This window comes from Dunckerocampus dactyliophorus, chromosome 5 (genome assembly GCF_027744805.1).
Source record: "Dunckerocampus dactyliophorus isolate RoL2022-P2 chromosome 5, RoL_Ddac_1.1, whole genome shotgun sequence".
In the NCBI taxonomy this organism is placed as follows: Eukaryota; Metazoa; Chordata; class Actinopteri; order Syngnathiformes; family Syngnathidae; genus Dunckerocampus; species Dunckerocampus dactyliophorus.
The window spans coordinates 19545628-19617716 of record NC_072823.1 but is presented as its reverse complement, the minus strand read 5'-3'; the positions used below and the strand labels follow the sequence as shown (position 1 = coordinate 19617716).

The window sequence follows — 72089 nt, the reverse complement described above, 5'->3', positions numbered from 1 at the left end:
GACACAGAAATAGCTCTTTCTCCCCACCTCCACTACCAGCGCCACCTTGTGCTGCAGAGGAGGTGTATTCCGGTCAGCATGTCTCATGGTGTCAAAGACGTCATCGTCGCAAGGGTGTGAACCGTGAGCACAGCAAAGTTCTCTCACTCGCTGTCAAAACGTCCACTCATCAGGGCCGCCATGTACCCACATACTCTGACAGCAGGCCCAAACTTCTCACGGAGACAACACAGCAGATGAGGCACCTCATTGTGAAACACTGCTCAAATGTAGCCGATGGCAACATTTTGCCTATGAATTACATTGGGAGTGAGGATATTACCCTCAACACATACTGGTTATGTTTCTTTGATAGTTGGCAGGGTTACACAACTACATGAATAAAAACAAGAATTTAACATTGATTGATTGATTTATTGATTTTATTGATTCTTTTTTTCCTCACATTCTTTCGCTTCAGTATACCTCTCATATCACAATTCCAAATGTCCAAAAGGAGCAGGAAGAAGCAGAGCTTATTCAATCCTACCCCCTTTTTGTTTCACATCCGATAGCTAATACAACTCACAATTACTAATGTGCTGATACATTTGTTCATTTCCCATTCAACATGGTCCCTTTACTAGTTCTGAGAAACATGAGAACATGGTAAAGCAATATAACAATGCTTTACCATAACCACGCCAAATTAGCATCTGCAAACTGGGATACAGTAATCTCCCATATTACAAACACCAAATGTTGGCAGCTATGCAAAACCCATTAAGTAATTCTTTACACACTATTACGCTTTCTATGCAATGACAGGATTTTAGACTTAATGTAAAGTTAATATTGTGAGATAGGATGTCATATATTACATATATTACATTTTCCTTAATTTCTCTTTAATTTATCATTTACAAAGAGTCGTTCCACGCTGAAAAAACACAAAAAAAATGTGTACGTTGTGAATAAAGTTGGAAATTTTTCAAGTATAGAGTTGTAATAATGCAAAAAAATCTAAAAGAAAATATGACGAGAATATGCAAAAATACTGTAATGAAAATAATAACAACTGAAATAAAAAGTCATAATATTGCAAGATCAAATTTTCATTCATTTGCTTAAATGACGTGGTGTCTTTGAACACAACCCATCATGTCTCATAACACGGCTGAAGTGTAATTAAAATGTTCTGCAACTATTAAAGAGACTCGTGTTCAACATATAGAGCCGCACGGTGGCGTAGTGGTTAGCATGTTGCCCACACAGTCAGGAGATCGGGAAGACCTGGGTTCGAATCTCCGTTCAGCATCTCTATGTGGAGTTTGAATAGTAGTTTACATGTTCCCCCCGTGGCGACTCTAAATTGTCCATAGGTATGAATGTGAGTGTGAATGGTTGTTTGTCTATATGGCAACCAGTCCAGGTTGTACCCTGCCTCTCGCACAAAGTCAGCTGGGATAGGCTCCAGCATACCCGCAACCCAAGTGACGCATAAAAGATGGATGGGTGTTAGGCAAATAGATTTTCAAAAATGTGTGATTTCAATTTCAGTTCATCTGTTAATAAATATAAATGTACACAATCCTGTCCTGTCATTTTTCTTTCTGTTAATAAGTATAATACGGTAAAAAGGAGCATATTTCAGACATAGTTACAAATGTGGATTAATCATGATTAATTAATTTAAAAACTGTGATTAATCTGATTACAAATTGTAATCATTTTACAGCCCTAGAAAAAAAAGCTGAATTTTTGAATATTTTTTTCATACTATTACAAAAATGAATTAACTGTATCACAATGGCAAATGTCAAAATTCCCTAATGAAACAGAAGTCCAAAATTAGGCTTCCAATCCTGATTAAGTTGTAGATAATTGAGACTCCTAGATTTTTAGAGATGAATCAGAACATAATAACCTGTCCCGCTTCATTAGGAGAAACTCAAAACAAAATCAACACATGGGTCATCAAAGTACCCACGCTTCAAAACGCGTAAAAAACTCCTTAATAGATATGCACAAATCTCCTTGGATACAGCCAACACACAAACAATGATCGCCAGGGGAAAATGCTTCCCTCTATAACGTTGGCCTTGACTACTGCCTGAGCAGGGCAGGTGTTTTTTTGCTGTGAGAAATGTGACCAAAAAAAGCAAAGAGACAGACAATGAGAAAGTATAAAAAGATAAGGGTCCCTGTCATTGTGCTTTTAATGAGAAGATAAAGAGTCTAAACAGGCTTATGTGAGCTGTACTGATGTATACAAGGAGGGAGGCATGTGGCGCAGTCCGGTGCAATGCTGCAGCAAGAGTTCGTGCCAGTTCAACGCTGTCGTAGCCCACACGTTCTCTTGCTACAGTCGCAGAGACACCAAAATGCCAGGAGAATGTCAAAGCCGGTCTTTTAAAGAGACAGAGGAAGGAGCATACACACGAACCACTCCAAAAGGAAAATCCGCCTCCTCTGAGTGCAAATGCAAATCATTTTTTCCCCCAGATATAACATTTAAGCTAGTGTTCTGTTTATAAACAACAATTCATATTACACCAGTCGAGGGTGTAATATGAGGGTGTAAGCGCAAGTGCAGCACGGAGGTTGTGTTTTTAATGTTGTTTATTTGTTTGTGTTCAAAATAACTTGAAAAGTTATGAAAGGATTTGGATGCAATTTTCAGGCATTGTCTGAAATTTTTGGTCCTCTTTTGCATCATCATTTTCATCTTTTCTGTATCGGTAATGTTTGATAGAAAATGCTAACTGGACATAACACATGTACTGAATGAACGCTATGTGGCTACAGTATTTTGACAGACATAATATTACTGGTACTCAGGTTATGTACACAACTACTGACGAATTATGTGTAATTATCTTTATTGCCATATTGAATTGAACTGTGAATTACTGTATTTGTTGATATCATCTACTTTGATTACCTGTAAACTTTGAAACTTTAAATGTGAAATACTAATAATTAGTATTTAGTACAGTGGTTTAAAAGTATAGCGGTTAGATTTTATATATGTATTATTATTTTATATGTTATTTTTATATTTAATATTTTATATATTATTATATATTAGGTTTTTTATATACAGTATGTTTTATCGTAACAGATAGACAGATCATGTTGGCTTGCATGCTGAAAAAGTGCATGCACCCTGATATACATGTACAATGTATAGTCATATTTATCAACACAATAAATATATATTTTCTATACACTAAGTCCCCAACCAACGAACACAATTGGTTCCAGACGACCGTTCTTAAGACAATTTGTTCTTAAGTCGAAAAAAAATGTAATATTACCAATGATATAGGTAGGTATACATATATACAGGGTCAGGCAAAATGATCTGACACATTTGTAGGTTAAATAAAAGGCAAATAAAGTAAAGAAACAAGAAAGTGTTTTTATTTTCAAAAAGAACATATAATGCCATTCTGTTTCATTATGTTTTAAAAATTAAATCAGTCAAATGGGATCCATTATTGTCCACACACTCAATGCAGATCTAGTAGCTCTGAAGTTGGTAACCCAGAACAAGATCGTGTTTGGAGCTGGTACGGGATCATGTCTACCAAGATTGAAGTGCGAACGGATCGCTCGTTGTGTTGCAGTTACAGATTTGTTTGTTTTGATAAACGTTTCCACAATGAAAGCACGATGCTCACCAGTGGCATGGCATGGCAGCAACTGAAAAAGAAACGAAAAACAATGGCATTATAAAGAAACAAAGCAAAATGGCATTATATGAAAAAAATCAGATTATATGTACTTTTCGAAAATAAAAACACTTTTTTGTTTCTTTACTTTATTTGCCTTTTATTTAACCTACAAATGTGTCAGATCATTTTGCCTGGCCCTGTAATACAGTATATGTGTATGTATGTACTGTAAATATGAGTTTGGATGCAGTAGTAATATTAAACGAGGATAATTAATGAAAAAAACAATAATAATAAAAGTGATATAATAATACGTAATGATAAATGTTATTTACCTTTGAAGAGGAGTGGTGGAGCATACGTCGTTGTGGTGGAGGAGGAGGAGTTATTGAAACAGGACAAATGGTCGTGGTCGTTAGACTCTTCTAAAAGAGGTAGTGTTCTGTGGGTGGTGTAGAATTAAGCAGTCCTATTAACTCTTCATAAACTTTAATCACAGGCTCTGTCCGGGTTGTATCATACAACTACAATTTCGCTTTCCATTTAGCTTTCTCTCCCCAGCGTCTTACTCGACCTGTTGGTCCCATGAGCAGTGTCACAGTGCCCTCTACTGGTCAAGCATGTACAGTATAAATACTGATGTCGTTACTACAAGGCAAAATACATGAAAATATAAACCAGTCAGCTTGCGTTCGTATCTCTGAATGTTCGCTAATCGGATGTTCGTAAGTTGGGGACCTAGTGTATTTATAGTAGGAGGTTGGTGTTTGGGACTTGGTCATTTTAAAAGTACCTCGCAGGCTGGAAAAGTGTGACCACCCCTGGATCATAGCAATACCTATAAAAGACAACTAGATGTCAGCCACATTCTCCAAACATCTAGTAGTCTAATAGTTTTACTTTATTTTAGTTGTATTATACAGTTTTGGCAGAAGTTGTACTATGGCAGTTAAGCATGTCACATGTTCGTATTTCTTCTCCATTACACGTCTGTCAGGCGTCTTCAAAGTAGTGAGTAGTTTTATTCTTATATTTGGCGTACCGTTGTGATGGCACTCCAAATCCAAACTGCGTTGTGTTGGTTTTTTTGTTTCCAACCATAAATAGGCTCAGCAGGGAACTGTAGCCTGTTGAGCAAAGAATAAATAAATAAAAAATCTCTCAATTCAGACTGAAGATGGAAGTTATATTTAGAAATGATGGGGAGAGAGGAGCAGCAGCTGCGATGCAAGATATCTGAAAATGGAAACTGCTCCCGGGGGTGACGCCACTTCTTCTCGCTGCTTTCATTGTTTATTTTGCCTTTAATATACAGCAGACAACAAGCATATCTCGGCCCAAAATCACATATGACATCACTCCCGCATCCGCGTCCAAGAACGGCTGCCTAATCCGTAATTTACCACAGCTGTGATCATTTCCTATGGAGGTTGTGCGGGAGCTGGAGCCTATCCCAGCTGACTTTTGCGTGAGGGGAGGAGGAGTACACCCTGGACTGGTCACCAACCACTCACATGCACGTGCAGAGTGAGAATCGATTCCAAAAAAATAGCAACCGTAGTTGTTCCAGCAGTTTCTGCAATCAGCAGTGTGTGCTCCGACAATAACAAGGCAGGGTGCCATTTTTACTTAATGTTTTGTCTCTCTGTATGTTTGTTAGCGGACTATTTTCTGGTTCATGAGCAATGACATAAACTGCCATTTGCATTCTGGGACTAGGGGCAAAATCCCATAGTGACTCAAAAGTACAGTTTTTTTTTTTTATCCAAAGCATCAAATTTAATGGGTGTCCCCCTCTGATGTGCGGTGAGGTTCATGGCTGGTGAGGCACTGACTCCTGTGGAGTTTTCTTATGTAATACAGGTTGCTCATTAAGAGGATAACGAGAAACAGAAAACAATAATTCACTTTGGTTCAAAAAATCTCTTCTGTTTTCAAATACTTAATCCCATTTATTTACTTTTTTTTATTAAGAGAAAAACATTAATGTTCTTACCTTTTTTCTGTATATGAACTACATGCACCCTATTCTTCCCCACGAAACGTTCTGATACTTAGTTGCTCACCTCCTGGTGAGCTTGGGTATAGAATCCTCCATCATCAGTCAGACTTTATGGAAGGACGGCAGTGACAAGCACCTTCGAGCTCACGCACACCCCCACCCCTCAGGATGAAGCAAGTGCAAGTGCATTGGTATGTATTTTATTGTCCAATTAGCCAGAGTAATGATGTCACATTTACATACACAGGTTGTAGAAAGTCATGGTGTACAATAAATGTTTCTGCAACATTATATTATTGGTGACATGCTGACAAACATAAACTCGCAGGCTCCATGATCCAACTCAGTGCACCCACTGAGTGCAGGCAGGGCTTGTGCAAGCCGAGAAGAGACGCTCGCGGCAGCCTCATCTTAGGTTTCCTCTCCGTATATGATCAGGAAATGTGCAAATTCAGTGATTTTTACTTAGGAAAATGTTTGGAATCATACAGAAAATACATTTATAATACAGTTCAATGGACAAATATTAATACTTCTTTTACGTTATCATTAATTGTTTTTGTTTTTTTTCATTTTTCATGCTGACTGCACATCACTGGTGTCACCCCTTTACAAATTATTGTGAAAATCTGTTGAGTAGTTTTAGCATAATCACACTAACAAACAAAAGTAAAGCAACCAATGGACCCTCTAATGTTGAACAAATTTTTGAATGATGATCAGTCTATTGTTTGTTGAGATTCTGAATATAAAATATGAAATAATCTGTTGCTGGTTCAAACTGTAGCCATCATGCACCCTTTATTAACTGCACAGGCAATTTTATACACAAATGTTATATTGTTACACACACACACACACACACACACACATTTATATACACGTAATACACATGTATATATACCTGAATGTATATAGTGAGGATAATCGGCATAGAAAATATATATGAGTTTTTAACAAAAATAAAATAAATTAAAGTCAAATGCCATGAAAGCCTTTTGCAGTCCTGGTGGAATGTGTCTGATTTACCTGTTCCTTGCAGGGGCTGAGAACATCACTGTTCTCATTAGAAACTGCGTTCTGTGCTGTCTCATAGCAACCTAAAAATAGAAATGTCCCTATTAGGTTGTGATGGCAGCTACAAGTTTTGGCCTCTTTAATAATTGTGCGGTAAATACACATAAGGTGTGGGATGTTTTGGCTCTGATTTCAGCGAGCAGTTGAAACCTGTCGATTTGGAGTTGTGACAGTCTCATTTGGTTTACAGTAGGCATTATGGACACGGTGGAGATATGAAACTGTATTTAAGCATCACAAGAATTGTGATGAAAAAAGTGAAATTTTGTTACACCTTATTTTTATTTTCATTTTAGTGTTCAACCAAAGTTTTCTGGAAAAAATACTCAAAAAATCTAACAAAACTTGAAGATTTAAACAATCATCAGGAAAATCCAGTGTGACTTCAGCTCTGTGAACATCTAATTGACTTTTTGTGCCGCCCCGGAATGTGGATCATTGATGGCAAAGATGGAAAATGTGACAATAACCACAGAACCAGAAATGGACCTTACTACAACATATGAAAGGCTCAGCTCTTCAATACACGAGCTGTCATGACCAATACAAATAATTACAGTATATATCAGCTGCGTACAAAAATTATATCTACTATAAATACGCTACACCAGTAGTCCCCAACCTTTTTTGACCCACGGACCAGCTTGTGTTCCCACAAATCTCCCGCGGACCGGGGGGTCGTACATTATAGCGATCTAATTTATCTTATTTATTATGTATTGTGTAAAACTAACACATGAATAACATCAAATTAAAAGCACAAAATGAATGCCGACCCACCATCCACCAGTTCAAGTTCCAGCCAAGTTTTTCTAGAGAGATTATTACATCGCTGTTTGACGTGTATGTATGTACTTTATTTATCCCACAGCGGGGAAATTTACTTGTTACAGCAGCAAGCAAGCAAGACAAGTAAAGAGAACAGTGTAAAGAAAGCATAGTGTCTACAACATGGTTCAGGTGGTGCAGGTGTTGTAGAGCCTGTGTGTAGAGAGTGTGTGGTAAAGGCAGTGTGCTAGCATGAATTAACTTGAGACTAATGTACACATTAGCACTCAATAAGTCATCAAAACTTACCTTTATGCATTCCCACATAGTATCAGCATTTGACACCAAATATGAGGTGAAAGAAAAATGATAAAAATACAGTAGTAGTCTATCTGTGCGGCATGAGAGAAAGTTAGCACACGCACAATGGACATGCGTCAAGTGAGACAATGTAACAGAGAGAATCCGGCCACTTTTCAAAATAAAACATTAAAAAATGAAATAATGGAAATTATTTTTTCTTTCTGCGTGGTCCGGTACCAAATGACCCACGGCCCGGGGGTTGGGGACCACTGCGCTACACCCTACAACAACATGATTTCCTGCAACACCCAAAAAATGGCACTAGGAGGCTGTCTTGCTCTGCAAACATTACCCTGTTCCCTCTACATTCTGCCTGGCTTCAGAGGGTGTGTCCGTGGTTAACTTCTTTATACACTTGTATGGCAGTTAAGAATGTTAAAATGTTAAACTGGACCCACTTGGACCTCCCCCCAATGTTGCTGTACTGCCTCAACAGTCAAGGGTTTTAGGATGGAGGTAGTTGGACTCTGGAACAGATTATTTCTATTCCCATGACAGTGGAAGTCAAATTCCCCAAATGTTGAACAATTTGGAGTTCAACCAAATGTCATGTGTGACTTCAAGAAAACCCCTTGAGACTTCAGCACAGTGAGTAACTAATGGATTAACTCCACAAGTATGGTTTGATTTGGTTTGTGTGTGTGTGTGTTTTTTTTATGCCATTGCAGAAGGGTATCATTGATGGCAAAGACAAAGTGTGAAGACAACCATAGAACCAGAAATTGAATTTACGGCTTGCATGACAGTTAAGAATGTTGAAATGTCAAATGTTGTGCCCGTGGTAACATCCTGCACTCCACCCCCAATGCTACCACACTGCCTGTACAGTTAAGGGTTTTATGATGGTTACAGTTTGACTCTGGAGCCAATTCTTTCACTTTCCATTCCCGCAATATCAACAGTCAAACAATATGTAGTTCAACCTGATTTTCCTGGACAAATATAAATAAAAGTCCAACAAAACTTGGAGTTGAAAACATCATTACAGCTGGCATCATGTGAATGCTCAGGAAAACCTGTTAAAACTTGACTCGAGTGCCATTGATGACAAAGATGAAAAATGTGATGGTAACCATGAAACTAGACATTTAAAATGCTCATGTACACGTATTATACACTACAAAATACTTATACCAGCAGTATTGCTCCAATATGTAGGGTCAGTCATTTTACTTAATTTTCTATTTTTACAGTAATTCATTTCTTTTTACATTTTCATGACAATTGAGAATGCTCCTTAACAACGTTGTCCATTGTACAGTTAAATAACACTTTATGGTGGTGAGAGCTTAATCCCAGTACAGATTAATTCAATTTGCATTATTTCCTATGTGGAAAATAGCAGTGAACAATTTCAAAACGCAATGTTTTGCCCCATAAAAGGCAACATCACACTGTGTGTACTATTGCAGCATTTGCCATTGTACTGTCACTATAATATTATAGAAAACTGTGTATGTTCTAGTGAAAATGCTCTACAATTCCATTTAGTTCATCAGTGAGTTAACAACAGAATAATAGATCATTTGTCATCCTCATTTACATGATGTGTAGGCTTACATGCCCACTGCTTTCATTTACAAATCGCCTCCCCTTTTTTGTGAATTTAGTACAATAAAACACACACACACGCACACACGCGCACGCACGCACGTTCATTTCCATGTCAACACTGCTTCTGTCTGTATGTGTGTGTGCCCGGTGGATGTGAGGCGTGTGCACAGAGGTTCTCATCAGTCGCACATTTATTTTGGTCCTCTCTGACGTCAAGAGCGCACACGTTTTCATTCAACAGGCTAAGAAAGTAGTTATTTATAACCCGCAGCGTCTCCAGGTTGTGCTCCTTGAGTGCACGCAGAACAGGAATCCAATCCTCTGCGTCTGGAGGACAAAAGCCAGGTGCGCCCATGTGCGTCCCGGTACCAAAGAGGTTCGGCGTTACCTGCCACCACCAACACAAACAGGACGCGTCGATGGCGCACAAATAATCGGCGAAAATACGCCGTGAACTTTCTGTTTTGAGCCATCCCTTCTCTGCTGATTTCTCCATCGTGTGACAGGCTGTTTTGAGCATGGGAAGCCTGTCCTCTGACCAGGTAAGACCATTTACACACATTTATATTAATTTATATTAATTAATTTTAATATGAAGGGCAAAGCAGTTTTGCATATACTGGATTGCGCCAACTAACAAACACAATGGTATCGCTTTACCCATATACCACTCATGTGTTTTTGTTAAATGAAAATTTAGGCATCAAAAATCTGTGATGGGGTTCTTATTTGTGGCCAAGTTATCGATATTTATAACAGTCTTATGCTGGTATTTCACTAGCTGTATTTCTGCACTGTTTTTTAACTGCCATATTAATAGAATTACATAGATGGCACTGTCATTGTCGGTGTCTTTGTACACTTTTATGTTAGTGATTGTTCCCATGGGTGACTCAATTAAAAGACACCATTGTAGAGTACACTTGCAATTAATAAAGATTAATGCTATTAAGCCTTAAGATTGCAATGGTGTAACACACTGCCACCTGCTGGTGATGTCTCAGCATTTTTGGAAAAGTAAGCTGAAATACTTAATGTAATAATGTTCTTCCTCGAAGGGCTGCAAGCTGTAAAGTCCAAACACAGAAGAAAAGTTGGCGATGGCGGATATCCTGGAGCTGCGCACTGATGGGAATTCTCTCCTGAAAGCGGTATGGCTCCGCCGTCTAAGGCTCACCAGACTCCTCCTGGAGGGCGGCGCGTACATCAACGAGAGCAATGAACGTGGGGAGACGCCTCTCATGGTGGCCTGCATGTCCACGCACAGTGACCAGCAGAGTGTCAGCAAATCCAAGCTGGTCAAGTATCTGCTGGACAACCAGGCCGACCCTAATATACAAGACAAGGGAGGCAGGACCGCCTTGATGCACGCCTGTATTCATGAGGCTGGACACGAGGTGGTGGACCACCTGCTGAGCAATGGTGCTGATCCTAGTTTGGAGGACAGGAGCGGGGCCTCTGCACTTGTGTACGCCATCAACACGGATGAAAAGCAGACACTAAAGCTTCTCTTGGATGCTTGCAAAGCAAAAGGCAAGGAGGTGATAATCATCACCACAGACAAGTCGGCGTCTGGCACCAAAACCACCAAACAATACCTGAATGTCCCTCCATCTCCTGAGCTGGTTGACAGGTCCTCTCCAGTGTACTGCACCTCTCCTTCTGATATCGACGTGGCGGCATCTCCCACGCTCAAGCAGGAGCAACAAAACACTGTTTTCAGCTTCCAGACCAAGCTGAAAACCTCCTGCTCAGCCAACAAACTGGCCAATGGACCCACATCTCCCACACGGCGGCCCACAAGCCACAAGCGAGCACGTTTACCTCAGCTGAAGCGCCTGCAGTCGGAACCGTGGGGGCTCATTGCGCCCTCCGTGCTGGCTGAACGGGCGAACAGCCACGAAGAGACTAAGAAGGCCAGCTCGGATGAAGATGTGGTGGCAGGTGTGAACGGCTTGACGCTAAGCAAGAGGGCAGCTTTGTCTCGACAGAACAGCGTGGACGGCAAAGATGGTGTTTTCCCGTTGGTGATAGGCGAGCAAGCCATCAAGATGACCGCCTCGCTGTCGGTTCCCCCGACCTGTGAGAGATCTCTGAGTCAGCACCAGCCTCTTGCGCGACGGAGCACCGTGCCCACCGAACAGGAGGGCAGCAACAGTGGGCACGCCAGTCTCAGAGACACCGTGCACAGGAGACGACTTGGGAACGACCATTACGACTCTGACTCCCAGCTCTACTCTGACTCTATCATGGTGGACTCCCCCAAGGTCCCATTGGAGCGAAGGAAACTGAACACCTCCCCTCTGGCCATGCTGACCAGCTCCAGAGAGTCACTAGATAGCAACACCAGCACATCCTCTCCGAGCACCGCACGTCGGCGTGTACCGGGTCTGCTGGAGAGGAGAGGCTCTGGCACCTTGCTCCTTGATCACATCTCCCACACCAGGCCAGGCCATCTTCCCCCTCTCAACGTCAACCCCAACCCTCCCATCCCCGACATTGGCGCCAGTAGCAAGCCTTCGTCGCCTCTGGCCAGCGGGATTCGATCCATAGCGCCGGCAGCGCCAAACACACCAAAGAGAGGCGGGCTGAAGTGCAAGAAGAAGCTTGTGAGAAGACATTCTATGCAAGTGGAGCAAATGAAGCAGCTTTCTGACTTCGAGGAGCTGGCTCATTAGTGACTGGTGGTGTTTATGCAGCATATTTTACGTTAACTGCCTAACATTGTCAACAATTACATAGATGTTGATTCAATTTCAAACTGAGCAATATAGATAGATGTCCTCTTTGTGTCGCTTCCCACCTTGAGGATTATTTTTGCCATGTCTGCTTTAAATGTATTACACTTTTGAATGTAAACGCCAAATTGTGGTAATAGAAGGATCTCTCCTACATGCTACCTCCCTCACATTCCGCAAACATTTTTCATGACATTATATCTTCTGAAAGAAATTAAACTTGGATAGACTATAGAGTAGTCAGGGTACAGTTTGTATAGCAGTAGTGGTTGACTATCCGCTGAAAATCATTCATCACGCAGCCGTTATTGTCTAAATAGCTGGTTACACGAGTGCGCGCCAAGATAACTGTGTCTTGCCTACAGTCAAGCATGGTGGTGGTAGCATCATTGTCTGGGGCTTCATGAGTGCTGCCAGCACTGTGGAGCTGCACTTCATTGAGGGAGACAGGAATTTCAACATGTAATGAAGCAGAGCATGATCCTCTCCCATGGAAAACTAGGCCGCATGGCAGTCTTCCAACATGATAACAAGCCCCAAAACACCTCCAAGATGAAAAGTGCCATGATGAGGAAGCTGAAGGAGTGGCCAATTACGTCTCCTCCACACCTGAACCCAACTGAGCACCTGTGAGACATTGTCAAGTGGAAGGAAGGAAAGTGGAGGAGCGAAAGGTGGCTAACATCCGCCAGCTCCACCAGCGATGTCATCGTAAACAAGTGGAAGACACAATTTGTGCAGCTGTGGTGAATTCCATGCCCAAAAGGACTAAGGCAGTACTAGATAACAGTGGTGCTCACACTAAATATCAACTCTTCAGACACAATTTGCACATGTTCACTGTAAGGTGTACTCACCTGGATTGTGAGCTATTTAGTCAATTATTATGGCTTTATTATGGTGCGGATTCATTTTCAGTGGATAGTAAATCTATACTGCAATGCAAGCTGCACATTGACTATTCTAAAGTACACTACCAGTAAAGCTTGAACACACTTTCCCATTCAATAGCATGAGGAAGTGTGTCCAAACTTGTAGTGTATATCCAAGTTTAATTTCTATAGTATTGTCCCTTGAGAAGAGATAATAAATGGTTGCTGTAATGTGATGGCTGTACTCCCTTTTTTGAGATATTGTAGGGACCATGCCGGGTCCATTTGTAGCCAAGAGGCCATTTGTGTGTACTTTGTGCATTATGTAATTAGCACTAACGGCGGGCTCGCTTTGGGTGAGCTGACATGTAGCGTTGACGTTGGAAGTTTGACTGTTTGTAGCAAAATTGTGCAAAGTGCCTTCAAGATTAATGACATTAAAAAAAAAGAGTGGACGCATACATTTGATTTATTAAAAAATACATTTATTAACAAACAAGGATGTAACCAAAATGTTTCATTTCAATATTGTTGGTGAGTGAGTGAATAGTATGCCTTAAAAACAGATGATGATAATGAGGATGTGAAGAAAGATCAAAAAGGGGGACATATGTTGTCATTGTAACGATTACACAAACTTTCACAGCACTTGTAATATAAATGTCATTTCGTGCTTATGGCAATCAAAAAGTAAGATCATACAGCTTCCATGTTACTTCCCTGTGAAGCTTCTGTTTAAAGTAAAGAAATACCTGACATAGATAATCCATAGTATTTTTGCAAGTAGTTTGTTGTACATTCAGAATAAATGTCTTATCTCTTGTGAATGCCTGATTTATTTATTGCAAAAAATGCATTTGTGAAGATAATTAATGGTCGGAAGAGGTATTAATTGAACAATATAGTTTTATTATTGTGGCTGCGACTGCCTGGCAACCACTCCAGGCATAGAAAATAAGTGAATGCGGGGGTGTAGTTTGCACTGGTACTGTAACTGTAGAACCTCAGACTGAGAGTTGTTACTAACATTGTGGTTACCATACTAACTATTATAATGCCAGTAAATTGTACAGGTGTACCTAATGTTGTGGCCATTGACTGCATCTTGACAGAGCCTTATCACTTTCTAATGAGGAGACATGATAGTATGATCAATATGTTCTCTACATGATATGGACATCAATCAATTCAGAGGCGGCAACAAGAGTGATCCATCTGTGGGTGAAAAGGTTGCGAGTGGGCCTCTTGATAACAGTGCAAGGCAAGGTGTAAAAACAATGGTTTAAAGGAAAAAAAGCAGAGAGTTCAAGGTTGAAATAATTTCTTCAAAATAACAAAGCTCCCAGTGTGGATACATGTTTTTGTTTTGATACCTTATGATTTGAAAAGGGGCGATACTAGGGCTGGACGAATAATTGAAAAATAAACCGAAACCGACATTTAGAGTTTCTAATCGATATTAAACTGCTGTTTCTGTTATTTATTTATTTATTTTTCCTGTAGTTACAGGACAGGCCGCCGGGGGACACAAAGCGTCAAGGCTGCCAGAACACCGCCAGAAGAAGTAAACACGCAACACTATCCCATCCAGTCTGACTGCCAGTGTTGCCAACTTGGCGACTTTGTCACTAAATCTGGCGACATTCCAAACCCTCTTGGCAACATACTTTCTCAAAAGAGAATGGCGACAAATCTAGCAACTTTTTCTGGCATCGTTGGAGCGTTTTCTGGTATTTGGGGGTTTTAAAGTGAAAGCACGTATTGATATTCAGTTTCTGTTCTCACTGAGCAGCGAGGTCCTCCCCCCCAGAGCAGTCACAAGCCGTCAGTACACTGTCAGCTCTACGAGCGCATGGTGGAGCTATACGCATCCATGAATAACACATGCACGAGGCACGATGCCACCGGGTTGGATCTCGCCCTATTTTAAAGAGCGGGATCTAAAGGGATGGAGGCGAGATGTAATTATTACACTGTTACGACTTTGAGAGGTGCTGGCCGAGATAAAATATTTAAATGATTTTTATTTTGATGAAGTGATGGCCAATTTCAAATTAACAAATCAAGAATCAAGTTTATTTGTAGTTCTAAACCTAATTAAGGTGTTTTTACTCACTTTGTTGTCTCTCCTATGAGATTATGCTTTTTTCCTACAGCATCTGTTACATTATAGGAAAATTATATGCAAATAAGCTGATGACATCATCCAGTGTCTTTGAGTGACTTCTCGAACAGCCAATAGCTACTTTGCAACAGTGCTGACTGCTACACTACACAGAAATGTGGAGGAAGACTCAAACGGCGGCACATTCGAAAAGTCTATGGAGTCGACAGTACAAAGCGAGCGGCTTGTTCCCAAAAGGAATTCCGTGTCAGTTATTTGGACACACTTTGTCTTTGAAGGGTATGACGTCGACCAAAAAGTAGTAAAGCGCAAACACTGCATTAAAATAGTTTCTGTGTCCAAAGGTAGCACATCCAATCTTTTTCAACACTTGGAGCACAATCATGTTTCGGAATATGATCAGTGCATGGCACAAAAGAAGAGAGACAACTGATGAACGCCTGACGATTATTTTATTGTGTAAGTGTATATAGTTCTTTTTCTTGCAAGAAATACGTTTTTTTTTATTCTCCTTTTTAGGAAAATCAAGTGTGAATTTTTTTCCACAACATATTTTCATTCTAGCTGTGTTTTTTCAGTTCCATTGTTCCAATAAATAACCATAAATTGTTTGTCCGTGCATATTCATTTCACTTGTAAATTATACAATTATTTACAGAATACGTAATTGAGAGTTGTATAATCGTACATTAACTGAACTCCAGGTTGGAGGTTCAATTAATCGTGATTTGGATTTTTGCCAAAATCGCCTAACCCTAGGAGATACATAGATTTGCCTAGAATATAGTGACATTTAGTGGTGATATTGCGTATTGCAGCGGTTCACAAAACTAAGCATGTGTTCCGCTGCTGCAGTGCTTCACCCTCTTAACAGGACAGACCTGCACGTTGTATATAGCGAGTATGCCGACGCTGATGCGGCAGTCTGCTTATGCTTCATGACAAGCAAGAAAGAAGAATGAAGCGCGTTCCTCCCAGTTTAAAAACCCGGGCCCTTTTGCATGTTTGACACGTGATAAACACTACACTATGGAAACTGCTCTGTTAATTTGTCTTTTCATTGGACTGGCAAACCAGCCTTGGAGCAAAAAGACAGAGCCCTGCTGATGCATCTGCCATATAGGGGTACTGCAATCACTCACAGCAAATAATTTAAGGGTAACTGACACAATTCATAATATAAATAAAATACAAGAAGAAAATTATCCCAAAGTCAATCCTACTGCACAATCTCAACCCGGACCACATTTGTGTGCATAATAAAGACATGTCATTTTAATAATGCACTCCTGTTGTGAAAATTAACTACAGTGGTCACCTTGTATAAAATAAAGAATTAGAACGACTCCAAATAAGGGTGAAAATAGACCACATATTAAAAGAAAATATAGTAATAATGAACATATTTGAGTATGAGTACGCCCTAAGACTTATGCCTCGAAACTGCTAGAGCATTCCTCGTTGGTATAGTGCAGTGGTTCCCAAACATTTCACAGTCGCGTACCCCTTCAGTCATTTGACCTGAAGCCATGTACCCCCTGCATCCTGCACACTTAAATACTGAACATGATTAATGGTTAAGTAATTTTTACAGAAAGTAAGTAATTCTGGTTCAAAAATGTGTATTTTGCATGGTCAAATTTTGACAATTTTCACATAAGCAGTGTGCGTCCTACATCTTTTTTATTTCCTATTGGGATCCTTGCGTTTGAATGTGTTGAACTTGAGCTTCACTTTTGCAAGTATATTGCATATTAATTTGATAGCAAATTGAAAGGTAAAGTTTAGCACGATAAATCCGAAGTACAAAAATACAAACAACCAGCGATAAAGCCTCATTTTGGGGGACTCTCCACACTCTCATCCTGACACACACATATATTGACAGTTTTTCACAGTGCAGGGATTGGAACACCAATATAAATTCAATCTTCAAGATTAAACACTCTTAATACACAACATAATCATCACATTTACGAGTTGGTTCATATAAACGCACAGAACAATCAAGAACTTCATGCACAGTCTCCTTCCTTCTGTCTCCTCTGACTGTGCGCTGTGAGGTGTTTGTGCGCACTCGTAATTGTGACTGTTAGGCGCCAATTGTTTTTCATTTTTATTCAAGTACCCCCTATGACAATTGGCTTCCCCCTTGGGGTACGTGTACCCCAAATTTGGGAACCAAGGGTATAGTGGATTCCCGGATGGAGAACTATTTATCAGTGTCACATTTCATGAATGTTACAGTTATTATTCACAATCCCCAGAGGTGCGTGCAGAAGAGCTCTCTGATTGTGTAAAGGTAAAAAAGCAAGGTAGTAAGACCTTGTTTCCACCCAAGTCCTTTCTGCATATAAGCAAACATGATAACTACTACACAATGGAAACTGATATTGCTTGTTGGCCTCTTAACAGGACTGGCAAACCACCGCTCTGGAACCAACATGGGTGTGTTATAGACAGAGAACAACTAGTTTGCTTATATTTAATGAAAATCAAAAAATTTGTATTAAGCTCTTTCCATCCGGTTTAGGACCAGGTTGCTTTCACATGTGAGGTGAATGTGATGACACGATGAAAACCAGTGCAGGTCAGTACCCTGTTGACAGGGCCAGCAAACAACCTTTAAGAGACATGGCCATTATATTGGAAGAGAACGATAGTTGGCTTATCATAAATGACGAGCAAGAAAGAAATAAGAACCTATTTCCACCCAGTTTCAGCCGGGGACCTTTCTCGTGTGAAGTGAACACTTCACTATGAAAGCCACTAAAACCAGTGCAGGCCAACAAACTACCTTTAAGAGACATTATATTGGAGGAGAATAAAGAAAGTTTGCTTATATTTAATGATAAGCAAGAAATAAGTAAGAAGCTGTTTTCACACAGTTTCAGACTGGGGACCTTTCGTAGGTAAGGTGAACGTGATAACTAACCCCTAACTAAGGACATATCGACTGCCACTTAACAGGACAGACAAACAACAGACAAACGACAAAGAGACTTGGGAAGGAAGGACGATAGTCTGCCAATCTTTAATGACAAGCAAGAAAGAAGGAAAAAATTGTTTCCACCCAGTTTTCACATGGGAGGCAAACATGATAACCATTACAATATGGAAACCAACACAGGTCACTGGTGCTTTACAGGAATGGCAAGCCATTTTTAAGAGACATGGGCAATTTTATTGGGAGGGAACAACTACAGTTTGCTTATCATTAATGCCAAACAAGAAATAAATACAAAAGCGTTTCCACGCAGTGACTTTATACATGGTAGGCAAAAGTGACAACCACTATATTAAGGAAACCGAAGGAGGTCAACACACTCTTAGCCGAACCGGCAAACCATCTTTAAGAGACATGGGCGTAAAATTGGAAGACAACCACGATAGTTTGCCTATCTTAATGACAAGCAAGAAGTAAATAAGAAGCTGTTTCTACCTGGTTTTGAACCAGGGACCTTTTACACAAATATTATAACCACTACACTATAGAAACCAGCAAAGGTCAGCACCCTCTTAACAGGGCTGGCAAAGTACCTTTAACAGATATGGGTGTTATGATGTAGAAATTCGTGTGGAAGATCAGAATTTTTCTGGAACATTCACCTTATTTTATAATGCGAGTGTTGACAGGTATGATCATACTAACAGCATGGAGGTAGGACAAATTTAGCATTGAATTACAGTCCCATCTCTGACTAAGAAAATTAAAAGATGTCTCCGCTGCCGTTTGAGCAGACAAAGGGTAGCTCAGAGATGACATTAATAATAGTGATACACCCACGAAACGACTACTAGTACATGAATGTGTACTCAGAGGGCTGAAGGGCTGAACAAATGGCTTTTACAACTGAATTTTAAGATTCAGGATGTTAGGGAGAACTATCTCTGGAACATGTAAGGATCACTAAAAGCATAGGTGCTTTTAACTTATAGCTTTGACCTATATGACGTGATGTTTGAGACAAACTTTCAGTTGAGTGTCTGAGGTCAGTGTGTCAAGACTGTTTACTACTCATAGGTTAGAGATCACATCAGAGGACTATGCAATTAATGTCTGACCGCACAGTCTTGCCCTTTGATGCATTTCTTGGAATATAAAGCTGCCTTTGCTATATGACTGACTCCATAAACAAGCTAATCATTTAGCAGAAAATATTGTTGTTTGCTACAATGACGCCGTTACAGGCCCCTATTCTTAAATGACAAGTCTGAGGTGACCTGGCTGTTGGCTCACCACCTAGCCTGTCATGTGACAGCACTACACTGCACAGTGCACACTCAGTCCAACTATGGTAAGCAAACTTCCCGTGCTAAAATTAGAGAGCCCTCTGACAAGACATTTCAGCATTGGAAGGTTTGCTACACATGGGTTTGTATTTTGACCTTGATTCAAATTAAAGCAGTATTTTAAAAAAAGATACAGTGTAACCTCGGTTAGCGTCAGCCCTGGTTTTTTGGTTCACATTGAAAATTTATTCCACAATTTTCCCTTGGTTTGCATGCATTCTCCAGTTAGCGTACATGGTGGTGCACGTCTTGTCGTGTTCTTAATACATTGCATGAGTCCAACTGCGTTCCTAATGTATGTTTTTTTCACAAAACTTCCTTCTTAGCATCTGATTAGCTAGCTAAACAAAATGGCAACCGGAACCTGAAATTGCATCACCGTCTATGATGTCATTGTAATATGTATCACAACAGTTTTTTTAAACGCTAATAATGAGTTTAAAAACATTTAAAAAGTGGAAAGGAAAAATTGGCTTTTTGTCCACATGGTCATTTATTAACAAATATATTGCCCTACACAGCGGAAACAGAACCAATGTTGTAACAGCAGTAAGGAGCCAACTGGATGCTGACCAGTCATGATACTTCAAATGCAGCAGCTGCCATCTTGTGGAGTTTGTAAAAACTGCATCAGGAGGGGCGCCTTATGGGGGGAAAAGTCCACAATTCCCCAATAGTAGTGATGTGTGATTTTTTTTTTTTCACCGGGCCCAGAATTTCTGGCGGCACACCTGTCTACAGCCACAGTGGTTACATTTTTATGCCGTTATGTCTTTGAGTCTAAACTCTTGTATTGTATTTATATATTGTTAAATTGTTCACCGATATGTTTGTTGATATATTTTTTGTTGAAACTACCTTGGGCCCGTTTCACAAAACTGGGATAAGGGATTAACTGGGATATCTTGTTTAACTTGGCTCAATTTATCCATGATCCGGTTGCACAAAAGTGAGATAGTGGAAAGTGGGATGTTTTCTGACGTAAATTAGCATGGGGATTTATTCTGTGGAGTTAGCCTGCTCCAGACCAGGCTAAGATTCAGCATCTATTTAATCTCACCCTTTATTTCAGTCAGCAGTCACCACAAATGGAAACCAATAATTAATCCACTGCCCACGACACATTGCTATCACATTCAACTACTATCATTATTTCAACATTTGTCATTCATTTCAATCATTGTAGATAAATTATGGAACGGATTGAGCAAGGAACTCAAACAATGCACCAAGACGAGCGTTTGTTTTTATTTTCATTATTTATTTATTATTACACTGATTATTATATGTAATAATATTACATTAAATACAGGAAGTGAATAAAATGTTCGGCACAAGATTTGAAACGGATGGGGGGTAGGGTTAAATAAGCTTTGCTTCTTCCTACTCCTTTTGGACACGCAGAACTGTGAAATGATTTATGAGATGTTTTCAATTGTAACCTGCATGCATGTTCAAATAAAATTAAACCAAACCAAACCAATGATTTAAGATGATGTTGCAATCATTAGATCGTTTATTAGATGATCGTTTATTAGATGTTAATCGTGTTGGTTAACGTGGGTGTGTACTACATTACCCAGATGGCTTAGCGCTCGAAGGGAAACCGGAAATTTACATGCGGTGGAAGCTGCGAGCAAGTAATCGTCATGTGCGAAAACAGCAGAGTTCATAGTACTTCTGTACACCGCTGTTCCTGATTTGTTAAACAAGCGACAAACATAACATTCATTATTTGGATTTTAATTATGATAGTTTCAGCGCAGCAGGGAGTGCGTATTTGTGCACTACTCTCTTTGCCACGCTTTCTGTCGTTATTTTATGCCTAGGGGCAGTGTTGCCTTTTTTATTTGCTCTTTTGCATCCTCGTAAGCCACTAGGAGGATGTCCGCTTCGGTCGGGTGAAAGTACACCTCTCTCGTTGCCATGGTGAATCGGTGAGTGTGAGTGACTGTGAGCGATAGCGGGGTCTATTTAAAGAAGCCGCATACGTGCACTGATCCGGGATTGGTTTCACCTGGTTTGATTAATCCATGTCAATTCATCCTGGCTTGGGTTTTGTGCAACCAATTATGCCGAGATGCTCTTGTTTTGGGTGGGTTGAGCTCAGCTCAGTTATTTAGCCTGGATATCTGAATCCTACTTTCGGATCCATACCAATATTTGCAGTATCGCCCACCCCTGATAAAGATTAGAATACACAGCTGTATCTCAGGTACCCCATCAACTCGTCCTCCTCTTCTCTGGTCATGTGCGACTGACGTGGTACTCGGCGCGTCCCACCGGAGAGGGCAAAGGGGGCGGTGCTACAGCTAACTATATTGCAGTGTGGCTCAGTGCGCCTTACCTCCTCTCGCTCTCTCTCCTCGCTTGAGTTTCGTCGAGTGTCGAGCTGCTAAAGTGATCCGGGCCCGGGGAGACATGGCTGGATATCTGAAAGTCCTCACCTCTCTGTCGAGGTCTGCCGCAGCTGCAGCCTTTCCTCGAAACTCAGGGGTGCTCGCCCCGGCTGCTGCTCAGTGCCAGCAACAAAGAAACTGTGAGTGGAGTGTGGAAGCCGGGTTAGGAATGCTAAGCTAACGTGGAGTCAATGAGTGACCTAATGTAGCAGCGGTAACGCCGGTGGCGTCTGCGAGTATGTTAACCGGATCAAGGTAGCTGCTAGCTTACTAGGGCGCTCTTTTCATGTGTGTCAATTATTTTACCTGTGCTATTTGTTATGAAATTGCTGCCAATGTGTTGGTATCTTCGACTAGCTGTTGGCGCCGATAGATGAGGGCCAAGGAAACGAGAGGAGAGCCGTCTTTTGTCTTAGCCATGAAAGTTCAGGCGACGTTAAAATGCGTTATCATTGGTTTCATAATGCCGGCTAATATTGTACCATTGATTGTCCCAATTTTCACTGAAAGTATGTAAAAAAAAAATAAAATAAAAACGTTTTTAACGCCGTCGAGAAAAGACATTGGAATTGAAAATAAAGCCCTACCAGAATAAAAAGTGAAGCGCACTTAATTGATAGTCATCATTTTATTGCGACTAATGGGAAAGTTTCTTCCCAAGGTCAGACTGCATACGGTTCGGGCTCTGCTGTGGACAGAAATGGCTGCCTGTGTCCTACATCGTGTTTGCCATTTGGAGGTTGCATTCACAGGAGCCCCAGCTCGGCAGATTTCAGCTTGAATATCACCAAATTGGTTGTTTTTTTGTAGCCTAGTGATATATAACGGTTGCATGTGTTTTATCCTCGTTGTCACGTAGAGTGCAAGGGAACCAAAAAATGCTGCAAGCTGCCATTTAACTGCTTGAGCAGCCCTCTTGTTGCAGATGCACTTCCCATTAGAAAGTTGGGGGGGGGGGGGTGTCAGCTGAAGGACACTTTGCTGACAGGTCATTTGTGCTTGTGCAGCAGTGAAGAGTAGTGTAAATACAGGGAGAGTGACACGTTTTTGTTGTCTGCATTTCTGTGCTGTAGCCGCCTACATTATATTTTATTTTTCCACCACTTAAAAAGATGATCTGTTTTTAGGAATAAACACCTCGTTGGATGCTGCAAGTGCAACCAATCTTTACGTCCCTTGGGTTGTATAGAAATTACTACAGGCAGGGTGGCCTATATGTGTTAAAGGTTAACCAGAAAGGACAAGCAAATGTGACTGAAGTCATTTGCTTGGACTCTTTGAAACTCGGGTCTCAATTTAAGCGAGTTTGCAGTGAAAGATATTTTAATGGTTGTATCGACAAACGATGAATACTGCTGTCTTTTTATAAGTTGGCCTTTCCTCCAATTTTAAACCTGCAGAAGATGGCGAGCCTGCCCGCATGACTTTGTTGCACTCGCCCTTCAGAGCCTGCTGTGTTGATACATCCGCAGTTACGTAACATACTCGGCTCCCACCCCCCCACCCCCCACTCTCTGCTGTGATGGTTCATGTGTCACGGATTTAGGTTAGCTGAGACCAGTTGTGTTGATCCATGAGGGGTATTATGTCTTACCCATGATGCACTGCATCACACATGGTAGTAATGAGATGCACAAAGTGGAATTTGGATGTGTAACTACCATATATTCTGGAATTATAGCTGGGTTGTTAATTGGAAGCTAATTGGAAATGGGCTGTTATTTCTGAAATGTGAAAACTCATGACTTTTTTTAAAGTAATGATTTGGAGTTTATGAGAAAGTGGAAAGAAAAACAGTTCTCTTTGACTATATGGTAATTTATTAACAAGTGTATGGCACAATACAGCAGCGGCAGAACCAATGTTGTCATAGCAGTAAGGAACAACTTGCGCAGTCAGCATTAATGCCCTTGTGTTCATTGTAAACAGTATGGCAAGTGCAACACACATGCGTTTCACATCACGGCTAAGTAGCACAACCAACATTTTTAAAGCCCATTAGGCATTAATTTTTTCCCCTACAGTCAAAAGCAATTTTAGTCAAATGTATACCCCTAGATTTAGCTTGGGTAAAGTTCCTGCAGTTGTGAGAGAAGTTAAGACATCTTTAAAAAAAAAAAGAAAAGAAAAAAAAGTCAGGTCATTCAAATTGTTTCCTTTGTCCCACGATCTGATGTTGTCGTTTGGCTCTACAACTACTCATAACATCAACACTTAATGTTCTCTGCTGTGAGGTTATTTTTGGTACTGCTGTCCTTAGAGGTTTGTGTATCACGTTAGCGGCATGGGAACACAGCAGCAGCTATTTGGACAGGTGTTACCATGGCTTCAAGAGGGTCAGATGTCTCTCTGAACCAGCAGTGCTGTCTTAGTTCACATGATCCAGTGTAGCGTCCTCTCCTTTTGTATTTTTTGTAATTGGCCAAGTTGAACTTTCACACACTAAGGAGGAATGTCAGCTTGTATGGTTTGCAATGCTCATGTTTTGTAGGTGCACAAATACAAGCATTAAAAATTCACCTGATGAATGGACAAAGACCATACTACCATTTAAATACTTAACATGTAAGAGAGAACGCAGATGCAGGAATGCAACAGCACAACACTTTCTTCTAACAAGATTACCTTAGGTAAGAAGGTTATCTTTTCACTTGCGTCCAGGAGATTTAGTAGTCTGTCTGCTGGCAGGATTATGGACGAACTACCTTGTTCAGTTAGAACTTGTAAGAGCCTGGTAACTAGGCTTGTCAAGTTGTCTTAAGTGTAGGGAAGAATACAATGAGGAAACATGACCTCTTGATGGTATGTTAGGCACCAAAGGTCAAATAATGTCATGCAAATACTGCCGCAAGCAAGAAATGATTTGCTGTCAACTGTCATGTTTGATCAGTTTGTTGGCTAAATGTCAAAGAAAGTCATAGGATCTTTTTTATTGTTCTGTGTAAACGGCACCAACACAGAATAGGGGTATGTAGTTGAGCAGGTAATTTTCACCTTTTTAGGTATTATCAGGCAGGACGCAGTCTGATTTTGGCAAAGCCTGGACTGAGCTGTGATGACATTTCTGTCGCCCTGTTGCGAAAATGTCACCTAGATGCTGGCATTGATGTCATCACGACTAAGTATCTAGATAATTACATGTGTGTAAAAGCACACACCTTTGCAGCTATGTCTGGTATAGCTTGGTTCTGTGTGAAAGGCAGAATCTATCTACTGTTACTGATGGGGCTATTTTGCGTAATCTCTGAGAAAGCGACGATAGTTTGCTGTGTGGATGATATGCGTTCCCTCCTGGTTGAACAGCTTGTTTAATGTGTGATTGACAGATGCCGACAAACGCATCAAAGTGGCCCAGCCTGTGGTGGAGATGGACGGAGATGAGATGACCAGGATCATCTGGGAGTTTATCAAGGAGAAGGTGAGACAACAGCACGCAGTTCTATGTTTAAGGCACAGAGGATGGCAGTGTGCGTCAAGCCTCCAGTGTCTAACTGTGCTATTTTTAAACCCGACTGACACGTGGATGTGTGCGGTAGGCAGAGATCCCGTATGTAAAATGTGTGAGGCGGGGTTTCGGTGATGATTCATTCAGTAGCTTGGCAAGTTGACTTGGAGACAGCAAATGGTGCATGAGTGCTACATGAGCATTTAGGGGTTTTCTTCCAGTACCACAAACATAAGTAACTACCATTAATTATATTTTAAATGTATAATTATATCCCACAGTGTCCAGTTCGAAGAGTTTTTAATGCTTTGCCTTTTTTCCCTGCTGTGCTTCTGAAGCTGATCCTGTCTAACGTTGATGTCGAGCTGAAGTATTTTGACCTCGGTCTGCCTTACCGCGACCAGACAGATGACCAGGTGACTATAGACTCTGCCCTGGCTACAAAGAAGTACAATGTGGCGGTTAAGTGTGCCACCATCACACCCGATGAAGCCAGAGTGGAAGGTTTGTATTAGTCAGTTCAAAGTACACGTCACTATATTGTGAAATGTTTTATTGACTGCTTATCCAAAGCACTGAATGAGGGACTAAGTTACGTAATAGACATCCACAAAGTGTAGCTAAGCATTAAATATTTCCTTTACATTCTAAATTGTCTTTTCGTTTGCACTTTGCTGGGGAAGTGCACGTGCAACTCTAACTCATTAAAATGAGTTTGTGCTTGATTCAACATGGAATTTTACTGCTCAGCCCTCACGCTTCAACATTAGTGTTGACACTTAAAACAGAATATTTGATTCATTGTAAAAGTATCTTGTCTGCACACACAACCTGACTAATGGTAACGTTTTTTAAAATTCTTTCCTCCACTCAAATCCACAGGCAACAGAGCTGATGTAGCATTTGTGAAGCTAATTAAAGTTTATGTTGGCGTTTAAAGAAAAAAAAAAGTGCTGCTAAATGAAGTTCATGCCAAAGCAAAAACTGCTAATTTCAACACTGACTCAGAAGACCCCGATTTTAAATGACCAAAAATACTGTACTCATCTTGTTTTCTAAATGAAAACCTTTTGTATATATTGTAATATTCTACAATGTACGAGTCACCAATTGTAGTTTTAATTCCCTCAACATTGTTAACGTGCAGAGTTTAGCTTAAAGAAGATGTGGAAGAGCCCCAACGGCACCATCAGGAACATCCTGGGTGGCACAGTCTTCCGTGAGCCAATCATCTGCCAGAACATTCCCAGGCTTGTTCCCGGCTGGACACAGCCCATCACGATTGGCAGACACGCTTTTGGTGACCAGGTAACTCGTCACATTTCTGAGTGTCCTGATGTACAGGCATTGTTTACATGAGACTGTCTGCCTATTTCCCCGACAGTACAGAGCAACAGACTTTGTTGTGGACCAGCCTGGCAAATTCAAGATAATCTTTTCGCCTGCTAATGGCAGTGCAGCCAAGGAATGGGAGGTGTACGACTTCCCTGCAGGTGGCTGTGGAATGGGCATGTACAATACAGATGAGGTGAGATGATGGAATTATCATTAAATGTGTGTTCATGCAGAAAAGCATCAAATATATTTTTTACAACCTCCTGAGCCGCACCTATTTAATAAATGGCTTTAGAGCAGGGCTTCTCAAATAGCATCGTGGGCCACCCCAGGGGTGTGCAGTGACCTGTCGGGGGCCCTAAGTGGGAGTTGGGACTTTTCAATATTAGTGCAGATCTGCCAGCATGTACAGATTCTTCGTACTCTGCATGTGTCATTGCTCTCCAGGTACACATTTTGTCATTGGTTTCAGTTTCCAGTTCAGTCTGTCTAGTACACAGAGATCAATAATAAATAAACATCAGGTTCTCAATTTTATTAAAATGGCAAAATGACCAGAAAGTAATTGAGAAACACTGCTTTAGGATGTACAGCGGGGGTCTCAAACTCAACTTACCTGGGGGCCACTGGAGGTGGAGTGTGAGGTGGAGGTGGATCTTGCAAATCGAAGTAGAAGGGGCAACAAATATTTGAAAAATGGCTCCATCTATCACAAAGTCCGTAAACCTGTGATCATTTTCCTCCTGTATCTTTACAACGACATAAGCATACCACCACTGAATGGTGTGCCTTGCATGCTGGGAAATGGCAGAGCTTGGTCAGAGACCTGAGCTGTCCATAACACAACTTTTATGGCGAATGCTCTGACATTGTCATAGGCAGTACTGACAGGCTGCCCCTGGCCTTGTAACTTCTTGTTCAGTACGTTCACCTTCTGTGTGATTTCAACAAGAAAAGAGTCATTGGGGATCATTTAGCACAGAAACAGCCATCCCTTCCTTCTGCATGAAGGCATTCCCTTCTGAGCAAGTGCCGCCAGTCCATTTTCTCCTCCCTGTCCTTGATGGTGCTCCGTCAGTTGTTATTCCAGCAAACCTCTTCCATGGTAAACTGGCATCCACAATGGCATCACACAGCTGGCGGAATATCTCCTAAGCGGGGGTCAGGGCATCCATTGAAATCACTCAGCAATTCCTCCATCACTTCAAAATTGTCAACACGGCAGACATACATTGCGAGCTGCGTAGTGGCAGTGATGTCTGTGCTCACATTAAGAATGACTGAGTATGTGCGGAAATGTTTGGCTTTCTCACGCAGTTGACAGGTCAGAAATGAGGCTGATCTTTCCAGGCAGACGATACTTGTAGCCTCTGACATACACGTTTTGATGAACTTGTCTTTGAACTGTATTCTGCCTTATCAATCATCTCACTCACTACGTAGCTCACGTCGACCACATCATGCTTGTTTTCTTGAAGAAGGAAAAAAAATTGTCTGCTTAGTAGGCATGTTTTAAGATTGGAGCCCCAATCCTCTTTCATCTCTCTGGTATTTTGCATATTCCTCAGCATGTCTAGTTGAGTAATGACATCTGATGTTTTCCTTGCGCACCTCAACTTTATCTGCGCATATAAGTCAAGACACGGGTGCCTCTGTGCTCAACAAAAAGAATATTCCATAAAGTATTTCAATTTACTGTCTGTAATGTCAACATTAGGGTTGCTTTCACAGGCTTGAACGACGAATGCATTAATTAACTTTAAATACCTTTTTGTCTTGGCCTTTTCTTCTTCATCTGCCAAGTGCCAACATGGCAAACAGACAAAACCGGTGTATGTTTCTCAAAATAAAGTGTAGCGAAACATTCTTATATTTGAAATTTGATTTCAAACTTGTGTGTGTGTGTGTGTGTGTGTGTGTGAATAGGCTATACATGTATCTATATAGTACAGGGGTGCTGGGTGCTCACTTTTTCAGCCTGCAAACTACTTTTAAAATGACCATGTACCAAAGGTCTACATCCTACTGTGTGTGTTTACGTACGCATTCATATCAGGGGTGCACACTTTTTCAACATGCAAGTTACAAGTCAATGACCTACCTCTTACAATACTATACTATAAAGCATGTAACATATACTGTATATAAAACCGGTAAACTTTTAAAGTACTCTAATTAGTATTTCACATTTTCAAAGTTTACAGATCAATCAAATAGTTATCATTCAATAGCAGTGAGTGTAAAGCCAGTGCGAGCTGTCGTGGAGAGTCTTGTCTTGCAGAGGACCGAGTTCTTGTCGTAGATTCCCCACGTGGGGAGAGAACGTACAAATTCTTTATTTGAGCATATTTGAACAATACAAATCACAAATATTAATATTTGTGATTATTATGCATAGCTAAAATTATGCAAATAACTTTCTGCCCAAAAATGTCATACAATTATTTTCTGTGAGAGGTGAAATATGATTTCAGGGGAAAAACTAAACTTAAAACACTTGTATGCAAGAACAAAGCTAGAAACCCACAGCATTTCAGTATGGAATCACATTATGGAATGGATTGAGTAAGGAACTCAAAACACCAAGATGAGCGATTTCATAAAACAATACAAACAGTTGTTTGCAAAATACAAGGAAGAAGAGTCTTTAACTTATGTTTATTTGTATTTATTATATATGATCACTATTTATTATGATTGTGGAAAAACCTTAATTATATCACCATATTGTTACATTACCTTTATCACTTTTCTATGTATTAAAAAGATCACATGAAATACGAAAGTGAATAAATGTACAACAACCAATGTGAAACGGATAGGGGGTTAGGATTTAAATGAGCCCTGCTTCTTCCTACTAATTTTGGACATGTGGAACTATACATACAGTACAAGAAATTAAAATTATTATGCAAAAGACAACTTTTTCCACTTCCAATATGGTACAGATATTGCAGCCCTGAATATTGGCCCATACAGATATTGAGCCAATATCAACACGAATCATACATGCAATCGGCCCGCGTTTATTGCTGTTATTTGATTCCGCACCCAACCACGATAAGTGAATTTCTGCAAAGTAGGATTCAATATTGTTGAATGAGATTTTTGTAGTTAGAGCATAGAAAACCTGTTTATCACTTTCTAAATATGGGTTTGAACATTATTGGACCCCTGTAGACATGAAGTAACACCCCGATTAGGCCTGTCACGAGAACACATTTTGCTGCACGATAATTGTCCTACAAATTATTGCCGATAAACGGTATTATTTTTTTGAAACCATTTTTTCATTAATGTAATAATATATTGCATAATAATGTGAGTACGCCCTATCAAAAGCAATAAACTTTAATTTCTCAAGAGTATTTAAGATTTTAATGAAATATTTAAACCCAACATTACTCAACACCGACTGGCTAGCTCTTGTTATAACTCTTTGCTCTCCTGTGGGAGTTTGCCGTGTGATGCTGCTTCAATTGCGCATTACAAGTGTTTCACTCAGCTGCAACGTCTTTTTACTGCCACACTGCTGACGTCACTTCTACTCCTTGCTACTTTGTTAGCACGCTAGCAAACACTGTTGTGATCACATGGGTTTTATCCGGTTGCTGCTGGATAGACGTGCTGGGGCAGAGTTTGGAATTGACTGCTTGTATCAAGTGCCAATAGCAGAGATTCGAGATGCAGGTCAATATAATCATATACGGTAGTTTTTTTTGCTGATATCTGCCTGATATCCAATATCAGTATCTGATTGGGGCATCCCTAGTTTCAACCATGTGACTAACGTTGCTAATTTGCGTTTTCTAACTTGTCAACAAACACCACCGGAAGCTATGACGAGCCTGCGCTATGAAAGCGATTTAAAAAATAAATAAATAAATAAATGTAATATATGTTTAAAAAAAAAAAAAAAAGACCCAGCAAAAATGTTCATGTTAGGGGGAAAATTCACGGGACGCGCTAACACAAAACTCTGTCAAGCAGGGTGCTACGAAATGTGGTTGAGGCCTGTGGGCCACAAGTTTGAGACTGATGGTGTACAGTGTATGTTACCTTTTTCAGAGACGCTCTGTTTGGTTTGACAACATAGAGAGACAGAGATCAGAATAGATAACTTTCCACCCGTCAGGGGGAAGGTTCTAACCTCCTAACCAACTGAAAACTGCTCCACTCAAGAACTTTTTGCTTCTTTTTTCCTCCATGTTCCTCTCCCATCAGTCTATCACAGGCTTTGCGCACAGTTGCTTCCAGTACGCCATTAACAAGAAATGGCCGCTATACATGAGCACAAAGAATACCATTCTTAAAGCATATGACGGCAGGTTTAAAGACATCTTCCAGGACATCTTTGAAAAGTGAGTGAGTGTAAAACACAACAAAACACTACATATATGAAATGTATGCAATTTGCCAGCCTCTGATTTTGTTATTTGGAAACATTTCCTATATTAAGTAATACATATAATCTGATCACAAGACCAACTGTCACCAGCATATGTTTTATTCAATTCTTAAGTAACATTTTAGCACTTCTGTCATACAAGTGAAAAAAAGAAGATAACCACCAGCTAATCCTTTCATGCGTGCTGAACTGAGGTCTCCATATTTGGCATGAGAGAAGTTGGAACTTTGTTCAAAAGTTGTTCAACTGTATAGGCCTGTTTTTCCAGAAAGTGTGTTAATCTTGCTCTTGTCTTTTCACCAAAGGAACTACAAGCCTGAGTTTGACAAACTGAAGATTTGGTATGAGCACAGGCTTATCGACGACATGGTCGCTCAAGTACTGAAGTCTTCCGGAGCCTTTGTGTGGGCCTGCAAGAATTACGATGGAGATGTTCAGTCTGATATCCTTGCTCAAGGTATAATCCGAATATTTTTCGGACAATATTGCTCTCTCAGGCTCGGATCTCATTTTGGCTTTCTGCGTTTTATTTATGTATTTTTAGGCTTTGGGTCTCTCGGGCTTATGACATCAGTTCTGGTGTGCCCTGATGGCAAGACTATTGAGGCTGAGGCAGCCCACGGCACCGTGACCAGGCACTATCGCGAGCACCAGAAGGTTAGTAAATGTCCATCTATTCATTCACTTGTTCAGTGTTGTAGGCTCCAGCACACCCGCGACACTAGTGAGGACAAGCAGTACAGAGAATGAATATTGATTTGTTGATTTATTTAAAGCTGCATCAAGTCTTTGAGTTCTCCTCTTTTCCTTGTAGTCAAGATTATGTTGTCTTCAATATTTGTCCAGTTTCTTGATGTCTTTGACAAGTACTTTTGGCTTCCTCCAGTCCTCCATTTAACTTGATGTAGACTTTTGCAGTTGACACTCAGTGCTTAGAGTTTTTACCCGCTTTTTTAAGTTGCATTCTTCCTTGACTGTCAGCGGTGCGTTTTGTCAGATGCTGACGTTATTTGGTGTTATTACCTGCCTCAGTAATGACCTTGTTTTTTTGTTTTTTTTTTGTCAGTGCACTTAGACGATGACATGAAGACAGTTCCTGCCAGACATTAGAATGCATGTACCAATGTTGACATCCAAACCCACCCGCTTTAATTGCAGAAAGTTAGCTTCTGTCATCAACTGCTCTAGCATAAGGCCTACTTATAAAGTGGAGCCCAGTCAGTCACATTGTTCATGCATGCTGGCTGTTCATTATAAGTGATTCATTATCATTCTACAATTTGTGGAGTTATACTGCCACTATGTGGTCAATTTAAGCTCAGACACCCATTTTATTCCATGTGTTTGCCTGATGCAAATCCCAATACATTGAAAATAAACAATTTGTGTGTGCGTGTGAGTCAAGAACAATAAGTGCTCTGTGTTCCTTTAAGGGAAGGCCGACCAGCACCAACCCTATTGCCAGCATCTTCGCCTGGACCAGAGGACTGGAGCATCGTGGTAAACTTGATGGCAATCCCGACCTCATCAAGTAATGATTTATCTTGAAATCAAAATACTCTGGGATGAATTAGGATATTAATATTGATATATTCCTCAGGTTCTCTCAGACTCTGGAGCGTGTGTGTGTAGAGACTGTAGAGAGTGGTACCATGACCAAGGACCTTGCAGGCTGCATCCATGGACTGTCCAAGTAAGTTCCTTTCCTGTCACTTTTATAGATCACTGTGGGATCTCAATTAAATTAAATTGATTGATCTAATTTTGTCTGTTATAGTTTAAAAAGAAGACATTATTTGAGAGATAATGTGTGTTTAACCCAGTGAGAGCTTTCTAATCTCTTTTATATATCTCTTTATTGCATCAGTTTTTGGCTCAGCAATTATTTCTCCTTTCTAAAGTTGATGTCACACTTTACCAGTGAGTAGATGCAATCGTGGAAAGAAAATAATCTGACACTTACAGGATTATAATTAAGTAAAATTACAAGTTTGGAGCCTGTGGTAGCTATATGACGCATTAAACTTTAGTATTGGTATTGTCGGCACATGTTGCTACAGCACTATCCAGATGAACTGCTGAAATGCGCCCTTGACTTTTTGTGACACGTAGGCCTGTCACGATAATGAATAAATTGATTAATCGCAAACCAAATAAAAACAAAGTTGATCATTTTGCTGGCCTCGATGAATTGCCATGTACTGTACTGTTTGTTTACTTCGTCTCTCGTTACCACAAAGGCTGGATGACAAGGGTTCACTCGGCATCTGTCTTTGCACGTTGGTTCTATAGTGGAATGAACGGAGAGACTGAACCCTCCTGTCAGCCATTCACCCTTTTTGTCCCAGTACGTGGAGGCAGGGCTACTAGCTGCACGTTAGCCTCGTGGGCAAGCAAACGCAAATTTGAATGAGGGCACAAAAGTGATTTGTTTCTAAGGCGAATGCCACAGCCTCAGAGTGGGAATATTTTGGTTTTAAACAGAATGGACAAGGTGAGCGCACGAACACCATCCTGTCAGTTTTCCCAACTGGGGTATTGGGGTACTGGGGTAATTCCAGCAACAAGCACCATCTCTGAGAATGTTTAGCACAGCTGGCAACATTGCCACTCCAGAGAGATATGCCTAAAACCACACAAGGTCACCATGGTGGTGGTTCCTTGCTCGTAGTCTGTCAAAATAAGTGGCTATAGATTTGCATATGGCCTGTGGCTAGTCTGCACTTTTTTTGTTTACCAGTTTTTTGTTTACCTGTTAAGGAATAATACCCAATGTTCATTATTTATAAGTGAAATTTTTACAGAGACTTGACACTCCATTTTATTTATTGTTGTGTGTGCGTTTTTTGGAGTGTTCAGAGCAAGGGTCTTTAATTTTTGGTTATGATTGTGATTTTTATTTAAGTGCAATTTTTGCTAAAAGACTGAGAGCATGTTATTTTAATTTTGTTGGTCTTTTTTGTTGTTTAATTTATGTATAATTTATTTTATTTAAATCTCTCGACATTCCAGTTAAAATGTTAACTACTCTTGAGAAATTAAAGTTTATTGCTTTTGATACAATGTACTGACATTGTCATGCCATATGATTAAGGAAAAAATGGTCTCAAATGTCTATCTATTATCGGCGACAATTTGTAGGACAATTATAGTCCAGCCAAAATTTTTATTGTGACGGGCCTTGTCACAGGTCAAACGCTAATAAGCATTACTTTGGTTTTCCAGCAGTCTTCTAGATAGTCCGTTCTCTGCGTAGTGTTCCAATAGTCTGATATCCATCTGTTCTTAAAATATTGAACTAACTACAGAAAAGACATTGAACATAAAGTGGTAAGATTACAAGACTTAATTGAGTAACTCCTTCAAGTTGACGTTGTAAATGCTCTGTTTAGGGATGGGCATAAATATATGAATAGAATATATAATCAGACTTTAGGAATGTTGATTCTCTGGAATTGATTGGTAGATAGCAGTACTTGCTGCACCCAGCAGAGGGGCTCTTGATTGCCTCAACTAGTTTGAGGCAAAACATGAGGTCAGCTGTGGGGAACTTAAGCTACTGTAAGTCCATGCAGACCTCTGCTGTGGCATTACTCCTACAGGCGGCATTATTCTGCTCATATAACACTGGCATTGAAAGAGTTCAGAACATCGGGAGAGATTCTCCATCAAATATATAAAGCATGTTAACGATTTTATCATGTTTTGTGTTCTGTCTCGTCTCTCCCACACAGCGTGAAGCTGAACGAGCACTATGTCAACACTACAGACTTCCTTGACGCAATCAAGACAAACCTAGATAAAGCCCTGGGCAAGTGAAGCACTTGAAGAAAAGACTATAGCTATAAGATGGAGATGGCAATGTCTCTTCTGTTTTTGTACCTCATTTTTAACTTAAAAGGTCACTTAAGTCGCACGCATTTTCATCTGAAGGACAACAGAATACTTGTTATCTATAGAATTATGTAGTCTTTTATTAGGTTATTAAAGGCTTGAGATTTGCCCCACCACTCAATGCCTCCCTAACATCTTTTGTCCAATGTCTTGCAAGGTTTTATTTTTGTAATGTGAAGTACTGTATTCAATACTGTGTAATGCCTGAGGCAAGACTGCAGCTTATGTCCATCGTACTTGCCAATAAACCCTTTTGTTTGACCCACACTACATCTTGGGAGGTCTTTGAAAACCAAACCGTTTATGTACAGTACAAAATGTTATTGTCATAACTTTTGCAAGTCATAACTTGTCATGTCATCTTCTGTTATTGGTATTTTTATAACTCTTTGTAGGTTTTGAATTCTCATATCTCAACACGTGTATTATATGTAACGTGATTAACCTCTAAGCAGGGGATTGGCTGTAGCATAAGTATGACAACCATTAGGTGAGCTCAAGCAAAATGCTATTTGATCAGGCTTTCTCTTTAGGTACTATCCCCTTGTAAGAACTGGCAGGGGTCTCAGCAAGTACCGTCATACCTCGCTACATTAGTTTAGTTATTCGGTTGACTATGGACTATTTGTCAAAAAAATATTGAAAGACTGGTTATGTAGTATTCTAGTCACTAGGTGTCAGTAAAGTTACATTGATGACGCTATTAGGTTACCTTCACACTGCATGGAGTCAGCCATAGCATATCCGACATGACCTAGTGGGAATATTTTTTTTTCTCCCATTCCGTGTGGAAGTGGTACGGTTTCGGCTTCTTACCTTGTCATTCTTCCGCACTCTCAAACCCTTTTAAGTTTAGAATAACCAATTCGGAGGCTGACTTGTTTGCTCCCTAGCATGCTACATTCATAGCGGTGGTTGCCTCTTGTGTCCTGCACATAATGGACGTCACCTCTGGTCCATTCATTTTTCAATGGAACCTTCGTGACAGGGTGTTTGGGGGCGGCAGCGCTCAGGTGGTAGAGTGGTCGTCTCCTGAAGGTTGCGGGTTCGATCCTCCGAAATATCCTTGGGCAAGATACTGAACCCACAGTGGTTCCTGATGTCATTAGTAGGTAAATGTGCTAACAGGGGCAAAGCGCTTTGAGTCCTTTGGAGGTGGAAAAGTGCTATACAAGAAACCCATTTACATTATTCAAAGTCACTGTCCTGCCGAGTGAAATTCTCTGAACTCTGAAAATATTCCATTAATATTGAATCCTACTTGGCGGAAATTCATTTATCCCGGTCTGGTGTGGAACCAGTTAACCGCAATAAACTAAGGATGACTTGTATCTTTTTTTTGCTGTACAGTACCTTCTTTCCTGAGGCACACCGGCACCATGGAATCTGGTTCCTTCTGTGATGTTTTGTGATTTAATTCCTTTGCATGTGACAAAGAGACGTTTAAGTTGGAAAGCCACTCTCTGCCAGACATCTGCAAACCGCTATGCACTTATGTTTTTTTTTCCAGGCATTCTTATTCTTAGTCGGATAGAATTTTTTCCAAAACAGCCCTTTCATGTTTCATCACAAAAAAATTACTGAATGAACAAAGACACGCCAATTTGGCATTTAATTTTTTTTTTTTTTTTAAGAATGAGCAGCATTGCATGTGTGAGTTTTTTGAGAAGCTAAACTCTCCTAAAACTCAATATATTGCATGCTTCCCAAATTATTTTCCACAAGGTCCATGGCCCTGTCACATGTTGGGAGGTTGTCGTTCATCACTTTGAGACCAGCGCATAACGTGATGGATGGTGGGGGCCTCACACACACGAGGGCACTTAATATTTCTGTCTTGACTTTTTTTTTTTTTTTTTTTTAGGATAATTCCATGTTGAGATTCATCCATTAGGGAAAAGCCAGGTTTCCATTGCTGTTGGAAAATGCAGAAGCCTCGTCTTTGAGGAAAGAGAAGCTGCTTCACTGCTGCTAGAGATTACAAATGAGTGGGAGGAGAACATGAAAACAATTTCACAAGGTCTGCAATTGGACCTACAGAAATCCAGTGTCCCACCTTAACCGGACAGTGGCGGTGCTCATAAACTGCAAGATTATCTCAGATTTGGTAGCATGGCTCACTTGTTTTTAGTTTTTCTATTTCCAATAGCATTTTGAAACATTCCACTGAAACAATAACATTGAGATGAAAGAGATCAACACAAAGATGACATGTTAATGCAGAACCAAAAAAGTCGACATAGTGATGTCAGTGCATTGAGTACTGATGACATTCTGTACAATAATAATAATAATATACAGTAAAACAGATTTATAAGTCAAGTGGCATTTAGGTCATTTTGCAGACATCATTTTTAATTTATCACAGTACAACCAAAGTTAAGCTTTGGGAAGTAAAATATGTAATAACCCCTTTCAAACCTCTTCTATTAGTTTACATACAATAGAGAGAGATCAGGATTGTCTGAATTTGTCAGTGCAGTAAGACGCATGTATTATCAAATGTGCTTTTTGACATTAGGCTCAGATGATGTTTATGGTGACACCTTACATATTTCCCCGTCGTTGGCAGTCACACTTGCAGTGCACTTACAATTTGAAATATATATTTTTTAACAACAATAAACACAGCTCATTACATACACCCGCCTGGACCCTCTCACTGAAGTATTAACGAGACTGTTTGCAACTGGCTGGGGGGGTCTGTATTGTTAAAAATGGAATTAAATTGAATAGAAATGGTCATCCGACTTGAGTAAGATGATTGGTGTTCATGGCTGTCACTCGCGGCTGCTTCGTGTACATGTATAGAAGCACTACCAGAGAAGCAATATTAATTTAAATGTTTTAATGTTGCACCTGTCCTGTGCCTTTAGATATGAAAATATGAGAAGGATGTTCTGACATCTACATCACCTTCACACCGCCAGAGTTTAGCTAAGGCTCCTGTGTGTGTGTGTGTGTGTGTGTGTGTGTGTGTGTATGTTATGCATAGTTTACAGTCCTGGCCAACAATTTTGAGAATGACAGAAATATTAATTTTCACAAAGTCTGTTGCCTCAGTTTTTATGATGGCAATTTGCATATATACTTCAGAATGTAATTGGTGATAAGATTAATGACATTTAATTGCAAAGTCGCTCTTTGTCATGAAAATAAACTTAATCCCCATAAAACATTTCTACTGCATTTCAGCCCTGCCACAAAAGCACCAATTAGCATCATGTTAGTCATTCTCTGGTTAACACAGGTGAGCGTGTTGACAAGGACAAAAGCTGGAGATGAGTCGGACCCTGAATCCTGATTGAGTGAGAATAACAGACTGGAAGCTTTAAAAAGGGGGTGGTGCTTCAAATCTTTGTTTTTCCTCTGTTAACCATGGTTACCTGCAAGGAAACACATGCAGGCATCATTGCTTAGCACAAGAGGGGCTTCAAAGGCAAGGATATTGCTGCTAGTAGGATGGTACCTAAACCAACCATTTATCAGATCATTAAGAACGTCAAGGAGAGAGATTCAATTGTTGTGAAATAGGCTTCGGGGCGCCCAAGAAATTCCAGCAAGCGTCAGGACTGTCTCCAAAAGTTGATTGGCTGTGGGATCGGGGCACCATCAGTGCAGCGCTTGCTCAGGAAAGGTAGCAGCCAGGTGTGAGTGCATCTGCTCGCACACTGAGGTGAAGACTTCTGGAAGATGGCCAGGTGCCAAGAGTGCAAAGAAGCCACTTCTTTCCAGGAAAAAACATCAGGTGCAGAATGGTATTCTGCAAAAGATATAGGGATTGGACTCCTGAAGACTGGGGTAGAACCATTTTCTCTGGTGACTGCCCTTTCCCATTGTTTGGGGCATCCAGAAAAAATGCTTGTCCAGAGAAGAAAACGTGAGTGCTACCATCAGTCCTGTGTCATGCCAACAGTAAATCATCCTGAAATCATTCATGTGTGGGGTTGCTTCTCAGCCAATGGAGTGGGCTCACTCACAATTTTGCCGAAAAAAACAGCCATGAATAAAAAATGGTAAAAAAATGGAAAAAAAAAATTCCGAGAGCTTCTCCCAACCATGCAAGAACAGTTTAGTGATGAACCATGCCTTTTTCAAAGACAAAAGACATAACTAAATGGCTTAGGGAACAACATAGTAAGATCTAAAAACACTGAAGTAGCAAACTTTGTGAAAACCAAAAAACAAACACTTGTGTCATTCTCAAAACGTTTGGCCATGACTGTACATACTGTACATTTGAAAGTTAGCACCCTCTAGTGGCCGCATCACAATTGCAGACAGTCCCTCTATTTGATGTACTGTATTTATTATCCTCGTAGAACTGAAAGGCGTCATACTGAGGAGTGTTTCTATTGTTTGTTACTTCAGATCAAGGGTTTTCAGGGTGCAGCAGCTTGAAAGAAAAAGAAAAACGTTTCAAACCTGCTAAGCTCACTTCTTATGTCAAAGGCTAAATGAATTGATTTTCAGTTCCGCTGTTAAACTAAGTCTGGGTTCCGAAAAAAATAATTTGGCTAGTTGGGGGAGGCCCCAGTTGTTAAGTTCTCTGATGAAAGGCTCACTGTGCCACACTTTGAACACCCCTGCTTTAGCTTGATACATGTAGTGCTACACCACTGCAGTTGTACCTACTTGAAGCCAGTGAATGTAATTGGACAAGTAGTAGTTTCCTAATTCCAGTGCATATGAATGTGCAGTTTAGACTGAAGAACAAAACAAGCTCTTTAAAAAAATAAAATAAATCATGTTGCTAAGTCATGCAGTGCTACAGCGCCCTGCTCCCTTCCCATAGGCGCTGTAATACTCCATTTGAGACAGTTTAGCAATGTCGGGTGTGTTGGTGGTGGTGGTGGTGTTCGCCCGGTTCTCTCGCTCGCTGAATTCAAAGCTCTCCTCCTCATAGTTCTCCTGGCCTTCTGCGTCTTGAGGCGGCTCTGGAGGATGAGGAAGCAGCAAAGACGGAAATGCAGTATGATTCCACTCTGTCCTCAACAAGACGCCCACAGCTATTTCTAAAGGCATAAAAGACGGGCCTCACTGAGGACAGACAGGCGCTAGATTAGCTCTCCTCCCCACGTCAGTATCACTCTTCGCTGATAGAGACAGGCGTGTCTAATCCGGACACTGCTATATTTTCTAAATACACAGCCCGGGAGTGACACAGAAACATCAAAACACTTGGCCGCTAGATTGCAGTACATGCACGAGTCAAAGTACATTAGAGACAGACGGGGACAGCAGCATGAACGCCACCAAAGTTTCACTTCTCAACAATAAATCCACCAGCAATTATTACCTTTCCTTCACAAAAAGTAGAATATTGAATAGAACGTGGCAAAGATTGATTGCTGTAATTCTGTTTCATACATCACAGTACATCATAAGCATCCCAGAAGACAGTGGACCATCTAAATTTGATTGGTTCAGTGTGGATTAAAAAAATTACACCTACACAAAATGCTACAAAACTTTGCTGTGATGATAACCATAGAACTGGAAACCGAACTTATTTTGATGTAGCGATAGCATAGCAATGAAAATGGTACACTGGTCTCTGTCCTGGCTGCTAAGTATGCTATAGCTAAAGCGTTGATAGCTGAGTATTCGTATATGAAAGAAGAAGAACAGAATGTACAGTGGAAAACGAGCTGTCATACAATTTACAGGTGATTACCCAAATTATTGTTTTTCAGTTTTAATTAATATAGAGCGGTTAACTTCTTTTTCACTTTTATGCCAGTTAAAAATGATGAAATGCATGATGCTGATCGCTGCCTCCCGCTTTGTATCCTTTACGAATGATCAAAGAAAGGGCAAGGATATATTTAAGTTTTAATATACAGTGGTTAACTTCTTTTTACACTTTTATTCCAGTAAAGAATATTAAAAAGCACAATGCATGATTTCTGCCTCCTGCTCTGCGTCCTTCAAGCATCATCAAAGAAAGGCTGCTTGTTTTTGTAAGTTTTACTGTACAGCAGTTAACTTCTTTTTACACGTTCATACCAGTTAAGAATGTTAAAAAGCATGATGTCAACTGCTGCCTGCTGCTATGCATCCTTAATGCATCATCAAAGTAATGGTAAGTACACTGCACATTCACGGCAATTTTGTTTATTTTTAATAGTTTTATTTTTTCGTATAGGCTATTTGTTGATTTAAAACATATCTCATTCACCATAAGCTGGGAACAAATATGTGATCATACAGGTAAAATGTTCCACCGTTAGAAAGCTCACAATTTTTACATGTTTGCCTTTGTGCTTCACTGATGGTGTTTTCATCAAGCTTTAAGATTTTGCGCTGTTTGGTGGTCCTTTGAAGCACCATAGTTGCGTACACTAACTTTGATTCCATTTCTTCTTTGATCGTTAGGGGTGTCATGAGATGAGATGAGATGATACACAAGATTGGGTCTACGAGAGCGAGATGAGATGAGATTTTAACACCACTTTTAAGAAAAGTACAATGAAAAAAATGTAAAATATATGACAATATATTGCAATCTACTCATTTCATTTCTATGTTACACTCTTCTGCACTCTGTGTGTATGCTAGCGGCCCTGCCTCCACCCACCGAGACAAAGCGATTGTATGACATGGGACATGTATGACAAAAGGGCTCACTTGGTTCAGGCCGTTGTTCAAACGCGCTAAGGTGCTGAAACCAATGCACAGAATGAACAATCTTCCTGCCTGTTTGGAGGCAAGAGACGAGGAAAACAGGCACCCATGCACATGGCAATATATTAAGGCCAGCAAAATGATCACGTTCATTTTAGTTTATTGTGTGATTCATTTATGTATTATTGCCCCAGGCCTAGTGCCCAGGAAACATCTTGTCACGTTTTAATCTCACGAGATCTTGTGACATCCCTATTGATCATCTTACATTTTGATTCAATAGTGGTGGTGGGGGGCCGCCGAGTGGTTAGCATGTTGGCCACACAGTTAGGAGATTGCGAAGATCTGGGTTCGAATCTCCGTTGGGCATCTCTGTGTGGAGTTTGCATGTTCTCCCCGTGCGTGCGTGGGTTTTCTCCGGGTACTCCGGTTTCCTCCCACATCCAAAAACATGCATGTTAGGTTAATTGGCGACTCTAAATTGTCCATAGGTATGAATGTGAGTGTGAATGGTTGTTTGTCTATATGTGCCCTGCGATTGGCTGGCGACCAGTCCAGGGTGTACCCTGCCTCTCGCCTGAAGTCAGCTGGGATAGGCTCCAGCATACCCACGACCCTGGTGAGGATAAGCAGCATAGAAGATGGATGGATAGTGGTGGTGGGAAGGGGGCAGGGCATGTCTCAAAAATAGGCAATTTTATGGGCGTATCAATTATGCCTACTCACAGCAACGTAACCCCAGCAAAAACCGGGATCTAAATGGACTTTCACTTTTATAGCACTTTTTTACCTTTGAGGTAATCAAAGTGCTTTGACACTGTCACCGCATTTACCTACTGATGGCACAGCATCAGGAGCAACTGGGCGTTCAGTATCTTGCCCAAGGATACTTCGACATGATCATGGGAGGACAGACGACTGAACCCGCAACGCAACCTTCAGGTTGGGAGACAACTACCACCTGAGCCATTCCGCCCCCATTAACTTCTTTTTACACTTTTGTTCCAAGAATGGATGATTACTGCCTCCCACTACGCTGTAAAACATTTGTAGTCCATTCAACTAACAAATTTTAGTTCACAAAATTGCAATTCAACTCAACTTAAGTGATGTCTTTGTTTTAACAAACAAACTCACGTTTATAAAGTAAGTTCATTAAGTAACATGCCTGACTGCGATTTGAAGTCAGGTCATCTATGTCATAGCGTGTGGTGTTAGCCACTGAGCTAACCAGCTGCCATACATACAAATGTGTATTCAGCACAGTATGTACATACTACATGGCTCAAACGAGCGATCCAACAACGAGAGCGTGCGGGGTGGGGAGGGGGAAAGCAAACAAGTAAATGACCCTTTGAACCCTTAATTAACGCCTTAGTCCAACTCAATGAGAAAAATCTGCCATTCCAAATAGTTATCAGATAGTGCTTCATATTATCCATCCGCAATGGGAAGCAGTCCCCTTTTGTTTTAAATCGTAATTTAAGTGGTCAACCTGAGGTTAACCAACATAATTTAAGTTTAACTTCAGAAAACGTGCAAGCTTAAGTTTAAAATCCAAAACTTGTCAAAGCTCTTTGATTTACCAAGAATGATTAATTTGACAACTAACTAACTTAAAACGTGTTTTACAGTGTATGTGTCCCTCACGCATCATCAAAAAGTGAGTATGCAATATTTATTATTTTTAAGTGTCACAGTTTTATGGCAGTTAATGTTAAAATGACGTTTAAAACATTTTGTCTACCATTAATAAAGACTTGTATGATGGTGACAGTTTGACTTGCGTAGTTAGGGCTTAAACCTGGATTGTGTCGGGAGTGAACAATGGCAATTGATGAGAGAAGAGCAGGGTTCAGGAGCTGAATCTAACCGTCACTTTTATCGCAAATGTTGATTTGAAATCGGAGGAGACGTCGACATCAAGCTAGCAGGAAAGTTTGGCGGAAAAAGAGCGAGGTGTGTGTCAAAAAGACATTTTTCTGGCTGTATCAATTACTCGCCATTTTTCACCATTCACTGGCGGAACAAAAAGTGGGTATTTACTGTTGATTTCTTTTAGTCCACTGAGGCTTGGTGCTGCTATTAAGCACACTAAAATAAGCCTAACAATAACAAGCAAATACACTTTGAGGCACAATAATGCTTGTCTCTCAGGAAGCAATACCGTTTGTATTTCCTTTGTCAAAATCTGTTCTGCCTTTTTGGTGCTTTTGAGGTAGCAACTGCAGTGAAAGTACAAAGGAAACAAAGTATTGAAAAGGTGACCTTGTTAGTCAAATCGTGGTTTACTGTTCCAAACCCCAGTAATTTACTTACCGCGTCCTTCTACCGTGCCGTCCATGACGCCGTGTTTGACCTTCATGTGCCGGCTGAGGTTGCCCTTCAGGTTGAACTTGCTGCTGCAGTAAGGGCATTTGAAAGGCTTGCTGCCAGCGTGGAGGTGCATGTGGCCCAGGAGGTTGTACATTCTGTTGAAGGACTTGCCGCACACCTAAGACACAAGAGTGCAAATAGTTTTGTTTCATCCCTGGTGGCTCAGAGTAAAGTGCACTGTGACTCTCACCCACCTTGCACTTGAACGGCTTTACGGGCAAATGGACAATCATGTGCGTCTTGAGGGTCTGCTTCTGGACGAAGGTCTTGAAGCAGACGTGGCACTGGAAGGGCCTCACGCTGGCATGGATCAGCATGTGTCTCTTAAGGTTGGCGGACAGGGTGAACTCTCTTGCGCAGACATCACACTTGAATTCTTTCATGCCCTATTGGGGAGCAGATCTTTTTTTAAAAAATGGGCCTTAAGGAGAATAGGGTTGAATTAGCAGTATTTGTATTCCAGTAGGCAATTTATGTATCTGTAAAATTCAAAAAGGTAACCTTGTGAATTTCTCTTCTTTATGCTATTATTGAACTCAAACTGATCTCACTGGTGATATTCTCTTAAAGCTGACTTCCATGTAAAATAAATAGACACAAAGGGAAGTGGCTTTTTGACGTCACTCTGTGAAGGTTGTGGTAACAAGGCAGCTGGTTTTAGATTTAAAAAAAAAAACTTGCCATTGTGTAGTACAACCTATCAGGCTTTTACACTACCTGTGAAAGCTGACAATTCCCCGTTTTTCCCTTTGTCACTGTTCTGTATAAACAGGACTAACATGGAATGGTGGGACAAAGTCGATCTGGCGATTTTCTGCCTTTTGATGTAGTATCAGACTTGAAACACCGCCTCTGAGTCAGGCTCTGACAGACAGGCTAATACCCTGACAGTCAGGGTATTAGTCAATTGTCCCAACAGCTATTGACATTGTCACATGAATTGCAGAGTCTCCTATAGCCAGTGGGTGTGTAGTCTACAAAAACACATAACTTCAGGCATCCCTAATTAACTAATGGTATCAGATGGTAGGAAGTGCATTTCAAGTATCATGAGTGTTCAGCATCCAGCAGCTTTATCTACCTCTGTGTGGCTTTAAAATGTTGGTTGTGCTACTTAGCTGTTGGTGTGAACCTTGTGCATGTTACACTTGCCATACTGTTGTTTGCAATGAACTCATCAGCTCTATTAATGCTGGCTGAGCAGTTTTCTCCTCAACACAATCACAACATTGGTTCTGTTGCTGCTGTGTTGTACAATATACTGTAGTTGTTATTAAATGACCAAGTGGTCAAACAGGGCTATATTTTCTTTTCAACTTTGTCACACACTCCAAATCATTATTAACATTTTGAAGTTATATCAGATCACTTTTCAAATATCAGCTTTTCTCGAATCATCGCCTGTTTTCAATTAATACCCTGTCCTCTTTGCGACCCCAGCTATCATTAGCATTTACGGCAATCTGATAGTGGAAGGCTGTGTCACTGTTATTATTATTAACAAAATGCAGGATCCTCTGTTATGGTTATGATGTGTTCATTTTACAAGATGTTTGTGTGAAAGCTTTCGGTGTCAATACCTTGTGTGTGAGGGCGTGTTGTCGCAGGTGATGGATCTGCACAAACTCCATGCCGCACTCCGGGCAAACGTAGGGCCGTACGTTTTGGTGCTTCATCAAGTGGTTCTGCAGTTGGCTGCGATAAGCGAATGACTTGTGGCACTCGGTGCACTGGTACGTGGTGGGGCCCTGATGGCTGGTCAGGTGGCGCTTGAGGTGCGCATAGGTGGGAAACTCCATGCCACACTGCGTACAGACATGGCACTGACCGTTCTCGTGTTTGCTCTCGTGGGTCCTCAGCTCGCTGGGGTAGGCGAAACCGCGGCCGCAGAAGCGACAACTGTAGGGCTTGACATCGGTGTGTTGCAGCATGTGCCTCTTGAGGTGGCTGGTCTGCGTGAAGGCCTTCTCGCAAACAGTGCACTTGTGAGGTCGAGTTCCCTGGTGGGTCAGGAGATGAGTTTGGAGGTGGCTCGGCTGCTTGAAGAGCTTCCCGCAGTGGATACATTCATGTGGCTTAATTCCGTTATGGCCCAGGATATGAGTGACGAGGTTGTATTTGGATGTGTATGACTTCTCACACATACGGCACTTCCAGCGTTTTAGACCCTCACCCACGTCCACGCAATAAGATTCGTCAATCTGTACGTTGATGTCCAGTCGGTCTATCTGCATTCGCCTGGCGAGTCCCTCTGGATCGGACCACAGCATGGCCTGACCGTTCTCTTCATACTCCCCGGGCAGCGCCATGTCAGCAGACTCATAAGCCGCCTCATTAGGTTCATAATATTTGTTCTCCGGAGGTTCAGCAGTCTCCCGACTGGTCTTAAGATTTAGAGCCTCCTCTACTGGCTCTGACTCCTCTTCCTTCCTGTTCCTACCAGAGCTTTCCTTTTGTTCCTGTGCTAGCGCTCCATCTGCTTGTGTTCCTTTCACACAAGGAGAGTTTCCGCAGAGCTGCTCTTCCTTCATAGAACCTTGTTTGTTTGCAATGACATCCTCTTGCTTTGCAGGGCGACACTTGTTGCTCAAGTGAATGCAAGAAGGAGGCGTATCTGACTCAATCAGTTCACCTTTAACCTCTGATGCTACCATCTCCCCATCACTCCTGAGTCTCTTGGTCCTCCCATGTGGGCCTGGCTGTCTCCTCTGACTAGCGTTAACATGAGGCTCCGGTTCCCCAACAGGTTCAGGCAGGTAGTCTCCATTGGCGCCTATTAGTTGGTCAGCGTACTCGTACTCCATTGCCTCTGATGGTGGAGGTGGACCTTCTTTGGACTCCCCTGTGTAAAAGCCATTTGGAGCAATCGTGGCCCCGAAAATTTCATTTTGGGAAATGAGTCCGAGAACGGCAGCCTGAGCTAGAGAGAGAACCACAACGGGTTCCGTCTGTGTGCCCACATCCATTTGGCCTTCAGTCACCTTTGAGTAGGTCCGCACCATTTGGCCGCTTTCCTCCTCCTGGAAGAAACAAACGTACAGCAGGAATCAGAAACATAGAAGCTGTAGTGCACTTTTTTCACTTCTATTGTGACACAACCTGATCTTACATTTCCTCTTTGAAACCCATATCTCCTTTATAGCCTCATGATTTTGGTCCCTTGCCTTTTAATACAAACGAAAGGCCTGTAAAAATAATCAGTATCTCACAATAGTATATTTCAGCAACTGTTTTTATTACAGTATATCTTCTCAAGGGAAGAAATGACACTTGGATATAACTTAAGAGTAGTCAGTGTGCAGCTTGTATAACTGTAGAGAGTTACTATTCACTAAAAACGACTCATTGCACAGACTCTCTATTTTCTAAATAGCTGGCAACACAAGTGACCACACCTCACAGTGAACATGTACGAATTGTGTCCAAAGTGTCAATATTTAGTGTGAGCACCATTGTTGTCTAGCACTCTTTCACTCCTCCATGATGACATCACTGGTGGTTCCGCCACCTTCCGTGCACACCCAGACCATGACACTACCACCACCATGCTTGACTATAGGAAAGGCACAATTTTCTTGGTACTCTCTTGTGTTGCCAGCTATTTAGACAATAATGACTGTGTGCTGAGTCCTTTTCAGTAGAAAAGAAATATATACTGCTATACCAGGTGTACACTGACTACTCTAAAGTGAATCCAATCTCTATAGTATTGCCGCTTGAGGGGCATACAATACTCACTTTTGTGAAATACTGTAGGCTTTAGGCTTGGGTGTGCCAAACTGACATCAAAGGATGCCAGGAGAGTCTTGTCTGCTTCCTTCAGACAGTGCCTTGTTTCTCTGCCTTGAATCCACATCACAACGTTAAAACAAGGAGATACATGTTAGCACACCACTTCCTTCCTTGACAGGCTGAAGAGTAATAAGGAACACAACAACAAGCAGGGGCGCATGCAGGAAGTCGACTTCCGTGCACTGTCCCCAGCACTTCCTGTGGTGCTTTGGCTGACCAAAAAGTCTTCAGGCTCGTCACTTGAGCTCTAGAGCCCCATTCAGCTGGAATGAAGCACCTTACATTTCCACTCTTATTGCCGTATAACGCACCGGGCCTCCTTAACAAGATGATATATCCCAGCAGGCAGTCTCATATCCATAACAGACATTTGATTGAGCTTGGCGCTCATGCTGGATTCTAGACTGCAAAATAATTGCACGCTTGTGAAACTGTCAGCAATCAATGAAAGCAACAAATTTTAGGCTGCTGGTTTCAGGATATTGTGATACAAACGTGAAATTGACCTTTTCACATTTTATATGACACAGTACCGAAAACAACCTTGAATTTAGGTGGCCATAATGTATGTATTTTGGGTGAGAAGAGACCTGGATGCCCTGATAACCACGTCATGTATAATTACAGCTTTTAAAGTCGTCAGACAGAGACAGACTGTGTGTGTTTGTGTGTGAAAGAAAAGGAAAGGAAGACTGGCTGTGTGTGTGTGTTTGAAAAAAAGTGTGTGTGTGTGTGTGTGTGAATGAGAAAGAAAAGAGGAAGGGAGAGAAGGAGAAAGAGCTGTGGGCGGGGGAGGGAGGTAGGGAGGGAGGCAGACGAAGAGAGAAATGAGATGGAGGGGCTGAAAGATAAAGAAAGAGAGGGAGGGGAGGGAAGGGGAAGGAGAGATTGAGTGTGAGAGGTGGGAAGAGAGAAAGGAAAGGGAAAGGAGGGTGGTGGTGGTGATGGGGGGGTGATGGAGGTGGGGGAGCTGGAGAGAGACAGAAAGACAGAGTGAGAGAAGAAAAAGCCCAGAGAAATGAAACGCTGACAAAATGAAAGAGGAAAAAAAGACAAATGACAAGGCATGGAATAGAAGAGAGGATGGGTGGGTAATTGCACAAGGCCACACTTTTAGCGTATAAAGTTGCGAGCAGTAAAAAGACACCTACAGACAAACAAGCAAGCAAGCGAGCCACTAGTGGAAAAACATCTTATTAAATGTACAAAACACTTTTTTTTTAAACACACTATAACTCAAGTCACTCACACACAAAACTAAGTAACACAAAGTAGCTACCAAGCCCCCCTCCTCAAGCATCTCCCACCCTTGTGTTACCAAACTCACCGCATTGTTCCTGGAGTGATGTTTTAGGTGTTTCAGGGATCTCATCCTTCAGGAGCAATGAGTGGAGTAGAAAAATCCACCTCCTATTTATATCTGTGGGAGAGTGGGGCGGTCCCACAGCTCATCCTCCTCCTCCTACTGTTGCTGTTATCAGAACTGACTGTGCCTGCCCCCCCCACCCACAAACCACCGCCACCACCCCACCAAACACACACAGCATCACCCCATTTCTTTTCTCTTCCTCCCACCCTCTCTCCTTCCCATCTCTTTCTCTCTCCTCTGTTTTTTTACACACACACACACACACACACACATCTTATCTCCCTTTCTCACCACATACAATCCAGCGTGACCCTTCAACACACATTTCTCTTAGAGGCGCTCTATCTTTACTTAATCACACTTAATACTTTTGCTTCTCATGCCGGCGCACGCTGTCAGTAATCAGTAGTTCCTCTGCTAAGTTGTGCACAAACATCTTTCTGCATAATGTGTGTGTGTGTGTGTGCAACACATGCACACTGTCCAACACTCAAAAATGGGAGTGTATGGGTGGAGGTGCGTCTGTCAACACACAAAACAGCTGAAATGTGAACTTTTCTCCAATTTCTACATTCAAACTAATGAAGTAAGCCTGTAAGTGTATACAGTGGGAGATATTGTGGCGTAAGAAGGAAAAAAAAGAGACAAGAAGAAGAAAGAAAGGAGAGAAAAGCAGTTTGGAGGGAGGGAGGCATGGGGGGAGAGAAAGAATAAGGAAGAAAGAAGCAGAAGGAGGGGGGTTTGAAGCTGAGTGGAGGAAGAAGAAGAAGAAGGAGGAGAGGAGGGGGGGGGTGCATGAGAAACAGAAAGAAAAAGGGTAGAGAGAACAGAGAGCCGGGGGGCGGGGGGAGGGAAAGAAGAAGAGAATGCTGCAAAATAAAATAAAAACGAAGAGATGGGCTGGTGGTCATGTAAATGAAAGAGGGGGTGGCTTGAGAAAGAAAACTGAAGAGAAGGAGGGAAGGATACAAAAAGAGAGAGGGGGAGGATGGTGAGGTGTGAAGAAAAATAAATAAAAAAGAGGAGTCCATCAGGAGAAAAGGAGTGGTGGTGAGGTGGAGAATGAGTGAGAGGTAGCGGAGGAGGGAAGAAGGAGGGTAGTTTGAGAGCAAAGGAGATAGATACGAAGAGAGTGAGGGAGGGCATTAACTATTGAACTTCCAGATTTCTTTGCAGGCAGCCTTGTGGAACTGTATCATATACCTGTGGGGAGCACAAGAGTCTAGCTAGCGGGCTTAAGGGGTCAGGCTCATTCTTATAATTAGACAGGTACCAGAGTGGAGCAGTACCGTTTAACTTCCTGCAGGAAATGTGAGGAGAATGACACACACATATGGATGCAAGCATATAGGTGCAACTATACAGTGTGTGTGTGTGTGTGTGTGTGTGTGTGTGTGTATTTGGACATGTGGCCAGTTGCCACTGTGTGCATAAACATTCCCCAGTAAATAACAGGAAAGGGCAAACCTTGAAAACCTTGATCAATCATCAGGGGCTGGGAGTGCTTGTGAGAATGAAAAAGATAGAGAGAGAAAAGGGGAGTGGAGGAGGAGGAGGAAGAGATAGGGAATGAGAGTGAGCGCAAGGGAGGGGAGAGAAGGAGTGAGTGAGTGTGTGTGTGTGTGTGTGTGTGTGTGTGTGTGTGTGTTGGGGAGTGGGAGGGGAGGAGTGTGTGTGTCGAGATAGCAGGAAGTCGAGGGAGAGAAAATAGAAGGAGAGCAAGGGAAGAAACAAAGAGATAAGAGGCTGAAAGACAAAGAAAGCACATGGAAGAAACAACAAGGGACACGTACATAAAACAACACAGAGCTGGCCTATGGGGAAAATGAAAAAGACACACAACAAAAGTTTGGGGGGAGGAAAAAGTAACACACTGGCTCCTTTCCGGGCTGGAATCGTTAGAGCAGCACAACCTGCTTGCATGTCCTTCGACACTGGCTAGCTTTGACCCAGTCGGGTTATAGTGATGACTAAAGCCCCCTTTTTCACTGTGAGTCAGTAGAGAAGTGTTTGCATTGCTAAAAGTTGTGAGTGGTGCCAAAAAGGGGCGGGCTTGGGCACACGACATCAAAAGTCAAGATTGTTTGACTAGTGTGAGTGCTTTGATCAAGAGGGGCTGGAACAGGTGTGCCTGGGGCTGGCAAGATTGTTCGCTCCTCCTGCCAGTTATTAATGATATCAGTCACTTTGCATAATAGAAACGAGAAAGACTCAAAATAATCAACAAAGTCAAACCCAGAATAAATGTTTTCTCATTCATGAGCAGATGCAGTTGCAACTTATGTGTGGCAATATTTCCACCCATTCGCTAATAATGATATTGGTCACTTTGTATAACAGAAATGGCTATAAAGACTAGAAATAATCCACAATGTTAATAGTTCCTTCCATTAGCTAATAATAATATTGGCCACTTTGCATAATAGAAATAAATGTAAAGACTCAAAATAATCCACTAAATAAAAACTCAAGGTATGCTCTCACATGCAGGCGCAATGTCGACTTGCCGATTGTTCCTCCCGCCAGTTATCAATATTTGCCACCTTGCATATTAGAAATAACTAGAAAGACTTTAGATAATCCACATAGTCAAACCCAAAATATATATTTGCTCATTAACGAGCACATGTAGGCACAACGTATTGTAACATTCCCATTGTTCCTCCTGTTAGATATTAATGATATCAGCCATTTAGCATAATAAAAGTAACTACAAAGACTACAAAAAAATCCACCAATTCCTAACCCAATGTTTGCCCGCTCATGCTTGAGCACATGTAGGCGCAGTGTAAATGTGGCGATCATTCCTCCCGCCAACTGTTAAGGACATTGGTCACTTTCCATACTAGAAATAACTAGAAAGACACAAAATAATCACAACATCACAACCTAAGACTGGTTTCCTCATGGACTGAACTGCACTCGTTGCTGGAAACAACTTAACAATGGCATGATGACCAATGGGGGAAAAACTGTATTCATTATTTAGCTGCGTGGCTATGGCCATATGAGGAAAAAAATAGTTTTCTCCAGTTTTCTCACCCTCTGATGAGACTTCAAATGTTTACTTCTGATGACCGAGATCAGGGGACGATCACACACCACTGACAACAACATGCTTTCTGTTCCCCCCAAAAGCCTCCGAAAAAACACGCCTCTGACAAGGATGTCCATACTTTATTTGTAGCAGAAATTTTGCTTGTCCTCTTCTACATGAAACCATCTTTGTTGTTTATCTTTAAAGAGGAACAGCCACGCAGTGCATGGTCACATCCTCTCTGGTTTTATAACTTTTTTTTCCCCAGTAAGAGGAAGAGAAGTACCCTTTGAAATAAAGACAGAAGAGGGATGACGGATTAATTGTCTTATATTAGATACATAGAACAAACTGCGAGCATATTAAAACAAATTATTTTGGTTGAGAATTAGTGACACACATTTAACATTTAATCACAATATTAAGTACAACTGCAAAATTCGTTTAAGATGTGTATCAGATTCTGTTATGCTCTCCTTTGATTGATACTGTCAGAGATAGACTAATGAAAACTTTGGTCCATTGCACAACAAAACTAGCAATATGTGATCATGTAATTTAGGGCTGTCAAAAATAATGTGTTAACGCCCGTGATTAATTTGAAAGATTTGAATTTGCAATTTCGTCATATTACTAAGTTTGACCACAACGTCACCCCGTAGTCCTCCGCGCCGGGCAATGCGGCCAGCAGTGATGACTGAGGAGAAAGGGTCTGGTTCACGGGAAATTTTAATTGAAAAAGCTATCTAATCGAAGTTTGGATACAACCAAAGTTATGTATACATATTTACGGTGATGAATTGTCATCAAAGCACAAGGAGCCTGAAGTACCACCTCTGGGCAAAGCATATCTTTGCTAACGTTAGCAAGGATGCTAACAACGTGGGATCAAGCCGCAGTCATCAAGCTATACTGGTGGAGTGCAACGGACTCGGATTTATCAACAAAAAGACAACAGCTAGGACCTCATACAGGGGAACTGTCATCACAAGAATTCACAAACTAAATGGAAATGAAACGGCAACAAAGTTGGACCAGCTGGCCAAAGCTATGTTTGTTGCACTGGAGACCACTGGACATCATTAAGTAAGGCCCTATAATTTCGCATTAATTTAATCTGCTGTATATTGATATATTGTGAAAATGTTTGTGAGGGGAAATATTTTCCCAGCGGACCGCTAATTCATAGCGCCATGGCAGCCCCCTCCTGAAGTAAGTCAGCAAAAACTCTTCACCGAGCGTGAGCTTGCGTACAGCAACAGCCGGTGTAAACTGGCTGGGTTATCTTAGTTTAGCGGAGCGGAGCATGCTAGCGTGGCTTTGTGTGTGCCAACGATGTGTTTTAGGTAATGTAACGGAGCGTTTTAGGATGCCCATGCCCACTGCCGGCTGCAAGAGGCTCTCAGCTAGGTATCTCACTTAACAACGGTCAAAGTACGTTTTCAAAACACGCCATACTTCTGGCCTTCAAAATAAGAGCGCCGCACATTCTTTAATACTGGTAATCAAATAAGGGTGTCTTAAAAAGTAGCTTACATAAATAAAATGATTGCAGTTGCATCTCCAGCGACATCTACTTTAACAACAAGCACAGATGCAATTGTTTGTTGAGGATTCTGTAGCAATGAAAAGTTAGAAAGATACTAGGCAAAGTTGTCCACTGATGTGTTGCATCAATAAATGTAAGGATTTTTGCATTTATTTAACAGTCATTTTATTCACTGATGCAAGTAAACACACAATCTATGGTGATAAAATAAGTGTAAAAAGAAGTTTTTTTTTTTAATTAAAACGGAATTTAGGAGCAAAAAGGAAACAGATTTCATAAGGCCCTAAGTAAGCAACTATACTTTTGTCTCAAAACAAAATTCAATAGATAGTCTACTTAAAGCCCAAGGTAAATGTGTGATTAGATTATGTTTATTTGTGTTATTATGTATTATTTGTGATTAGATAGCTGCTTGAAAGCCAGCCACTCATGGCGGCACCAGTAAAAAAAAAAAAGTAATCATGATTAATCACAGTGAAGACATGTGATTAACCTGATTACATTTTTTAATCGATTGACAGCGTAAAATATGTAAAATAAATAAAAGTAATTAAAAAGTACAAAAAAAACAACACCAAAAAATAATATAAGGATTTGATTTGTGATGTACATGTAGCTAACAGAAATAAAAAAAAAAAAGAAAAGCAGCACTGAAATTCAGAGGAGCTACAAATGGCAACAAATGGAAGGGATCGGAGATTAATTTCAATTTTATTAACAGGAACAACCTAACAGATATTGGATATGTGAAATAAAATGAATTGCTTGAAAAAGGAAACTACTGTCTGTCGTTTTTATGGGCACTGCATAGTTTCAACGTGCCACTTTGTAAACATACGACCCCAGAAGCTATAAGCCATTCCCTCCAACGATGATCTAGAACCTTCAGTGGGCGGGGCTTTTATAAGATTTAATCTCTTATTGGTATGTATTTTGTAGGTGAACTTTATGATGATGACGGTTGTTGTGGTGTTGTTACTTCTATACAGCTGAATACATGTCTTGATGATGTTGATGTCAACATTCACACTCTTTGAAAGGTAGACTCTTGGTGCTCTGTTGAAACTACGTCCATTTCACCTGGTTCTCCTCTTCTGTTCTCAACCGTCCTGGGGTAAGACCTGTGTGTAAAGCTGAACTCAGTCACAATCACATCTGTGATGTGCGTGCTTCACTCCAGCTCATCCAGCTCATACCAATGAATCGGTACCTCATGCTAGACCCAGCCATAATTCAATCAATAATTAAACGCTGGAAACTACAACCACAATAATAAATATATTGCTAAAGTAATACATATCTCACAGTGCACATAGAAAATAGTCATTATTGTATTTGTAAAAGGAAAGTGTAAATACAGCTCAGGTATTGGATATCATAGATTCTACAGGTGTGCCTAATGTTTTGTCTAGAGTTGACATATCCTGAAAGACGCTGACTGAATACCGTAATCAGATGACTCATTGATGACGGCAATTGTTTCTTTCATTTTTTTTTTGTGTATGTTAAAACCCAACATGAGTGCACACATTGTGACAAATCCACACGATACGATAGCAGCGTGAGCTTATTAGTCACCGCACTTGTTTTTCTGCATGTTACACATTGTCAGCTTCTTCTAGCTCAGTGACAGGCTGCATGCTGCCCGACCCTCTGTTTTTCTGCGTGCGTGTGTGCACGCGCATGCGTGTGTGCGCGTGTGTGTGATGGAGATAACTTAACATCCTTTCACTTTCAGGCAAGCTGGTGTCATTGTGGATTTAGGTTTAGCGTTGTTATAGTTACAGTGCTCAGGTGAGTGTTTTCTTCTGATCAGACACAGGGAGAGAGAGGATGATGTGAGTTGGTAAGGTTATTGTGTATTTTGAACCTTGAGTAATTGAGCCACTGGCTTGGCTTGACCGTTCCTACCAGACCTGTGTTACACACATGCACCTCCTGTTACCGCAAACACTGCATGAGTCGCTTTGCATGCCATGTAAGTACAAGACCAAGGCTGTGTTTACGCTTGTCTGGACCCAAGACGCTCCTCACTCACTAAGCGTTCACACTGGCATTTTTATCATTGGACCGCAGGTTGTCTTGGAAAAAAAAGCAGCTGCACAGAAGATTGTAGACAGGTAGTTGGTGATGTCACTTTGTAAAGAAACTGCTTGTGATCCAGGGTCACAGTGTGTTGTAAATGTCCACAAGTGTTAAAACCACAAACACTACTACGTGCAGTGAGGTTCATGGCTTCTGACGTACTGACTTATTTGGAGGGTGTTTTATATTAATACTAGTTGCTTGTTAAGAGGATAACAAGAAAATGAAGACAATAATTCACGTTTGTTTAAAAAAATGTGTTTAACTTGTTCTCAAATACTTCTTAGTCCAGGTGCGGGCAAACTGTGTCCCGCCAAGCTTCTCAATCCAGCCCACCAGGCATTGCCAAATTCGTTTTCAACCTTTACCATGAAAACTATAGCTGGCAACATGACATGCAGTGCTATTGTGGCACGCTTCAGTTGCCTAAATAGTCCGAAGCAACCTATAGCATGTAGAAAAAAGCAATCCAAACAACACAACACGTCAACACATGATGCACAAAGTAACCTACCTACTACACTATGTGGGCATACAAACAAATATCTATCCACAATACCCATGCCTAAAAAACATCCATATATTCCCGCCGCAAAGCATGCTGGGTATCTTGTGGTACTCTTTCTCCCAACATTTTGCCGTGTGTGGCACATTTTTGCTTGATTGCAAAATATGCTGATTAGATCGTCATAGAAGTAAACAAGGAGGAGTTAACATACTCTTGCTATCCATGCTTGTTTTATTGTTCATAGTTCATATTGTTGTTGCAGCTGGACTACCAAGCATGCCTTGTGGGCAATGTTCCCGCTGATTTTTCAAGTGTCTGAGCATACACACAAACGAGCTGAACGTTCCTTGGACGTCTGAGAGCGCCATCAGACGTGCTTACTTGTAGTATCATACCTGTCGAAAACCTGAGACCCCAAGATAGTCCAACTTCCATTCTCTGGTATTTTGTATATGTGGGTTCAAAAGGTCAGCAAAGAGTATTTCACAATATAGCTTTCTTTTTTGTCCACCTCAGACAAAACAAGCTGTGAAACTATCTCATCCAATTCATAATCTGAATCTTGTGGGAAACACTTTTATCATTTCATTTTCCACTTCTTTTCTTTTTTACCATGTATTTGGTTAATTATGTATACTTATGTTTCCTTATTTCCTTATTTCCTTTCTGTTTTGCAGCAGCCTGTTCTGGCACTATTTCATTCTGGAAATTTACTTGCAAGTGTTTCCACAGTTGCTTTGTTTACTTTTGTCTAAATAAAATATGAAAACAAAAAAATCTCAACCGAAGAAAACAACCACCGGCATCACTCGGGCATCCGGCCGTCAAAATAAAAGCACGCCCCAGTGCCACATTCCAGCTAGCCATTTTTGGTTCCCAAAACATTATGAAAATGTAGCATTTTTGTTGCAGCATTTTTTTGGGGGTTTGGTTTTGAGCATCTGTTGGTTTCCCCATGGCGGCAGTGGAAAGTTTTTGTTACATTTTTTTAATGTCTCATTTAGTCCACACTTTCCACTCAGGAAACTTTCTCAGAAGCAGCCCTTCCTCATTCGAAAAATAAAAATCTCATCCATATTCAACTCTTGTTCTTCTGTTCCCACATACTCCGACAGCCAGTCCACCTTAAAAGACCTTTTTTTTAACTTAACTTGGTGAGTGGATGCACTTCCTGTTCGTTTTTACGGGTTTAGCAAGCAACATTTAGCGCTGTTAAAGGGATAGTTTGGATTTTTTTTACATTAAGCTGTATGACTTGTGTTTTTTTCTTTGTTTCTTTTTTGGGAGAATGAACAGAAAAAGAATTTCATTGCATAGCAGAACCACCAGTTTTACTGTGCATATGACAATAAAACTCTTGAATGACATCGCCATCAGCAGTGTAGTGTATCAACAGCGGCTCATCCCCCACTTGGTCTCCTAAGTCCATTTCTGGTTGGATTTCGGTGATGGAGAACGTAGTTCCAGGTTTCACAAGTAAGGAGTTTGGCTACTCAAAACAATATGCGATCCAAAGTCTAATACATTTGCATCACAAAAATGCCTACTCGAAAAAAAATCAGGCTAGACAAATCACTCTGTGTTATACAGTATTTGTCTCTGTATGTCTTTGCTGTTAATGAATTGTCAAGCCAATCAATTCATTAACAGCGCGCAGGTGCAAGCGGGCTCTTATCATTGGCTGCACAGTGTTTGTCATTGTGTTATATGTTTTTACCGCTTGTTGTCGCCTGTCACTTGCGGAGTTGCATAGCGAAATGGTACAGAATAAATGATTATGTATTTTATTTACAGTTCAGGTTGGATTTTATTTTGTTGCGTAGCACGGAATTCCTCTGTGCACACAAGATCAGTGCGCGAACGTTGCATTTGGGCATTTGGAAATAACAGTTTTAAGTTACGTGTTATGTTTAGCGCTTAGTTGTTGATTTATGTGATGTGTTAACTTGCTGTGGATGTGTTTGAGCGATGGTCTTAAACTAAGGGACAGCACCTTTTGTGTAGGGTATTTCTCACAATGCCTGGACAGGGATGTGAAGTTTTACACTCACTTCTACCCAGTGACTTGCGGGCAGGTAAAGCAGATGTGGCAGAGCCTCACTTGTCGTAATGAAAAATTAAAAAAATTAAAACAAATAATAACAAAATAAACATGAATATTTGTCAATTGAACTATATTATAAATGTACTGTATTTTCTGTATGATTCCAATTGTTTTAAACATTTTCTTCAGTAGAAATCGCTGAACTTGCGCATTTCCTGCTCAAATACAGGGTAGCTACCGTCGCCTGTAGTCCATTCATTTTCAACGGAACCTGCGCGACGGCGATTATCTCAAGTCTCAGTCCGGTCAAGTGACGCGCGAAATTTGTGCAAGGCATTGTGCACACGATGGCTTTTCATTGTTGTCCCCCAGACGAACACCAATCAGTGGGAGTGTCAATGATGGATCAATGAGCAGACAGGATGCTATTCAGTACTCTCTTGCAGGTGAACTTGCTATGTCAGATTTCCTGGAGCTATTTAACATTTCTAAAAAGGAATATAGTGATATAAAGAGAAATGCAGCTGCATGGGTAAACATATCAGGTAAGTTTACATTACTTTACATGGACATTAATATAAGTTTATCTCTGGCACCTGCAAGGGTACTCGATCAACACTTTGTGTAGCCTATATCAAAATCTTGTGACAGTTCATATTGGCTGCTTTTTCTCCTTTGAACTACATTGATACCCCAAAATTCCCTCCAAATACGACTGCTAATCAAAACCGTGGGAGACTCGTAATTCACTCTGGATGTGAGCGCGTCACTCACCGGTGTCGCTGGCCACAGCCGTTCGTCGCCTCTCGTGTGCAGGGCTTTCTATGCGTTGGTGATGACTTTCGGCAATAGCGGCTGTTTGTCGAGCCCATAAGATGAAGCCATCGTGAGCGTGGCTTCTCAGCTTAGTGTGCAAGCCCCCACTACCATCTGAGTGCACATTGAGTTGGCTCATGGCACCTGCAAGTTTCTGTTTGTCAGCATGTCGCCAATAACATAATGTTGCACAAACATTTGTTGTCTTTAATTTAAGTGTGACATTGTTATTTTTGCTAATCTGTCAATAAAATACACAGAAACTTGTAGTACCGACGTATCCTAACGGAGTCAAGCGTTTGTGAGCTGGAAAGTGCTTGACACTACCGTCCTTTAGGTGAGGAAAAGCCAGCATTTTTTAAAATACATATTTGTTGAAATACAAAAACAGCAGTGCTGGCTAGAGCTAGATTTACAAATAAGTTAATGAGCAACCTGTGTTAACAGAACAAACACAGTATGCATATACATTTTTTATAATTATATACACTACTGGTTTAAAGTTAACACCCCAATTTTTCCAGTTATTTATTGAAATTGAAGTCATTCAAGTCCAATGAATAGCTTGAAATAGTACAAAGGTAAGTGCCAAAGGTTAAAATAAAAAGGTAAGGTTACCCAAAACTGAAAAATAATATGTATTTCAGAATTATACAAAAAGGCCTGTTTCGGGGACCACAAAATGGGTCAACAATTTAAAGCAGTTCTGCAGAAATGGAGGTTAATCAAGCCTTGGCAGTTGGTTTAACTAATTCCTACAGGTGCTCCAAGTTCTGGAGTACTTACTACCTCCTCTGTCTGCATAAAAACAGTGTTTGGAACACACTGTGGTACTATACCCTCATGAACATCAGTTGAACAGCATTATACTGGAGAAAGTAAGTTGTTACTACAAAAATTGCAAAAAAAAAAAAGGGAATTAACAATGGAAGACAGACAGACCACCTTAACACTTACAAATGTAGGTTTTTCCTTTAGAGAAATTAGCGTGTTTTGACCGGTAGTGTATATAATATATAATTATAAAAAAAAACTCCAAAGGATTGAGTGCCTCACCTGCCATGAACTTCAACACCCTGTTGTATTGAAAGCAATTGTCACTGTCTGACAAGTATTTTACGTGTCACACCAGATCACATTCATTTATTTTACTGGAGCGGTTTGAAAACCGTTACTGCAACATCCCACTTTTGTGTAAAAGGAGAAGTTTGATGAGCGCTCGATGTTCTGTTGAATGTGGCTATTTTGCAAGACTTTTGACACCTGTTTTCATCTGTGATTGGCATGTAAAGAATGTCACGAAACTACACTGATTTTATCAGTTTTCAGTCAAAAACAGTGTCCTTGTCCCTATAATTGGCAGGGCAGCATGTTTTTCATGAGCTCAGTACAGGCAGACGGCTTGACTCCGTGCAAGCTGGGCAGATGGAATATTTCAAAAGTGTATAAAAACCAGCCACACCCTTTAGTTACTTGCACACTCCTAGCTCCTCCAAGATAAGGTCAGAGTCTGGACACCAAAATAACTAGGAACAAAGAAAGAGGAGAGAAACAGCTTTTGTTTTTAATCAGGGATGCTTTACTCACTGCTGCGGCAACTTAAAATATGAGGTGAAGGCAAGACTCTATAGATGCACCACAAAATAAACAATGTGCAGAAGAATCTTGAAGCTTTTCATCTTTTTTCCTCTTTGCTCCACAAGTCTTGTGCACCTCCACGGCCAGATGGGCAGGAGAGATGACCAGAGCAAAATAATAATAATATAAAAAAAAAAAACTAAATAAAAGACTACCTCCTTCTCCTCCTCCTCCTCCATTTATAGTGAGGCACCAAATAGGAAGACAGAATATTAGCAATGAAATAGCTCTGCTTGGAGACAACATTGGAGGAGAAAAAAAATCACTGAATATAAAGGAGGAAAGACAGAGTTGAAGGAGGAGAGGAGAAGAGCATTCAGCAAGGAGGATATAAAAGGAACATGGGGGGGGGGGTGTATAGAGGGAGCCAGCTATGGAAGGAAGCAGAGAAAGAGAAAAGAGAGAAAGCAATAAGAGCGAGAAATAGAGTGATGGAGTTGGGGGGGGGGGGGGGGGGGCAGTAGGGAGCGAGAGATCAAGAGAGGGAAAAAAGAGGGAGGGGGAGTGAGAGAAAAACAGAGGAGTGGAGGTGGTGCGGGGGGTGTAGGAGTGATAGCCACAAGAGACTCAAAAACCACAGTCTGTCTTCAAGTCTGTATAGAGATGTACTAATAGAATCCCTTCATATAATGCCTTGCATTTACTCACCTGGAAAGAAGTTCATTACAGGGCATGTTGCATTGTTCCTTATGAGGGGTACCCCATCATCAAAGTTCGCTACGCACCTCGGTTTTAAGGTCACGGTTTTTTGGTCTTGTAAGGGAAGAAAATACAAAACATATACCTTATTGCCTTATATTGAAGTGCAGCATGAATAGTTCCAGCTTGTAGCCCCGTTCTCCATCTCTACTAAAGAATGGCAGCACACTGCTTTTCACTGTGAAGGCCAAGGCTTTCCAAGCAGGAGACGGCAAAAGAGGGTTTTCAAACCCTGGCAACTCCTTGGCACTATTGCTAGCTAAAGGCTAGGCTGCACTGTATTTGTTATGCAGTATACGCATGACTATACCACAAACTTCCTGTCCCCCACTGATATGTTCTGTATCAGATTAGGAACACATGTACGGTACTCTCACACCTCTATTATTGTAAGTTTTGTTGAGCATGTTTGAAACAATGACCTTCACTGATGGTGTAGTCGTTGACTCGCCTGATTTGTAGGTTGAAACCCCACTAATTGGTTGTTTGTCTATATCTACCCTGTGATTGACGAGTGTCCAGTTCAGGCTGTAGTCTGCCTTTCACCTGAAGCTGGGATAGGTTCCAGCTCACCACCACTCTGAATGGGATAAGTGGTAGAAAATGGATGGATGACTATGCCTTGAAATCTCTACCTCTGATTTACTGCAGGAACCTTTAATAATGGCTCCGGCAAGTGTCCTTCATATAGAAACAGGCCTAGATTTACTCAAGGTGAGGCCCACAATGAGCCCCAGAAGCCTATTAACACCAGAGGTCTCGGGAGTGCTCCTCAGTGGACGTGGACGCCTTCCCACTGTAAGTGCGGACATGCTGTCACTGTCCCTCCCATTTGTATTATTCCTCCAGCTCACAGTAACAAATCTCAGCCGGAATGACTTCTTTTCGCCCAAGTTTCATTATTTTTTTAAATCAAACCCTTTTGTCTATCTCTTCTTTTGTACCTTCTCCTTGTTTCCATGGTTACCGCTCTCTCCGCTCCGTACTCTATCTCTTCCTCTGTTTTTTCCCTCTCTGTCTCCCTCACTCTGTTCTTATCTTTTCTCATTTTGCTTTCATCTCTGCCTCCCTTCCTCCTGCCTTATCCCACACCCTCCTCACTCCGGCTTTTATCTCTCTTCACTTTCATCTGTCTTTCACCTTTCTCTCCCCTTCAAGCCTGCCATTCCATCATGCCGCCTTTTCTTTTTTTGCTTGCTTCTTCTTACTTATAGAAGGAAAGTTTTTATCGGTTTCCCTGTCAATTCTACATTTTTAATCATTTCCAATTCATCCAAGCCCACTTTCAATGCCATTGAGTCATGCATTAAATTGTCTCAGGCAAGAATGTGCATTTGGAAGATAGAAGCCCAAGGTGCAGGGTGCAGTAGTCTTTTCCTATCATAAAGAAAGGGGAATGATTTCTGTTATGATATCGGGAGATTAACTGTCTGCCATGGTTTTGTCTTCCAGTGATGAATTTTTCCCCTCCTTCCTATATATTTCCATATACCATCAGTTATACTGTACATGTTAAAAAAACGACTCTTGTATTGTTTTTAGCAGTAGCCCACCGAGTATTGCCGCTTCCTGTAAAGGCAGCCTGTCATTCCCCTGCAGAGATGAAGATGTTCTTGCAAAGCACAAATGCCCCCACTTGCACACTTCAGCTAGGAGATAATTGTATTCACACACATCTGTGATTGGTATAACGCAACCCCTCATGAAACTTAACCACACACAAACAGTGACTGGCTCATTAATTTTTTGGAGGACAACCATCCCTTTAAAAAAGGGGTGTTTTTTTCTATACAAAAATTATAGAAAGAAATAACTCACTTTTTGTACAGTATTGCATGTAACAAACTAGTCTGTTTGCCCACTACTGTTTCGTTACGTCAAACTGAATGCCCAAACAAAGCACCCTATGCTTTGCTGACTCAGTTTTTTAAAAAATGATTTAATTTTATATTGCGCGTGACTGCTAAATAACCTGCAATGGGGCCAAAAATGTTGTGTGTGTCAGCAATTTGATAAAGGTGAGAAACACTGTTGAATTGGCATCAACAATAAGTTTCATCCATTTGTCATTTTGAATTATTTTGCCTTGTTTTCTGCATGTAAAACTATAATTATTCTCTATAAATTGTATTTTTAATTCATATTTTTGCGCCTCTGGAATGGATTAATTGGATTTACTTTATTTCCCATGGGAAAAATTGCCTCGTTTTTTGTACATATAATTTTGTCTGACCTTTTGGAATGAATTAATACTGAAAACTACAGTTACACTGTATAACTAATGTGTCAGAAATGCGGTGAGCTGTTTGTGGAACCCAAGATGCAGAGAGAAAGTCCAGTTTTTTATAACAAAAGGTGTCCTCAAATGAGGGGAAAAGTACAACCAAGGAAGTAGCAACGCAATACAAAAATACAACAAAAAATCACTACTGAAAAACCAGTAGGGAAAAACAGTGGCACAAAGCATTGCACAAAAAACACAGCCACGAGAAAACTAGGCTGGCAAAACTAGCATTAGCAAACAAAGGACCCTGCAGAAAATACTAGCAGGATAAGTACTCACAGACGGTAAGACTAAAAGCCAGAGAGTGGAAGCAAGGAAATAGCTAAACACGGAGCCGGGCAGAGCGGTGGGGGTGTGAGAAGCATGAAGGTACAATCTGGCAACGAGTCACTCTGGCTGCCATGCTTAAGAAGGCCAGATGATGAATTAGATGCAGGTGTGTGCAGGTAGCTCCGCCTTCTGCAGGACTGCAGTACACTGCAAGGACAAGGCAGACAGGCGGCAGCACAGCGACAACACAGAACGTAACGTAATGTTTATTATCAGATGTTTTGAATGTTTGTTTGTGGGCTAAATGCTTCGGTGAGTACAGCCCTCACATTTCAGTATTCATGTTATTATATCTTCTCAAAGGACAATATTATAGAAATGTAATTATACTTTAGAGTACCGGTTGTTAATATACATACACAGCTTGTGTACCAATATAGATTTGTTGCCAACCAAACTTTTATTGTCGAAATAGCTGACAACGCAAGTGAGTACACCTCCCAGTGAACATGTCCAAATTGTGTCCTCTTCCAAGCCTCCATGATGACATCACTGGTGGAGCTGGTGGATGTTAGACACCTTGAACTCCTCCACCTTCCTTCGACTTGAGGGTCTGGAGACATACTTGGCCACTCCATCACCTTCAGCTTCAGCAACCTCAGCAAGGCACTTGTCATCTTGGAGGTGTGTTTTGGCTCCTTATCATGTTGGAAAACTGCCAAGGGATGGGATCATGTTCTGCTTCAGAATGGCACATGTTGGAATTCATGTTACCCTCAAAGAACCACAGCTCCTCAGTGCCGGCAGCACTTATGCAGCGCCAGACTGTGATGCTACCACAGAGTTGTCTTGCTACTCACTTGTGTTGCCAGTTTAAACAATAATGGCTGTGTGTTGAATCATTTTCAGAGGATAGTAAATCGACACTGCTATACAAGATGTACACAGACTACTAGGGGTGTCACGAGACACTCAGTTAATGATACGAGACGATACATGAGATTGGGTCACGAGACACGACAAGATTTTAAAGTTAAAGTGAATATATTACTTTTAAGGAAAGTACAATGAAAAAATATGATGCTATATTCCAACCTAGTAATGTAATTTACATTATGTTACACTCTTCTGCACTCTGTGTGTATACGAGTCAGAGACAGTATGTCTGACAAAAGGGCTCACTCTGTTCATGCCATTGTTCTATGGAACAAATGCACCAAGGTGCTGAAACCAATACACAGAGTGAACTCTCTTGCTGCCTGTTTGTAGGCAAAAGACAAGGAAAACAGACACATGCATATGGAATGTATTGAGGTCGGAAAAATGATTGAATTCATTTTAATTTATTGTGTGATTCATTAATTTATTATTGTCCCAGGCCTAGTGCCCACGAGACATTTTTTTCTGAACGAGAAATCTTCACGAAATCGTCCCGATTTAATCTCGTGAGATCTTATGACATGAGATCTTGTGACACAAGTTTTATTTCAGTATTATTGTCCTTTGAGAAGACATGCTGTAATAAAATGGTGGCTGAAATGAGAAGGCTGTACTCACTTTTGTGAGGGTTGTCATCTGCAAGGTGGTGCGCATACAGTAGGAGTGAGCGAGTGTGTCTTCAAATCAATGACAAAGTCATTCCAAGTGACGCTGAATGCGGCGTGGGAGGAAGTTTTATTCCTCCATCTTTTTGACTGAACCTAACCTCCCCTACCACCCTCTCTGTCGCCCTTGCCTTTTCCCTTCCTGTTAAAGTACCATAACTATTCAGAAAAGAGACTAAAGAAAAGGCGAATAGAGGAAGACAGAAAAATGCAGGGTCTCGAGGTGAGAAAAAAAAAGTAAAAACAATGAAAGAAAATAAAGCTGGAAAGGAGGAGCGGAAGAAGGGCAGAATGAAGACGGTAGAGAAGAGCGCAAAGCCAGCTTTAAAAAAGCTCCTAAAGACAAAAACATTGCAGTCACCACAAAGTCTAAGGAGGAAATGAAATGAGGGATGTAACTAGAAAGACAATATATTTATTTAGAATTTGTCAAAATAAGGCGCGTGGCTGCAGACTTAAACTCATCAAATTTGGAATAAATGAACATTGTAACAATCAACATTTGCTACAGTGCTGACACAGAATGCACAAAATGATGCAAAATATGTTTCACGACGCTTGTTGACTTGGAAGTTGTTCTACTTCCAAAACTATTTTTCTCATAGGAAATCACCTAAAGTGAAATAATTTTTTAATCCAGTGTCTAACTTTTGTCATCATAAAAGCTCTATTAACGGTAAGCAATGTCTTAATTGTGTAATAGTAATAGTGGTCGGATTTCGGTGAGGAGGAACATAGTTCCGGTTAGTTGCTGGGGTCACTTAAGTAAAGAGTTCGGCTTCTTGTAACAATATGCAAAACGGTAATACATTTGCATCACAAAACCGTTGCTAACAAAAAAGTCAGACCTCTCCGTCGCTCTGCGTCATTTCTCCTCTGTTTGTATCACTACGCGCTCTCGCCTGTCCATTGTCCATTTTTGTGTGTGTGTTCCACAGTGTTTACATGCGTGAATGGAGACGCAAGAGTCTCCCGTCGCAGCAGTGTCCATCTGCGTGTTCGTTCCTCCTCACCGAAATCCGACAAGATCTCTGCTCACGGAACAAAGTGGGGGGTAAGTCACTGTTGATGCACTACACTGCTGATGGCGATGTCATACAAGTTCATGTCCAAAAATCTGAACTATCCTAAGTACACACCAGAGAGCAATACTTCAGCTTTTATTTACATGTATTTACATCTGGATCGGATGCACAACTTTGTTTGAACCCAGCCAAGCTAAATTATTACAACATGTGACTGAAAGGTGTATTTCTTGTCCAAGTGTGTCATACTACATTGATTATTCAATCAATAAATGTTACTAAATGTCTACGCTCAGTTTCAGATAGAGGAAGGTAGGTTTTGCATGTGTAGATCGCATTTAGAGGTGAAAACAACATTAAAACAAGAGAGGTGTCAATGGGTGAAACACAAGTAAATGTAAATCTGAGAGAAGATAGTAAATCACAGTACAACTATTGGAATGTCCTGAAGAAGAAAGAAACCACTGGTGCACTATGTAAGAGATGTCGAACAGATAGGCCAAGAAAAACATCAGTGCCTGATGGCAGGAACGTAATGAGGATTAAGCGGCACAGAAAATGAATGAATTAATCTTATTCTTTATTTGAAATCTGAATGTGTTAATTAAAGTATAAAAGCAATTTTAATGTCAGAGATGTCACTGTAGCAAACAAACTACAGTTTTATCACCCCAATGTGCTGCTCCACTCCTCTTCAGACAAACCTTTGTTCTAAGTTCTATCTCATTGTTTTGCTGTCTTACTCAAAACATGACTGGCTTCACTTCATTTCTCACAATGATGTTTCCAGCAGACATAGAACAATGAAAAAAAGAACTGTACAATTGCCACTTGTTTACTGTCATGATGTAAATGAGCAAATCCTTTGGCTTAAGAGACAATAGATTTAACATATTTTAAACTTAACTACGCAATTATGCCGTTTTGCCTTATGAAACTAATGGGGGACATTTCAGTACAGTCTGGTACACTTTTTTTTCTCGTGTTTCCGTTGTCGAGGGTCTCAAAACATCCTATTTTTCAGGACCTGGTTTACCTGATTACACAGGATGGTTGACTTGTATAGGAACAAGCTTGTCATGCTGATTTGGTCAAGAGAAAATAGTCCGCCTGCTTCTGCGTTACAATGAAAAGAAGTGGAAAACCTAAAATATGGTTTATTGTATGTGTCAGGTGTTCATGAATGAATGTCAGCACACAGTTCAGCATCTTGGTTAAATTATTTGGTGCTATTGTCACATTGTTAATGTAACTATTAAAGCTTATGTTGGGAAGGTAAGCCTAATCAGGATTTAACCATCCAAACTGTACCGCTTGGTGGCAGTATACCGTATTTTTCGCATTATAAGGAGCACTTAAAAGCCTTTCATTTTCTCAAAAATCAATGGTGTGCTTTGTAATCCGGTGCGCCTTATGTGTGCACTGAGTTCGAAAAACTGTAAAAATCTTGAGCGACTTGTGTAAGCGCTCCGGTCCGCTTGATTGACTGACACAGGGATGTAATACGTACAGTACATACGCTGGCAGTGATAAACCAATCAGAGAACATTACGTAATACGTACAGTACGTACGCTTACCTCCGCCACTCCTCCGGTAGTTATACTACCGGTATGCGGCAAAACAACATTTGTGAAGTGAAACAAATGAAGCAAGTGAAGCAAATGAATTTGGAGCTTGCCATCGTTCCAGGAGGATTCACAAAAGAACTCCAACTGCTGGACATTGGTGTAAACAGGGCGTTCAAAGTGAAGTTGCGAGCGGCGTGGGAGCGATGGATGAGAGACGGCGAACACCCCTTTACTAAGACTGGGAGGCAGCGTCGGGGGAGTTACGCCACCGTATGGGAATGGATTGTGGATGCCTGGGCTAAGGTATCTGCTTTAACTGTTGTGAAACTGGATTCATGCTGAGCACATACCAGATAAACTAACAAATGATGCGCATTTCTCCTTAGAATTGGGACAAAATATTGTCATTGTACTAATTATGTCATGATAATAATACACTTTATCACCTACAACAATGCAGGCTGTCTTGTATATACAATGGAACCTTGGTGAGCATCATTAATTAATTCCAGAAGGTCCGACTCAAACCAAAACGGATGTTAACTAAATACATTTTCCCATAAGAAATCATGTAAATCCAATTAATCCATTCTACAGTAGAAAGCCAAAAATGTTAACACAAAACACATTCTTATAGTTTTACATGCATAAAACAATTTGAAATGCATATAAATGCATAAATGAACATTTAAGGTTATTTTACCTTCATTGAAGACGTGATTCTTGACGTGACTGAAAACAGGAAGATGATGGTGATTGATCTCGCTGCCACATCGTGTCTTTGTGAACACTGACATCTTCAATGAAGGTAAATGAAGGTAAAAGTATTCCTTTCTTTTGTCACGTATATGCATTTAGAATTGTTTTATGCATGTAAAACTATAATTGTAAAACTATAAAAACGTGTTTTGTGTTAACATTTTTGAGAGTCAACCGCTAATGACATCATAAATGTGCGACGTAGCTTACAATTCTGGTTGCCATTTTGTGATAATAAAATACATTAAGAACGCCGTTGGACTCATGCAGTGTATTAACAACACGACAAGACGCGCACCATATTCAACGCTAACCTTGAGAATGCACGCAAAAAGAGGCAAAATTGTGGCATACATTTTTTATGTTAACCGAAAAAACCCCTAACCCGGGCGGCTGAACTTCTTACTATGTCTACATTAGATTGGTTTTAGCCGTTTTAGAAACTGAAAACTACAATGGCCCCCATGTCGTTAGATTTTTTAGTATGTGGCCCTTGGTGGAAAACAGTTTGGACACCCCTGACTTTAAGGGTGGCGCTACTGTCGATGTAACCTGTCTCGTTCGCCACTGTGCATGCACAAGGCTCCAACCACGGTCCACCGAATAAGAGTCAAGAGCTCTAGCCATCGAGCTAAAAGCCTCAGCTGTCAATTCGATGTCCAGTGCTGAAGTGAGGTTTTCTTACACCTGCTGGCATCCGTTACATAGACACACCTCATTCGCCAAACACCAAGTCTCAGCATGCAGATTGTTCCATAGCTGAAATCCACCTTGAAGAATGACAATTGAAAGTGATGACCTTGGCTATTCATTGAAAGAGACGTCAAAGAAGATGTCAGGTCTTTCATAACTCATCATGCATTGAACGAAACAGCATGAAGACTCCCTAAGACTTGGTCATTTAAAGATGATATTCTTATTGTACTACTAGATACATCAAAGAATGAGAAACAAACTTTAAAATGTGTCTGTACACAAACAAAACACGGCTGCCTGCTGTCTCTGACTGGGAACAGTTACAACGCTGGAATATGTTCACGCAGATGGTAAGAGGACTCTTCAAGAATCATGACAATACCAAAAGAGCTGTGGTAACAGTTGCGATATCACCCACTGGGCCTTTCTGCACTTTGGCATAATGCAACTGAAAAAGCTGAAAATATCGAATGCAGCAACTTTCACTTCCCCTTTAGTGCCACATGACATCAAAAGTCTCACATTTTTGTTCTAGGCTACACATTAAAGTACGGTGGAACCCTCGAAGTCAAAGGCCCCAAAAGTGTACAATTTGGAACGTTTTCTGGAAAAATATGCCTCAAACGTCAAACAAAACTTGGAGTTCAAACCATCATCAGTCTTTAGCACATTTCATCAGACTTTAACTCAGTGAGCATCTAAAGCAGGGGTGTCCCAAACTTTGCATGCAGAAAAATTGAAGTATGTGTGGCCACTTTGATACATTTTGTACATTAAAGATGCAAAACCAAGCCAATGCAGGTCAGTATATGCTAAGCTAGCTGAACAACACATTCACCTCTTTGCTTTGTGTTATCCAGTCAAAAACATTGACATTGACAACTGTATTAAATTAGGCTGATTTGCGTGGATTCCATACAGGCGTGGCCAAAAACATAGGCATCTGTAGTATGCCAATATTTTTGGCCATGAAATTTGTGTGATATCTAATAATAGATCTCAAAAATAATTAATTTCATTTTTACAGTATGCAGAGGGTCAATAAATAAAAAAAAAAAACAAGTTGTGGACCGAAAAATGGCCCTCAGGCCGCACTTTGGACATCACTGATCCAGCGGATTAACTCCATAAGTGTGTGTTTTTGTGATTCCACCAAATAAGGGTATTAAGAGAAAAGGTGTGATGATAACCATAGAATTGGAACTGGATCTCACTGGATCTCACTGGATCTCACTGCTCAGGTGTCTTCGAATGGTGAGTAGGATTACTTAGAGTTTTATTTTCTAGTGAGTGGTTAACTTCTCTTTACAACTTCATTACAGTCAAGAATGTTACATAAAACACTGCCTGCACAGTTTAGAACAGCGACTTGGGAGGTCGGAGGTTATTTTCTTCTTTTACATTATTTGCCATTCAACCCCAGCTATGTTCTCTGGACATGACATTAGGGACACAGGCTGCACAATGGAGTAAAAGTAAGTTAAAATCCATAACTGAACATTTTACAACACTGTGATATGTTTCAACTAGGTCAAGATCATGTAGGTTAGGGAAAAATCTCAAGGTAAATGCAGTCTGATGCTAAACCCAATCATGAGTGCATCTGCCTAATTAGCACTCAACCAATTAGTATGTGGCCAGCAGCCCAAATCTGTCTTTCTCTCATGCACACGCTTCTTTCATAATAAGCAATTGCTGCTCAGGTACTTGAGAATCATCTCCATTTCACACCTACACCACAGATGCCGTCTCCACAAGATGGTAATTGGCACGTCTGTCAAAAGAGATGTGATAACACGACTACTATATAGGACCATTGTGGGAATGTTGTACCTGTAGTAGGAGGCTGCTTGAAAGTATATCATGTGCATATCTTACACGAACAACGAATCTTTCTTTTGTGTTTTGCTGCAGGATGTCCATCACTGCCATCATCTACAGTGCAATGTGCAGTGAGTACATGCCCGTGGTGTATCCTCTTGCACTTACAATAGTAGTAGTAGTAGTAGTACAGGATGTCCCTAAAGTCTCGGACACATAGGCAGACATATTTTCAAGAAATAACATTTTCAACATTTTCTTCAATAGGAATGACAAATAACATATTCAATATAATTTGCAGTGCAAAGGTTGATACGCTTTGCAAGGTTCATGTGAACTTGATGCAATACCTCCACAATTCCTTTATGTACTGAATTTACTGTACTGTCCGAACTGTGCAAACCAACCACAGAGGGTGCCATACTGAAAAATGAAATGATGTGGGGCCACTTTGATATATATATACGATATATGATATATATGTATATACTGTAAATATATATATGTATATATATATATATATATATGTGTGTGTGTATATACTGTATATATGAGGGCTGTCAAAGTTATAGTGATAATGACGAGTAGG

At 40.8% G+C, this 72089-nt stretch overlaps 3 protein-coding genes across 5 annotated transcripts; 2 read left to right on the top strand and 1 right to left on the bottom strand.

Moving 5' to 3' along the window:
- The first annotated feature begins 9534 nt into the window (after positions 1-9534).
- On the top strand, positions 9535-13836 carry ankrd34c (ankyrin repeat domain 34C). Its single transcript, XM_054776570.1, has 2 exons — positions 9535-9965; positions 10482-13836. Exon 2 carries the CDS (start codon positions 10524-10526, stop codon positions 12099-12101), a length of 1578 nt encoding a protein of 525 aa, XP_054632545.1. The 5' UTR covers positions 9535-9965; positions 10482-10523; the 3' UTR covers positions 12102-13836.
- Positions 13837-21786: 7950 nt separating this feature from the next.
- On the top strand, positions 21787-35202 carry idh2 (isocitrate dehydrogenase (NADP(+)) 2). Its single transcript, XM_054775830.1, has 11 exons — positions 21787-21990; positions 25177-25268; positions 25634-25799; positions 26443-26603; positions 26680-26823; positions 30855-30991; positions 31344-31495; positions 31583-31695; positions 32472-32569; positions 32639-32731; positions 34773-35202. Exons 1-11 carry the CDS (start codon positions 21873-21875, stop codon positions 34855-34857), a joined length of 1359 nt encoding a protein of 452 aa, XP_054631805.1. The 5' UTR covers positions 21787-21872; the 3' UTR covers positions 34858-35202.
- Positions 34575-60225, bottom strand: znf710a (zinc finger protein 710a). 3 transcript variants are annotated; one of them, XM_054775829.1, is made up of 6 exons: positions 60192-60225; positions 47674-47778; positions 45516-46955; positions 44130-44321; positions 43879-44053; positions 34575-39869 (listed from the first exon to the last, which is right to left on the bottom strand). In XM_054775829.1, exons 3-6 carry the CDS (start codon positions 46935-46937, stop codon positions 39691-39693), a joined length of 1968 nt encoding a protein of 655 aa, XP_054631804.1. In that variant the 5' UTR covers positions 46938-46955; positions 47674-47778; positions 60192-60225; the 3' UTR covers positions 34575-39690. The 3 variants fall into 3 exon arrangements, with proteins under 3 accessions (XP_054631804.1, XP_054631803.1, XP_054631802.1); XM_054775828.1 differs by lacking the exon at positions 60192-60225 and adding an exon at positions 49055-49101; XM_054775827.1 differs by lacking the exons at positions 47674-47778; positions 60192-60225 and adding an exon at positions 49055-49101 and having other exon boundaries at positions 34576-39869.
- Positions 60226-72089: the final 11864 nt, after the last annotated feature.

Excerpts from the sequence above, each read along its gene's own strand:
- ankrd34c (XM_054776570.1), top strand. The coding sequence starts at position 10,524 with ATGGCGGATATCCTGGAGCTGCGCACTGATGGGAATTCTCTCCTGAAA.
- idh2 (XM_054775830.1), top strand. The coding sequence starts at position 21,873 with ATGGCTGGATATCTGAAAGTCCTCACCTCTCTGTCGAGGTCTGCCGCA. Across the intron at positions 32,570-32,638 it reads GGCAATCCCGACCTCATCAA|GTTCTCTCAGACTCTGGAGC; the intron begins GTAATGATTTAT and ends TATATTCCTCAG. Across the intron at positions 32,732-34,772 it reads TGCATCCATGGACTGTCCAA|CGTGAAGCTGAACGAGCACT; the intron begins GTAAGTTCCTTT and ends TCTCCCACACAG.
- znf710a (XM_054775827.1), bottom strand. The coding sequence starts at position 49,099 with ATGAGATCCCTGAAACACCTAAAACATCACTCCAGGAACAATGCG. Across the intron at positions 46,956-49,054 it reads ATCACTCCAGGAACAATGCG|GAGGAGGAAAGCGGCCAAAT; the intron begins GTGAGTTTGGTA and ends TGTTTCTTCCAG. Across the intron at positions 44,322-45,515 it reads AACACGCCCTCACACACAAG|GGCATGAAAGAATTCAAGTG; the intron begins GTATTGACACCG and ends GCTCCCCAATAG.